Raw genomic sequence first — 67,314 nt, 5'->3', positions numbered from 1 at the left:
TTTTATTTTGTTTATCCTCACCTGAGGATATTATTTCCATTGAGTTTTCAAGAGAATTTAAGCGGGGGAGAGAGAGAGAGAAACATCTATGTGAGAGAGATGGGTTGCCTCCCTCATGGGTCCAGCCAAAGCCAGGGATTGAACCTATCACCAAGGTATGTGCTCGTGGCCAGGAATCAAACCTGAGACCCTTCTGTGCATGAGCCGATGCTCTAACCACTGAAAAACACCAGCCAGGGCCAGAGTTTACATTTTTAACCACTACAACCGTACTGTCTCCTTCTGGTACATGAGATATTTCTACCGATCAGGTGAGATGTTAATTGCTTTGCATATATGGTTTCTAATCCAAGAGGATATAAATACATATCACTCTCATCTCTGCCTCATCGAGGTCGAACTCACCATCATCTCACACACAGACACTCCTGACTACTCTCCGGCACTCCAGTTCACCCTCCTCTGAGGAGGCCTAGACTTTTAGAAACTCACATTGTAGCGGTTGCTCCCTTGCTTAAAACGCTGCAGGACGCCCTGTGTCTCCTCCAGGAAAAGCCGAGTGCTTTAGAGGGAGACCATTGGACCTGGCTCCCCTCTACCTGACTCACCTCACTCCCTCCCAGCCACTGCTCTGTGGGCTCTGGATCCAGCACGCGGCCTCCTTCCTGTGCCCCAGACTTGCCTGTCTGGTTCCCTCCCCATTCTGAAGCTCCTGAGGACAGGGGCTGTGACTCCGTGTCCCCAGGACCTGGCCAACAACAGTCAGTCCACAAACACCACCCATGTAGAATGAATGGATGATGGATGGATGGATGGATGGATGGATGGATGGATGAGTAAACAGATTTTTTCAAAGGGCGGTGTCACTAAGTTATTTGCAAATGAAGAAAACTGAAGTCCAGAAAAGGCGAGTAGACCATGGAAAGTCAATGGGCAGATACTGTCCTATCTGGACATCAAGTTCGGGTCTGAGTTTCAGGTAGGACCCGCTCCACGTCACGCTGCCTCGGAATGAGTGGTCGCCCTGCAGAGTGTGGCACCGTTACATAGATGAACACAAAGAACACCGGGGGAAACAGAAGAGGACCCCAGGTGCACAGGTCTTACCAACTCAAGGACACATAGGTGACAGGGCCCCAAATGTCAATATACAGTCATGGGTGCGTGACAACATTTCCCTCAACATCAGTCCACATATACGACGGTGGTCTCATCAGAGAGTAACGGAGCTGGGAAAAGTCCATCACCTCATGACACTGTAGCTGTCTTGACCCATAACGACACGTTGTGGTGACACTGTTGTACATGAACCCCATGTGCCGCCAGTCCTATCAACGCCTGGCACGTGCAGTGGTGTAGAGTGCATAGTACTTGCTTAGAGATGACTACGTTACTGTTTTCTGCACCTACCACACTGTTCGTCATGTTGGGAGTGCGCTCTGTCTACTCTCAGAGCAGGTCCCCGGGTACCGTGCCTGTGACGCCGGCAGCAGCCTCCTGCATCTCACGTTCCCTGGTCTCTGGACGGCACCATTTCCTCTGTGTTTGATTTAGCATCGTGTTGTCTAATAAATTCAGTGAGAGTTTATAGAGTTGGCAGCGGTGGACAGCAGCGTCCCTGCCCTCACAGTCCCTCCCACTGGCTCCCTCAGGCCCCAGAGCAGCTCCGGGTCCTGCGCTCCTTCCCGGTGAGCGCCCCGCAGGGCTGCACCTTCCCCTCTCCAACCCCGTCCTCACCGCACCTGCTCTGTGCTCAGGTGTGGACACACAGCACCACTGTTACAACTGCCCGCACTGCCCAGGACAGTTACACCTGCTGTCCAGGCTTGCAGCCTCGGAGCCACAGGCTGGACCACACAGCCTCGCCGTGCAGTGGGCTGCACCGTGCGGGTGTGTCAGTGATGCGACGATGCTCGCCCAGGGCGCATTTCTCGGACACACCCGTGGTTAGCAGTGCAGGACTGTAACTGGGACCTTTGACATCTATGTTCCCCAAATCCCTCAGGACTCAGGCCTGCTCAGGTGGGGGATCCAAACGGCAGAGGTTTACGGACTGTGGAAGGACGCATTCGGGTACATAGACTGGTCCACAGTCCCTGGGTCAGCACCAAAGTGGATGCAGGAATCAGATCTCTTCCGGACCAACCCTGGAAGATGGAATCCACACAAACACACCCCACAGCACACACAGCGTCTTTTCCTCATTGTTTATTTGCAAAATGTTTATAAAAATAGAAAAATAAACATATTCTTGGTGTGAGTTTGACAATTCATACAGATAAATACATAAATAGTGGTTGGGTGGCGATAAATTAAGGGAAGGGGGACGCATCAATAACATCGAAGCTGCTGGGACAGGCTGCAGGTGGGTCTCAGGGTCAGACACACAGGTCTCCATTGGCGACACATTGCAGGTCCAGGGTGAGGAGGCGGAAGAGGTTGAATGTGACAGAGGCTTCCAGGCAGCCCTGGGATTCCTGGGGGAGGAGGGGCGGGTCAGCGGCTGTCTATCATCTGGGCTCCCAGTGGTCCCAGGACCCTGCTCACTCCCTGCTCACTCACCTTCTTCTGGGCCTCCTGCAGGCGGTGCAGCCAGGAGCGGAGGGGCCCCCGGTGCCTGGGGCCCGCTGGGGCCTGGGCTGGGACCTGTGGACAGAGGGGTGCTGTGTGAGCAGGGCCTGGGACAGAGCACACACGCGGGGGCCAGAGCCCAGACACACGCGGGGGCCCAGAACACTCACACAGGCCTGCAGCTCAGTGCGGATGTAGCGCAGCGTGTTCAGGGGCTGGTCCAGCACGTCCCCCAGGGTCGAGTTAGTCACAGGCTCCAGGACCTTCAGGGTCAGGGCCAGCTCAGCCTCCAAGGCCACAGGGCGCTCCCACACCTGCGGAGGGGACACAGACAGGTGAGCGCTGCCTGCGAGGGGACAGGCCAGGGGGGCTGGGAAGGCCCTTGCAGGCAAAGGGCAGGGCAGAGGGGAGAGGGAAGGCCCATGTGGGCAGGGGAGGGGAAGAGGTCAGGACTGCTGGGGAGGACAGAGACAAGACAAGTGAAAAGAAGCTGGAGACACAGGTCAGGAGCCAGAGGATGGGGCCAGGTGAGGGCAGGGCTGGGCCTGACTCCCCACTCACCTGCAGCTGCCTCAGGTCCCAGGTCCTGGGGAAGGGGCGGGAGCCACAGCTGCAGTTCTTCAGCAGCAGCCACTCCTCCTGGAGAGCAAGGGCAGGGGTCAGCCTCAGCTGCAGGGCTGAGGTGAGCCCCTGCAGTGGGAGGGGGATGCTAACAACAGGGTGGGCTGACCTTCCCCAAGGATGCTAGAGGCACCTGCAGGGCAGAGAACAGACCAGCGCCCTGTGGCAAGGGTGGAGGTGGGCCCAGGGAGGAAGGGCACAGGCCCACCGTGAGCCACATGGAGCATGGTGACCCACAGAGGGAGGGTGCAGGTGGCCCCCAGGAGGCGGGGCAGTGGGAAGACTCACCAAGGCATCCTTGGCCCTCTTGAAGGCCTCCATCTCTTGTGGGGACAGAGACTTGAACTGGGCCATGTGGCAGCCCCTTGCTCCCAGAGCGGTCCTGGGGGCTGTGGGGACAGGAACTGCTCCTGTCCTGCTCAGCACCGTGGTCAGCAGCAGCAGCAGCACCAGTGTGCAGCCCAAGGTTGAGTCTGTGTCATGGAAGGACAGACAGATTGGGGGACAGTGTCAAGGGCTGAGGGCAGAGGCTGTGGGGAGCTGAGGGTCATGGACGAGGATGTGGGGACTCACCCAGCTTCATCCTGGTCTCTGGTCTCTGGTCTCTGGTCTCTGGTCTCTGGTCTCTGTCAGCAGATGGGGATCCAAGTGTCCACTCAGAAGCTGTCACCTGGGTCTCACTCAGCCTTGTTTGGTGTCTGTGACTTCAGTCTCCTCTTCTGGGTCTCAGCCTGCTCCTCTGTCTGGGTCTGAACTTGCAGCTGTGGTGCGTTGGAAGTGCTGCCTGAGCTCCATGGCGCAGCTTTTAGCCTGGACAGCCGGGCAATTCCAGCTGATGTAGGAAAAGTGTAAATGCACCTGCCACTAGGGGAGGCCCCAGGCTGGGAAAGACCTGCAGGGCGGGGCCTGGAGCCGGTGAACTGCTGAAGGGAAAGAGAAAGTGACGCACACTCAGGTTGCCTGCAGGAGGTCCTGAGAGGAGCGGCAGGGAGGAGACAGAGAGACTCCCCTTAGAGGATACCCCAGTGCAGGGGGAGGGGCAGCAAGGAACCTCTAGGGTGTTGCCACAGAGAACCTGGAACTTGCAAGCGGGAGGCTGTGAGGGGAGGGGAGAAGGGGAAGGGAGAAGGCTGCTGGGGGTGGGAGAGTCAGAAAGGCAAAGCAGCCCAGAATTAAGGGAGCAGACCAGCCCCCCCTCTCCCAGTACTGAGAGAGGAAGAAGGGGGAGGGGAGCTTGACTAACATCTTTAATTGTCCAAACACAGAGGGACCCAGGAAAAGGAGGCTCTGCTAGGAAACCGGGGAGTGGCCAAGGACCTCAAAGGAACCAGCTCAGAGTGTGTGTGACACGCCTTCATTCATTCACCAAGTGTCACTCAGCCCCCACTTCATGTCAGGCTCTGCTCAAGGGCCAGGAGCAGAGTGTTGACAAAAAGCAACACTTCGTGGGGATTTTTTTAAATAATAATTTTTATTGAGTTTGAGAGAGAGAGAGAGAGAGAAACATGTATTTGTTACCTCCCAAAGGAACCCTGACTGGGGATTGAACCCACAACCTGGGCAGGTGCCCCAACCGGGAATGGAACCCATGACCTCTGGAGGAGGGAACCACGCTCAGTCCACGGAGCCACACGTGCCAGGCCTCCTGGAATTTTTACTAGAGAGTAGGAGGGAGGGGTGAGCACAGGTTGTGCATTACATCAGGCAATGGAAAACGAAAGAACTAATGTTTGATGACAGCAGAGTGTAGGCGGGATCCCTGAATGACGTGGCCTGAAGATTCATGTGCGAGCAAAGCCTTGGAGGAAGTGAGGGAGGGAGCTCTGTGAAGATCTGCAAGGGAAAGAGACCCCTGTTCTGTGGAGTACTTTGTCTCACCGCTTCACGGAGGCCTTGCCACAATGTACTATTGAACCAATGATGACATAATGGGCACTCTGTACTTTGCCTGCATGTTAAACATAGAGTAACTGTGGCAGAATAGGTCAGAACCTTAGTGTTATGGCCTGTTGAGAAAATCAAGTCTCTTGAAATAATAAATCAATTAATTAATAACAAATATGGAATGAAATACAGGGATTGGAGCTTAAGGGACCTGCCCAAGTTCACACAGCAAATAAGTGCTGAGGGCAGGATTTTAACCAAGTTTTGACTGACACCCAGACATTTACTCCTGCACTTTCCAGCTTCTGAGTAGCTACATCTCTTCGACTTGGAGATAATAAATTTCTAGGCTAGAAGGTGCCAAGTGCTTTTTGACACTTGACTCCCACCTCAACACCCTTTTCCCATTATTCATAATTCCAGGGAGAGAGTGGACAGAATCCTCAGTTGGGAAAACTGAGCTCTGACACACAAAAATGTTTCAAAGCCAAGAGTAGGGATGTGTGCAAGTCACCTTCCAGGGCACTGGTAGTTTCTGCCCCTTGCAGGGGCCTTTGCCCAGGGAGGAGACACTGCATCTACAGTGAATTCTGAAAATGGACACAGGATCTCAAAGTTCCTAAGCGTCATACTTGGTTTTCTTGGAAAGGAAGTTCAGTGAGGTGGTTAAGAGCATGGGCTATGGATCCAAAGGGTCTGGGATTGAACCCTGGCTCTGACCCTCACCAGCTGTGTGACTCTGGCAAAGAACCCTGCAGTTAGCCACAAAGATCCCCAACTCTTAGACTTGGACAAATATAAAGGTGCAAATGTTTGTGCATTTATGTGTGTGTGTGTGATTATTTACTTACTTATTTTCAGTGAATCCTCACCCCAGGGTATTTTTCCATTAATTTTTAAATTTAGATCACATGGGAGGGAGGGAATGAATGTATATATATACACATAATTTCTAGGCTACACACACACACACACACACACACACACATCCATGTGTCTCTCCACTGGATGTGCTTGGTGGCCTCCCACACAGCTCCACCCCCCCCCCCAACCCTGGGGATCCAACCCTTAACCAGGAATCTAATCAGCCACCTTTGGTCTGCTTAGCAGATGCTCTAACCTCTGAGCAAAACAGTCCAGGGCTGTCTCCAGTTATTTAAGAGAGACAGTTAATTCAGACCACCATATAACCTCAGCTGGAAGCTTTATAAACACTATTTCAATGTACAGTACTCATTCCCAAGGGAAGGATAATAATGCCATTGTGCAGATGAGGAAACTGAGGCTCAGAGAGAAGTACATCATACTTATAATTAAGTGGCAGGGTCAGAATGGAAACAGGTCACCTGATTTCCCTGGCTCAGCATTTGTAACGGAAAGATACCCCTCAACGTGATCACAAAAGAACAACCACGATAAATGCAAGAATATTTAATAATGGAAATAAATTAACACCACAAGACAGAATTGCAAATTGCACAGGGATTTCACAAATACAACAGACACTTGGGTAACAGAATCCAAAATACTGTAGTAACCTAAGGACTTTGGGCCCTTTCACTGCCAAGTCCCTAAGGGGCTAGGCCTCCCCAGCGGGGAGAACCAAAAGTCACAGATTCATAGACTCTCAAGGCCCACCCTGAAGGTTCAAATCAGGGCGTGGGACCCGCCGCGGAAGACAGGGTTCTGGGCCTCTGGTAACCAGAGAAGTGGAAACTAGTCCATGGTACGTGGGGTCAGAGAACCACGTGGACCCAGGACTCAAGTGTCTTCCTGCCAGACAAGGCCCCTGGAAGATCGCAGGGCAGTGCATTCCGCAGAAAGGTCCCTGCTTCCAGAGGCCACGTTGTCGTCCACGGGAAAGTCCCCGCGCGTCCTGGTGCACCCAGCGCCGGCCATCGCGGTCCCGCCCGCGGCGCCAGAGCGTCCTGAGCCGCAGCGCCCACTGGCTGGAGACCCGCCCCGACCAAAGGGCCACGCACAGCCGCCTGCACAGCGCGGTTCCCCGCGGAGCCGTCGCCACGTCAGAGACAAGGTCCGAGTGAGCACCAGCTTCAGGTCCCACGTGAGCAGGCGCAGGAGGTTGAAGATGACGGAGGCTTCGTGGCACGAGGCGAGTTCTGGAAACCGGGAAGGGGGCTCAGAGGGGCCGAGGCAGCTATTTCCGCCGAGAACCCCGTCCGTCCGCCGTCCATCCATCCTCCGCTGCGGCCCCCGCTCCACCTCCAGGGCTCACCAGCGCCCACCCCCTGCCGCCCGCCCGCTCCACCGCCCGCTCCACTCACAGCTCTCTGCCTTCGGGGACGCCTCCTGGGTGGCCGCTGGGACTTCCTCCAGGGACCTGGCCGCACCAGCTGGAGCTGGAGGCCAACAGGAGGTAAACGAAGGGGGCGAAGGACCGAGTCTCCCACCAACCCGCCCGCGAGCCTCCCTGCCCCGGACCAAAGCCCGCATCTGCCTACGCCTAGAGGACTCCGATCGTGTCCCGACCGGTTTGGGGCTTAACAGGACTGCTCGCGGATCGGTGGCCTAGCTGTGGGGCCCGAGAGCGCAGAGCATCCTTGTGGGCGGTAGAGGGGCCGGGCGCGGGGGACACTCACGCAGGCCACCACGTCCTTCCTCGCGGCCGCCAGCAGCTGTAGGGTCGGGGCGACGCCGGGCAACAGCTCAGGGCTGGGCAGGCTGCTGAGCACGGCCTGGGCTTCCGAGAGGCCCCGGGCCACCAGGCGGAGCCGCGCGCAAGACTGCGGGCACGTGGTGGAATTAGACACGGCCGCGCCCCCGGCCCCTGCCTCCCCACGCCGACCCGCGGGCCTCACCGAGGGCCGTGGGGGATCCCTCCTTGGGCGTAAGGAGCAGTTCCGCGGCCTCCAGTCCAGTGTGTCCGCCTCCTGGGGGGCGAGGGAGCAGAGCAAGAGGGGGTGAGGATGGGCATAATGGCCTGGGCCCTGAAGCGCTGGGATGTTGGGGATACCTGGACGTAGACCGGGACTGGCCACTACGATTTGTGCGTCTCGTGCACTGAACTACAGCACTCTCTGAGGGCGAGGACGCGGACTGAAATGCACCCCTCGCGGAGCGCTGCGCCCCGACATGAGCCGACACCGCCTAGAGGAGGCGCCCTTCTGTGACTGGCAGGAAGGTGCTTTCTGAGCTTATGATGCCCATGGTCAGAATTCTAGACCCTGAGGTCGGAGAGGCGCCTGCTGGACGCTAGGATGCCAGGGCCCCTTGGGACAGGGACCAGGGTCCCCAACCCCTGGCAGGCACAGCGTCCCCTGAGAATGGGGGTCTGGGCATCACTCACGTAGTGGTCCCTCAGCGCCTTGACCGCCGCCAGCGCCCTGGGGTCCAGCCAGCGGTAGTGCGAGAGGAGGCAGCGCCTGGGTTCAGCCCCGCCGGGGTCCGCCACCACGCTCACCGTCACCAGGACCCACAGCCCCACGGACACCGCGGCTGCACCACGTGGCCTCATCTCTGCTCCTGCACGAAGCGAAGGACGTCAGGGAGGCGGAGGGGAAGACCTCGCGTCCAGTCCCTTCCCCTGGTTAGATTGGCAGAGGGACGATGTCAGAGTAGACACAGGGGAGAGAGGTGGTGGGTCCTGGGACCCCTGCTACCCTCAGCTTCTCTCCTCACTGCTCACCTGCAATGTGTCCTGGGTGCCTCGTGCAGGAGCCGGGCCTGCCTTCCACTGTCCCCTGCAAGGTGTCCAGAGTGGTATCCACCTTCCACAGTGGTGTCTGAACCCTCCATGGTGGCTTTTATGTGCCTCGCTGAGAAATGGTGAACAGCTGGGTTTCCCCATTCAGGTTAATTTTTGGAACATCATTGCTGGCTGCTGTCCCAGTGGGATGCTCCTGGGCATGAGGACTTTACCCGCCTGTTCCAAGCTGCCAGCGATGGCTCTGCCCCAACTCTCTGTCACCAGTTCTGGTCTCTGACCCTCTCTATATTCTTTCTTTTCATCAACCTCCTTGTCCTCTTCTCTGTTTAATAGGATAATGAGCCCTTATTAGGGTTTACTATTCTAAGAAATTGATACACATATCTCATTTAATTCTCTAAGGACACTACAAGGGTCGTCCTATGATTACTTCCATTTTATAGATGAGAAAACTGAGTCACAGTGACGTGAATGAACTTTTCCAGAGTCACAGTTAGTGTCAGAGGGAGAATTTGCACCTACATACTGTCCAGCTTCAAAGCTCCTTCAGTATGCTGTATTTGCCCCTAAATATCTGATTCAGTCGTCTTCTCTCTCTCTGTCTTCATTTGATTCCATTTCTCTTTCTTCCCTGTGTATATGCCTCCCACTCTGTCTCGTCTCTTGTTCCTCTTTCTGTCTCTAACTCCATTTGTCTCTCATTCCTCTTTCTATCAAATATTCAGTCCAGGGTCTCTCTGCCTCTCTCTGTTTTAGTTAAAAAAAGAAAATCTACTGTTTCTTCTTCTGATAAAATTAACAATGCAGGTTCATGACAACAGCTTGAAGAATAGAGAAGTGCGTAAAGGAGAAAAACACCCATCTATAACATTACCCACTTCTCTCTTCACCCCACATCTGGAACAACTTTCCCAACGTGTAGAAGTTTTACATATATTTATTGGTGCCAAAGTAACACATTCGTTGCAAAGATTCAGTCCATACAAAAGCATACAACTTGGAGAACTAAAGGAAGTCTTTAATCCCACTTCCTGGAGGTAATTCTTTTGAACAATTAGTCGCTATTACTCCTCTCATTTTTTTTCTTTTTCTTTTTATAAGCTCTTTGTCCCAAAATGGAACCAGGCTGTATAGAGTGTGGTAGCCTGCTTTTTATGTCTTCGCGTTATCTCTCATTTGCATTTCCCCAGATCTTTAATTAAACTGCATCACTTAGGGCCCAAGTAGGAAACTGATGGCCCAATCTATTTAGGATAATTTGAGGTGGGTTTAATACCAGGATTATTTACAAAGGGACTGGACAGTGAAGGGAAAAGACAGGGAGTAGTGCAAAGCCTTGGGGCCTTCTTGGGGGAGGGTCTGCCACCCCTAGGCCTGAAAGAAGGGGAGAGGGGAGGGAGTGGTGATCTGACCTGGGAAAGAGAGAGTCCTGTGCACAGGTCAAGGGAACAGATAAGTTGTGGTTGCCTTGAAGGGAGGAAGCCTGGTGGATAATTACTGTGACCTCTGAAAAGAAAGAGTCTCCTTCCCCTCTTGTAGCTTGTCTCATCTAGAGCTTGTTCATATTTTGTTAGAGTTGTATCTAGGTATTTCACCTCGGGGGTGCTAATGTAAATAGTGTTTCTAATTCCAAATTCAAATTGTTCATTGCTCTTATATAAGCAAGCACCGGCTTTTGTACATGAACCTTGTACCCTACAACTTTGCTATGATCACTTATTGGTTCAGAAATGTTTAAAAATGAATAATATTAAATATACAGGACTGTGAAGAAAACTGTGTTGCAACACAGTTACCAAAACATAAAAACAATGTTGTGATAGGTAATAGACACACCTCTTTATATAATACATTAAGTAATAAGATACAGTGATAGATTTAATAACTACCCCAATCGGGCTGGAAACAAACTTCAACCGAGGTACGTGCCCTTAGCGGGAACCGAACCCGGGACTCTCTGGTCCATGGGCTGACGCTCTAACTGCTGAGCCAAGCTGGCCAGGGCAGGATAAATATAATTTAACAGCAGAGTATGGAAGCCAGAGAGAGTATGTCAAAGACCCAGATGAGGAAACACCAGAGACAACAGGAGGGGGGTATTCATGCAGAGAAAGGTAGAACACAGGGAGAGACAGACAGAAGTGTAAAGAAACAGACAGCCCTGGAACCCCCAGTATGAACTCCCAGGCAACCCTCGTCGGGGCACCTCTGCCAAGTCTGTACCTTCCAAGAGAAGGAAATGGTGTGTTTTTCAGTTCATTCCTAGAGTGCAAAAGAAAAACCAACACAGGCAGAAAAGACAGATGTCCAGAAAAGAGAAACAAGAAGTTGGCTAAGGACACAGTTGGGGCAGAGCCATCGCTGGCAGCTTGGGACAGGCGGGTAAAGTCCTCATGCCCAGGTCAGCACCCCACTGGGCTGGGGGCCAGCAATGATGTTCCGAAAATTTAACCTGAATGGGGAAGCCCAGCTGTTCACCATTTCTCAGCGAGGCACATAAAAACCACCATGGAGGGTTCAGACACCACTGTGGAAGGTGGATACCACTCTGGACACCTTGCAGGGGACAGTGGAAGGCAGGCCCGGCTCCTGCACGAGGCACCCAGGACACATTGCAGGTGAGCAGTGAGGAGAGAGGCCCAGGGTAGCAGGGGTCCCAGGACCCACCACCTCTCTCCCCTGTGGCTACTCTGACATCGTCCCTCTGCCAATCTAACCAGGGGAAGGGACTGGACGCGAGGTCTTCCCCTCCGCCTCCCTGACATCCCTGCTTCTTGCAGGAGCAGAGATGAGGCCACGTGGTGCAGCCGCGGTGTCCGTGGGGCTGTGGGTCTTGGTGACGGTGAGCGTGGTGGCGGACCCCGGCGGGGCTGAACCCAGGCGCTGCCTCCTCTCGCACTACCGCTGGCTGGACCCCAGGGCGCTGGCGGCGGTCAAGGCGCTGAGGGACCACTACGTGAGTGATGCCCAGACCCCCATTCTCAGGGGACGCTGTGCCAGCCAGGGGTCGGGGACCCTGGTCCCTGTCCCAAGGGGCCCTGGCATCCTAGCGTCCAGCAGGCGCCTCTCCGACCTCAGGGTCTAGAATTCTGACCATGGGCATCATAAGCTCAGAAAGCACCTTCCTGCCAGTCACAGAAGGGCGCCTCCTCTAGGCGGTGTCGGCTCATGTCGGGGTGCAGCGCTCCGCGAGGGGTGCATTTCAGTCCGCGTCCTCGTCCTCAGAGAGCGCTGTAGTTCAGTGCACGAGACGCACAAATCGTAGTGGCCAGTCCCGGTCCACGTCCAGGTATCCCCAACATCCCAGCGCTTCAGGGCCCAGGCCTTTATGCCCATCCTCACCCCCTCTTGCTCTGCTCCCTCGCCCCCCAGGAGGCGGACACACTGGACTGGAGGCCGCGGAACTGCTCCTTACGCCCAAGGAGGGATCCCCCACGGCCCTCGGTGAGGCCCGCGGGTCGGCGTGGGGAGGCAGGGGCCGGGGGCGCGGCCGTGTCTAATTCCACCACGTGCCCGCAGTCTTGCGCGCGGCTCCGCCTGGTGGCCCGGGGCCTCTCGGAAGCCCAGGCCGTGCTCAGCAGCCTGCCCAGCCCTGAGCTGTTGCCCGGCGTCGCCCCGACCCTAAAGCTGCTGGCGGCCGCGAGGAAGGACGTGGTGGCCTGCGTGAGTGTCCCCCGCGCCCGGCCCCTCTACCGCCCACAAGGATGCTCTGCGCTCTCGGGCCCCACAGCTAGGCCACCGATCCGCGAGCAGTCCTGTTAAGCCCCAAACCGGTCGGGACACGATCGGAGTCCTCTAGGCGTAGGCAGATGCGGGCTTTGGTCCGGGGCAGGGAGGCTCGCGGGCGGGGTTGGTGGGAGACTCGGTCCTTCGCCCCCTTCGTTTACCTCCTGTTGGCCTCCAGCTCCAGCTGGTGCGGCCAGGTCCCTGGAGGAAGTCCCAGCGGCCACCCAGGAGGCGTCCCCGAAGGCAGAGAGCTGTGAGTGGAGCGGGCGGTGGGGCGGGCGGGCGGCAGGGGGTGGGCGCTGGGGAGCCCTGGGAGGGGGAGCGGGGCCGCAGCGGAGGATGGATGGACGGCGGACGGACGGGGTTCTCGGGCGGAAATAGCTGCCTCGGCCCCTCTGAGCCCCCTTCCCGGTTCCAGAACTCGCCTCGGTGCCACGAAGCCTCCGTCATCTTCAACCTCCTGCGCCTGCTCACGTGGGACCTGAAGCTGGTGGCTCACTCGGGACCTTGTCTCTGACGTGGCGACGGCTCCGCGGGGAACCGCGCTGTGCAGGCGGCTGTGCGTGGCCCTTTGGTCGGGGCGGGTCTCCAGCCAGTGGGCGCTGCGGCTCAGGACGCTCTGGCGCCGCGGGCGGGACCGCGATGGCCGGCGCTGGGTGCACCAAGACGCGCGGGCACTTTCCCGTGGACGACAACGTGTCCTCTGGAAGCAGGGACCTTTCTGCGGAATGCACTGCCCTGCGATCTTCCAGGGGCCTTGTCTGGCAGGGAGCCCCTTGAGTCCTGGGTCCACGTGGTTCTCTGACCCCACGTACCATGGACCAGTTTCCACTTCTCTGGTTACCAGAGGCCCAGAACCCTGTCTTCCGCGGCGGGTCCCACGCCCTGATTTGAACCTTCAGGGTGGGCCTTGAGATTCTATGAATCTGTGACTCTTGGTTCTCCCCGCTGAGGGGGCCTCAGCCCCTTAGGGATTTGGCAGTGAAAGGGCCCAAAGGTTACTACAGTATTTTGGATTCTGTTACCCAAGTGTCTGTTGTATTTGTCAAATCCCTGTGCAATTTGCAATTCTGTTTTGTGATGTTAACTTATTGCCTTTATTAAATATTCTTGCATTTACCGTGGTTGTTCTTTTGTGATCCTATTGAGGGGCATTTTTCAGTTCAAAATGTTGAGCCTTGCCCATCTGATGTGGTTCAGTGGTTGAGTATCGACCCATGCACCAAGAGGTTGCAGGTTCGCGTTCCAGTCAGAGCACATGCCAAGTTGTGGGCGGGATCTCCAGTGGGGGCGGGGGGAGATACAGGAGGCGGCCAATTGATGTTCTCTCTCATCGATGTTTCTAAAATCAATAAAGAAAAAAATGAAATAAATAAAATATTGAGCCAGGAAATCAGGTGACTTGAGTTTCAATTCTGACCCTGCCACTTAATTATGGTGTAATTGGGCAATATAATTCTCTGAGCTTCAGTTTCCTCGTCTGCATTATAATCCTTCCCTTAAATGAGTACTGTACTGTACATTGAAATAGTGTTTATAAAGCTTCCAGCTGAAGCCATAGGACAGTCTTAATGATTTCTTAAACAACCACAAAAATAAACACACAAACAATTGCACTTTTTTGTTTGTCCAAGTCAGTGGGCTGGCGATCTTTGTTGCCAACTTTTGCCAGAGTCACACAGCTAGTGAAGGTCAGAGCCAGGGTTCGGTCCCAGACCCTTTGGATCCATAGCCCATGCTCTTAACCACCTCACTGCACTTCCTTTCTAAGAAAACCAAGAATGACGTTTAGAAACTTTGAGATCCTGTGTCCATTTTCAGAATTCACTGTAGATGCAGTGTCTCCTCCCTGAGCTAAGATCCTGCAAGGGGCAGAAACTACCAGTGCCCTGGAAGGTGACTTGCACACATTCTTGCTCTTGCCTTTGAAACATTTTTGTGTGTCAGAGCTCAGTGTTCCCAACTGAGGATTTGTCCACTCTCTCCCTGGAATTATGAATAATGGGAAAAGGGTGTTGAGGTGGGAGTCAAGTGTCAAAAAGCACTTGGTATCTTCTGTCCTACAAATTTATTATCTCTGAGTCCAGGAGATCCAGCTACACAGAAGCTGGATAGTACATTGGTTACTGTCTGGGTGTCAGTCAAAACTTGGTTAAAATCCTGCCCTCACTGCTTATTTGCTGTGTGACCTTAGGCAGATCTCTTAAAATCTCTGAGTCCCTGTATTTCACTTCATATTTATTTATTTATTAAATACTTTAAGAGACTGGAATTTTAAAATATATTATTTATCAATTTGAGAGAGAGATGGAGAGAGAGAGAGAGAGAGAGAGAGAGATATGAATTTGTAGCTCTACCCATCCAAGTATTTTTTGGTTCAAACCTACAACCTTGATATATGGAAATGATGTTCTAACTAACTGAGCAACACTACCAAGGTATGAGAATTGATTTTTTGTTTGTTTGTTTGGCACATTGCAATCAAGAGAAGCTATTTATTTATTTATAATTTTTTATTAATTTATTTTTGTTACAGATGTTTCTTTTTTCCCCCTCATTGACACCTTCCTCCAGATCCCCACCCCCTCACCCCATACCCAGCATTGTTGTCAATGTCCATTGGTTATGCATACATGCATGTAAGTTCTGTGGTTTATCTCTCCCCCTGCCCCGTCTGAGGTCTGTCAGTCTGCACCCTACTTTATGTCTCTGGGTCTGTTTTGTTCATCAGTTTGTTTTGTTTAGTATGTTCCACAAATAAGAGAGATCATGTGATACTTGTCTTTCTCTGATTGACTTGTTTCGCTTAGCATAATACTCAAAACAAGCCATAACATGAAACTTCGGGCCAGTTCTACCAATGTTACTCAATACTTAAAATATAGGCAAAGTGCAGTGGACTCCATGATATTGAGGATCTGAAGGCTGCCCGCTCAGATCCTCCCAGAGCTCCCCCCCCCCACTCCCACGTGATGATGCTGGTTAGGTCTTTGCTCCCACGTGAGGATCAGCGTGGATCCCATCTGCACTCTGATGTCACCTCACTTAGGTTCTTTCATTTTCCATCACCTCATTGGTTCTTTCATTTTCCATTTCCTCCTGTCAATACACCACCTGCTCACCCCGCACTCCTGCTCTGCTTTACTCCTCCCTAGGAGACAGCTCCACCAAGTGTATTTTGTGGGACTTTTTCTCCAGGGCTCTGCTCCTGGCACCTTGAGCAGGGCTTGACACCCAGTGGGAGCTGAGGAATACTTGGTGAGTCAGTGAAGGTGTTTCTCTCACACTGAGCAGGATCCCTAGAAGTCCTTGGCCACACCTCAATTTCCTAGCAGATCCTCCTTTTCCTGGGTCCCTCTGTGTCTGGACAAGTAAAGATGGTAGTTAAGCCCTGTCCCTGTGGCTCAGTGGTTGAGGGTTGACCCATGAACCAAGAGGTCACCAGTCAGATTCCTGGTCAGGGCAGGTGCCCAGGTTGCCAGCTGGATACCCAGTGGGGGTCTTGCAGGAGGCGGCCAATTAATATGTCTCTCTCATCCATGTTTCTAGCTCTCTCTCCCTCACCCTCTAAAAAGAAAAAGAAAAATCAATAAAACATATTTTTAAAAAAGTAAATAAAGCCCTGGCCGGTTTGGCTCAGCGGTAAGAGCGTCGGCCTGCGGTCCTGAGAGACCCGGGTTCGGTTCCCGCTAAGGGCATGTACCTCGGTTGCAGTTTGTCCCCGGCCCTGGTTGGGTTGTGTGGGTGGCAGCCACTCGATGTTTCTCTTTCACATCGATGTTTCTCTCTCTCTCTCATTTCCTCTCTCTCCCTCCCACTCTACCTGAACAAAAAAAGGAAAAATGTCCTCGGGTGAGGATTAAAAAAAAAAAAAAAAGTAAATAAAGATGTTAGTCAAGCTCCCCTCCCCCTTCTTCCTCTCTCAGTACTGGGAGAGGGGGGGCTGGTCTGCTCCCTTAATTCTGGGCTGCTTTGCCTTTCTGACTCTCCTACCCCCAGCAGCCTTCTCCCTTCCCCTTCTCCCCTCCCCTCACAGCCTCCCGCTTGCAAGTTCCAGGTTCTCTTTGGCAACACCCCTAGAGGTTCCTTGCTGCCCCTCCCCCTGCACTGGGGTATCCTCTAAGGGGGGGTCTCTCTGTCTCCTCCCTGCCACTCCTCTCAGGACCTCCTGCAGGCAACCTGAGTGTGTGTCACTTTCTCTTTCCCTTCAGCAGCTCACTGGCTCCAGGCCCCGCCCTGCAGGTCTTCCCCAGCCTGGGGCCTCCCCTAGTGGCAGGTGCATTTCCACTTCTCCTACATCAGCTGGGATTGCCCGGCTGTCCAGGCTAAAAGCTGCGCCATGGAGCTCAGGCAGGACTTCCAACGCACCACAGCTGCAAGTTCAGACCCAGACAGAGGAGCAGGCTGAGACCCAGGAGAAGAGACTGAAGTCACAGGCACCAAACAAGGCTGAGTGAGACCCAGGTGACAGCTTCTGAGTGGACACTTGGATCCCCATCTGCTGACAGAGACCAGAGACCAGGATGAAGCTGGGTGAGTCCCCACATCCTCGTCCATGACCCTCACCTCCCCACAGCCTCTGCCCTCAGCCCCTGACACTGTCCCCCAATCTGTCTGTCCTTCCATGACACAGACTCAACCTTGGGCTGCACACTGGTGCTGCTGCTGCTGCTGACCACGGTGCTGAGCAGGACAGGAGCAGTTCCTGTCCCCACAGCCCCCAGGACCGCTCTGGGAACAAGGGGCTGCCACATGGCCCAGTTCAAGTCTCTGTCCCCACAAGAGATGAAGGCCTTCAAGAGGGCCAAGGATGCCTTGGTGAGTCTTCCCACTGCCCCGCCTCCTGGGGGCCACCTGCACCCTCCCTCTGTGGGTCACCATGCTCCACGTGGCTCACGGTGGGCCTGTGCCCTTCCTCCCTGGGCCCACCTCCACCCTTGCCCCAGGGGGCTGGTCTGTTCTCTGCCCTGCAGGTGCCCTTAGCATCCTTGGGGAAGGTCAGCCCACCCTGTTGTTAGCATCCCCCTCCCACTGCAGGGGCTCACCTCAGCCCTGCAGCTGAGGCTGACCCCTGCCCTTGCTCCCCAGGAGGAGTGGCTGCTGCTGAAGAACTGCAGCTGTGGCTCCCGCCCCTTCCCCAGGACCCGGGACCTGAGGCAGCTGCAGGTGAGTGGGGAGTCAGGCCCAGCCCTGCCCTCACCTGGCCCCATCCTCTGGCTCCTTCCCTGTGTCTCCAGCTTCCTTTCACTGTCCTGTCTCTGTCCTCCCCAGCAGTCCTGACCTCTTCCCCTCCCCTGCCCACATGGGCCTTCCCTCTCCCCTCTGCCCTGCCCTTTACCTGCAAGGGCCTTCCCAGTCCCCCTGGCCTGTCCCCTCACAGGCAGCGCTCACCTGTCTGTGTCTCCTCCGCAGGTGTGGGAGCGCCCTGTGGCCTTGGAGGCTGAGCTGGCCCTGACCCTGAAGGTCCTGGGGACCGTGGCTGACTCGACCCTGGGGGACGTGCTGGACCAACCCCTGCACACGCTGCGCCACATCCGCGCTGAGCTGCAGGCCTGTGTGAGTGCGCTGGGCCCCCGCGTGTGTCTGGGCTCTGGCCCCCGCGTGTGCGCTCTGTCCCAGGCCCTGCTCACACAGCACCCCTCTGCCCACAGGTCCCAGCCCAGGCCCCAGCAGGCCCCAGGCCCCGGGGGCCCCTCCGCTCTTGGGTGCACCGCCTGCAGGAGGCCCAGAAGAAGGTGAGTGAGCAGGGAGTGAGCAGGGTCCCGGGACCACTGGGAGCCCAGATGATAGACAGCCGCTGACCCGCCCCTTCTCCCCCAGGAATCCCAGGGCTGCCTGGAAGCCTCTGTCACATTCAACCTCTTCCGCCTCCTCACCCGGGACCTGCAATGTGTCGCCAATGGAGACCTGTGTGTCTGACCCTGAGACCCACCTGCAGCCTGTCCCAGCAGCTTCGATGTTATTGATGCGTCCCCCCTTCCCTTAATTTATTGCCACCCAACCACTATTTATGTATTTATCTGAATGAATTGTCAAACTCACACCAAGAAAATATTTATTTTTTTACTTTTTTGTAAAAATTGTTCAAATAAATGATCAGAAAGAGATGTTTTCTGTATTGAGAGACTGTGTGTCTGTTTGGTGGATTGGTTTTCTCTCGCTGCCTTAACAAGGTATCCCCAAGACAGCATTTTAAAGCCACATGCGTCCAGTCTCTCAGTTCTATGGGTCAGGTCTCCGGGTGCGCTCAGCCTCTGTCTCTGCTAGGGTTGTCACAGGGCTGCATCCCAGGGTGGCCGCTCGGATTCTTCCAGCGAGGGCTTGGGAGGGAAGAATGTACCTGTAAGCTCTGCCACTGTGGGCAGAATTCTATACCCTGCCGTTGTAACACTGAGGTTCCTGTTTGCTGCTGGCAGTGAGGGTCCATTGTTAGTTCCTCCAGCCTTTCTCTGGCCCTTGCACACGGAACCTCCATCTCAGAATCAACAGCCGTGGGTCAAATCCTCTTGTGCCTGGAATCCCTCTGACTTCTCCTTTGGCCACATTTCTCTTCTGCCGCCAGCTGGAGAAAGCTCTCTGCTTTTAAGGACTCATGAGTTTAGATTGGGCTCACCGGGATAATTTAGGACAATCTCTCTATTTTTGTTTTAATAATTTTTTTCTTTATTGATTTTTAGAGAGAGAGGAAGAGAGAGAGAGAGAGAGATGATGATGAGAAAGAACATCAGTTGGCCTCCTCCTGCATGCCCCTTACTGAGGATTGGGCCCACAACCTGGGCATGTGCCCTGAATGGGAATCGAACTGGCGACGTCTTGGTGCATGGGTTGACACCCAACCACCGAGCCACACCGGCCGGGCCAATATCTCTATTTTAACATCTCTAAAGCTTAGTTACAGCTGCAAAGTCCTTTTGCCGTGTCACATAAGATATTCACAGGCTCCAGGGATGGGTTGGGTATCTTGGGGCCATTATTCTGCCCAGCACAGTACGTGTGAGATTGTGTACATGTGTGGTTTCTTCGAGAGTCTGTGAGAATGAGTCACAGTAACATTAATATTGTACACATTGAAAAGCCCAGACAGCAAGGTCCATTTAAAGCCATGTTGCATAACATGCTCTACAGGCCACACTTGAAATAGACTTGAGCACTTGGAATGTAGCTGGTGCAAATTGAGCTATGCTCTACAGATAAAAGATACCCTAGAATTTGAACAAAATTTATTAAAAACATTTTTTTCAGATGGTGCCTGCCCTGTTTCTCCACTGTAAAATGATTATTTTTTTATTTTAATTTTTTCTTTATTGACTTTAGAGAGAAGAAGTGAGAGGGAGAGAGAAATAGAAACATCAATGAGAGAGAACATCGATTGGGAGCCTCCTGCATGCCCCCCACTGGGGATTGGGCCCACAACCTGGGCATGTGCCCTGACTGGGAATGAACCAGCGATCTCTTGGTGCATTGGCTGATGCTCAACCACTGAGCCACAGCAGCTGGACCTGTATTTCTCTATTTATAAGAAATATGTAGAGAGACTTTGAGACTATGCAAATGCCTATTTCATCTCAAACTTTGACCCATTCATTTGGCATCCATTGGTGACTGTTCATCTGATGTCAGTCATCAGACAATGTCATCATTCCTTTTACATTTATTCACTGGCATTGTACCCTTAGGGAGAGGTTTGCCCCTCCCTCCTCATTTATGTATTTACCAATTGATTTATAACAGCATGGACTACTGAATTTCTGTTTTATTCAGGAGATTACAATTCTTTGCTATAATTTCTGTTGATGCTCAAATTGTCCCAGATTCAGCCAATGGGAACCCTTTCAAGATGGCTCCTATGCCGTTTGGATGTATCCCTGTCATGCTCTGAGTACCTCCTTGCTCTCTGGAATAAGGTGTTCCAGGCTCATCGTGTCCCTTCCCTCCCTCAGCTCTAACCAGCCATTTCTCTGAGGCGCTCTGGTTCCTTTTAGTAGAGATGAGTATTAAAAACATGATCTGGGTGTGAGGTGGGCTGATTGCTACAGGATGTTGTTGTTTCTACACCCTCTCAGTGGACAAAGCTATAAAATAGATCGATGGATGGTTGTACCGAATTTTTATTCACTGTAAAAAAGCAAAATCTCACCAATAATTTTTTACATTGATTATCTGTTGAAATGGTAATATTTTGGATATACTGGGCCAAATAAAGTTATGTAAAAATAATTTCACATATTTCTTTTTACTTGTTAAATGTGGCTACTAAAACATTCAAAATGACCTATGTGGCTCACATAATGTTTGGATTTGAACAGTGCTGACTTAGAGGGCATGATGTCACAGCAGATCCAGGTTCTTTACATCTGGCTGATCCCCCATCTTCAGTGTATTAGTACTGTCTCTCCTCGTGATCATAATATGGCTACCACAGCTCCAGCCATCACCTAATCATATAAATGTCCACAAAGCAGGAGTGGCAGACTCCAGCTAGCTGTCTCTGTATTTATTCTCCTCTTCTTCCTTTACTTGGAGAACCCCTGACTTGTAAGTGGATTCAGGGGTGCTCCACTAAAAACAACATTTTCCAACCATCCCTGCATCTGTGGCACTAAATTCTGGCCAATGCATTCGAGTGAAAGTGATCTGAGCCCCTTATGAGCTGTCCCTTTAAGGACATGGCAGCCCAGCCAGTGTGGCTCAGTGGTTGAGCATCGACCCGTGCAACAAGAGGTCATCAGTTCAATTCCGGGTCAGGACACATGTCCAGGTTGTGGGCCCAATCCCCAGTGGAGGGCATGCAGGAGGCAGCCAATCGATGTTCTCTCTCATCAATGTTTCGTTGTCTCTCTTTTTCTCTCCCTTCCTCTCTCTCTAAAATCAATAAAGAAAAGAAATTTTTTAAAAAATGAAAGGCCATGGCAATGCTCTCCTCGTCACTGAATGACAGAAGAATGAGAGCAGCCAGCTTACTATGCCTTCAGCTTTCCAGGACATTTTCAATGGACACAGAATCTTGTGTTGGCAGCTTTCTTTTTTCTTTCAGTACACTGAATTAGGTCCTCTCCCTCTGGGGTTCCCTCCAGGTTGGGCTTCCTCCTCTCAATGTCCAAGCCCTCTGACAGCCCCAAACTCCGCTATCTGATACCCCGTGTCAATGACTGGTTTTTCTGCTGGAGTGCAAGCTGTCCCTTGCCATGTGGATGGAAGTCTGTCCCTGGAGGAAAAGCCATGTAAACTTAGTCTCATACCACGTTCTGTTCTTTCAAAGGTGCAATTCCCTCCAGTTTCTGCCTGCTCCTGGGTGCTCTCCAGTGCCTTCAAATAGAGGGGTTTTCAAAAACGGTTTCGGACTTCCGGTCAAGATGGCGGCGCAGGTAAACGTGGTATCGTCCTTCCACAACCACATCAAAGTTACAACTAAACTACAGAACAATCATCATTCAAAACTGCCTGACATCGAGCTGAATGGAAGTCCTATAACTCCGGAATTAAAGCAGCAGCCACATCCAGACTGGTAGGAGGGGCGGAGGCGGACAGGCTGGTCCCACACCCACGTGTGGCAGATAAAAATCAGGAGGACACCTCGGCTGGGAAGGTCCTCCCTGAGGACTGAGGGGTCCCCGTCCCACACCAGGTGCCCCACTCAGGGTTCCAGTGCCAGGAAGAGAATCCCCATCACTTCTGGCTGGAAAAACCAGCGGGAACTGAGGCTCAGGGAAGCTGAGGCTTCTGGAGCCCCAGGCAGCTCCTTAAAGGGCCCGCGCATGAACTTATCGGACTCACTCCCTCTAAGCTTGGAGGGGAGGCAGCTCCAGGGGCGCCAGAGACACACAGGGAAGAACTGAGCTGCTTGGCACTGGAGAGAGGGCTGGAAAGGGGGCTTTATCTGGGACAGATGTGCTGTCAGAGGCCTTTGTTCCTTTGGGGAGCCCTTTCCTGGGGGGGGGCAGACAGCCACCATATCTGGGACTCCAGCTCCTGACTGATTGCCCCGCCCTGGTGATTCCCTAAGGCCCTGCCCCACCCAACTTTCAGGCCCACCCAAGCTGTTGCCAGTTGCTTCACCATAGGATTGGCCTGTCTTGGATCCTGCTTCAGGTTTTCCTAAATTCTTTCAAACGAGCAGCATCTGGTCTCAGCGAGCCCCATACCTCTTGTTAAGTAATACACTGAAACAAACACAGGGAGGCAGCCAAAATGAGGAGACAAAGAAACAGGTCCCAAAGGAAAGAACAGAAAAAATTTCCAGGAAGAGAACTAAGCGAAATCGAGATAAGCAACCTAACAGATGCTGAGTGCAAAATACTATTTATAAGGATGCTCAATGAACTTAGTGAGAACCTCAGAAAACTTAGTGAGGGCCTCAAGAGCATAAAAAAGGAGCAGTCAGAAATGAAGGAGGCACTAACTGAAATAAAGAATAATTTACACAGATTCAATAGTAGAGTAGGTAAAGCCAAGAAGCAAACCATTGATTTGGAATACAAGGAAGCAAAAAACACCCAATCAGAACAGCAAAAAGAAAGAATCTAAAAAAAGGATGATAGTGTAAGGAGCCTCTGGGACAACTTTAAGCATGCCAACATTCACATCTTGGGGGTACCAGAAGGAGAAGAGAGAGAACAAGAAATCGAAAACCTCTTTGAAACAATAATGGCAGAAAACTTTCCTAACTTGGTGAAGAAAACAGACATACAAGTCCAGGAAGCACAGAGAGTCCCAAACAAGATGAACCCCAAGAGGCCCACACCATCATCATCATCATCAAAATGCAAAAAGTTCAAGACAAAGAGAAAATCTTAAAAGCAGCAAGAGAAAAGCAGTTAGTTACCTACAAGGGAGTTCCCATAAGACTGTCAGCTGATTTCTCAAAAGAAACTTTGCAGGCCAGGAGGAAGTGGCCAGAAATATTCAGAGTGATGAAAAGAAAGAACCTACAACCAAGATTACTCTATCCTACAAAGCTGTCATTTAGAATCGATGGCCATATAAAGACTTTCCCAGACAAGAAAAAGTTAAAGGAGTTCATCACCACCAAACCATTATTATATGAAATGTTGAAGGGTCCTTTTGAAGAAAAAGATAAAATATATGAACAAACAAAATGACAATGAATACATATCTATTGACAATGGAATCTACAAACAAAATGAACAGGCAGAACAGAAACATTCTCATAGATACAGAGAACATTTTGTTGGTTGCCAGATGGGAGGGGGATTGGGGAAATGGGTGAAAAAGGTGAAGGGATTAAAAAGAACAAATTGGTTGCTAGACTAACAAATCTCAAAGAGAAGGGGGTTGGGGGGGCTGGGAAGAAATAAACCAAAGAACTTATATGCATAACCAATGGACACAGACAACAGTGTGGGAAAAGGTGGAAGGGGGGCGGGAGGGGGGAGGAGGGGGGTCAATGGGGGAAAAATGAGGAACATCTGTAATACATTCAACAATAAAGATGAAAAAAATAGGAAAATAAACACACGTTTTTCCCAGAGTTGGTAACCATTATCCATGGGGAGGTTAGGCAGCACGCTCTCGCCTGTCTCTGTCTTACCTTGTTCTGTCTCCTGTTCACCCTCAGTGAGTGATTCTCACTAGGGGTCTCTCCTGGGGTTGCAGTCAGATGTCAGCTGGGACTTGACTGAGCTGAAGGTTTGACTGGGCTGGGTGTCAGTGATGGCTCACTCCCATGGCTGCCTATCGGCAGGAGCCCAGCGGTGGTGCTGACCTGGGCACTATGAGTGGCTTCTCCCTGTGATTTGAACTTTTCACAGCACTGCAGTCTTTGAGTAGTTGAACTTCTTACAGGGGGGCTGGCTGCCCGCGGAGCAGTTTAAGGGATTGGAAGTGAAATCGGAAGGCTGGTTAAGGGCTGCACCCAGCACGGACACCGTGTTCCATTGGTCCAAGCAGTCTCAGCCTTGCCCAGATTCGAGGGGATGGTGAAAATAAGACTTACTCTTGATGGTGGAGTGGCAGTGTCGCATTGCAGCAGAGCATGTGGGAAGGAAGTACTGCTGTGGATCATCACTGGGAAAGACAATTTGGTCGCAGTAGACACAGCCATTTCCCTCCACGTAATACTCAGCACTGTAAGTGTGCGTGGTGCTGGTGCCCAGAGGAGTCCCCAATCCTGATACCTCCAAAGGCTTGGCTGAACTTCAGGGACAGGGCTTCCATGGGTGTCATTCTCCGTGGTTCTGAATCTTCTGCTACAGCATGATTACTCCCTGCCCAAAGACATGCAGGAGGGCAGTCCAACACCACCAACACTGGGGCTCAAGCATGCGCGCGCGCGCGCGCACACACACACACACACACACACACACACACACACACACAGAAGCTGTCATTCCTGCAGTGGCTACTCTATGACAACCTGTTGCACTAGCCCAATCCTGAAGGTGATGACTGGTGCTTCTTCCCTGGAGTAGTTACCCAGACCATGTGTCTCTTCTTCTTTCCTTCTCTCTCTATCCCTGTTTCTGTTTCTTTCTCATTGGTGCCTCTCCCTGTCTCCTTGAGGCTCTCTGTCCCATCTTGCTTCCCTGTCTCTATCTCTCTGTCCCTCTCTGTCTTTCTCTCCCTGGGTCTCTGTCCCTGGCTGGCTCCAACTCTCCTGCTCTCTCCCGCCCTTCCTCCTTCTGCCTATATTCCAAGTCTCTTTTTCTTGGTGCCTCTCTGTCCCTCTGTCTCTGTCTGACCAGAATGCACAGTGTCCCACCCCCCCAGGACATTCTCAGGGCTCTCCCTGGGCCCTGACTCACGCATCCCTGCCAGGCTGGTCTGGCTTGGAGGGTGGGGCACAGCCTCCTGCCCATCAGGCCAGAGCAGCCCTGGGGGTAGGGGGCCTGCAAAGGGGGACAGGGACAGCTTCAGCAGGCCTGAGGCTCCATCTACCACCTGCCCCTTCCAGGCATCAACATTTATGAGCCAGCGCCCCCTACTGGCCCCACACAGCAGCCCCTGGAGTCTCTGGGTGAGTGCCTGGTGGCTGGGCCCAGGGCAGGGCAATCTGGAGACCAGGAGCTTTCTAACCCTTGGTCCCCCACCTGGCAGGCAACTTCCGGGGGTGGTACATCAGGACTGAGCAGCTCCAGCACAACTGCAGGTGAGTGGCCAGGACCCCGTGGCCTGGAGTGAGTCCCTCCCCTGGCCTTCCTAGTTAGTCGCCAGAGAGAATGCTCCTGACACACAGCACAGGCTCTGGCCAAGTCTGGTTTCCACATAGCAGGTGCTCAACAAATAGCAGCATCTAGGGTCCCTCTGCTGAGCCTCTTTTCCTGGGAGGGGGGGAGCCCCCAGGCCTCCTCAGTCCAGGAGAAACCCAGCCCTGCTTCGGGGCGGTGAGTGAGATGGTGTAAGTCAGGGGCTCAGAGTCACAGACAGATGCCCGGGGTTGGGATCCTGGCCCTGCAGCTTCTCTGTGCTTGACCTTGGGCAAGTCACTTCTGTTCCTGAGCCCCAGTTTCCCCATCGGCAGCACAGGGTTCAGAATGCATCAGTCTCCGAGAGGATGACGAGAACTAAGACTGTGGGTGCCCAGCGAGAGCTCAGTGCCCATACGGGGATAGCCTGGCCATGAGGGTGCTGTGACCAGGGTCCTGCTCCCTGGGGTCAGGAGGACCTGGGAGATGCTCAAGGAGCAGCAGGTCCCAGAGCCCGCCTGCCCTGTGCCCTCCCCCACAGCTGGACGGTGAAGCATCAGTGTGTGGATCTGCTGGCTGAGGGCCTGTGGGAGGAGCTGCTGGATGACGAGCAGCCAGACATCACAGTCATGGACTGGTAGGTGCCCCTGCCCGCCAGGCTGCACACCGCAGCGCCCCGAAGAGCAAGCTGGCCCCATCCTCCCCTGTGGTCTGAGCTTCCCACCAGACCCCCCTGGCCCTGCAGGACCCCGCCCTGCCCACCTGTGCCGCCCATTCTCTCTGACACAGTCACATGGTCAGGTTTTGAAATCCGCCAGGCCTGAGGCCGCTCCTTCCCCTTGAGATGCTTGTCTTTCTCCACACGAGTCCCTCCTTATCCTTCAGGAGTCAGGTACACGTGGCTCCACCAGGAAGCCTTCCCTGACCAGCCCCCATCCGGGCCCTGACTATTCCTGTTGTCCCTGCCTGGTGACAGGCCTGCCTGCCCCCTGGACTGTGATCCTGTGCGGACAGGGCACGGGCTGTCCTGGTCACTGCTGCGTTGCCAGCACCACCCGCCCAGGTGCACAGAGTGGGCGCCAGACAGTGTGTGCGAAATGGCGAGCGGGCCAGAGGTTGGGGTCGGGGTGTTGGGGCTGCGGTGGCAGCAGAAGGCCTGGGCCCCACCCTCAGGTTTGAGGACAGCCGGCTGGACACGTGCGTCTATGAGCTGCACGTCTGGCTGCTGGCAGCTGACCGCCACACCATCATTGCCCAGCACCATGTGGCCCCCCGGACATCGGGGAGGGGTCCTCCGGGCCACTGGGTCCAGGTGAGACTCTCTGCCCCAGCTGCCACCCCAGAAGTGCCCCAAGACCTCACAGCGGGAAGCAGGAGGACAGGGGGTTCATGGGTCCCTAATAAGGACTTCTTTCTGACCCGGTGCTGCCAGGTATCCCACGTATTCCGCCAGTACGGCCCTGGGGTGCGCTTCGTACACTTCCTGCACAAGACCAAGAACCGCCAGGAGCCGGGTGGGCTGCTGCGGACCAGGGTGACTGACTCTTCCGTGTCGGTGCAGTTCAGGGAGTGACTGGCTGGTGCCGGGTCGTGCTGACCCCTGGTCTCATCTCTCTACGCCTTGTCACCTCCCTGACCCTTGAAACCTCTCTGACTCTTGTCACCTCTCTGACCCTTAGATGTTCCTAACCCAGAGCACCTCACTGACCCTTCAGCATCACCATATTTCTTTAGCACCTCACTGATGCTCAGAGCCACCCCGCCCCTAATGCCTTCAGGACCCCTCAGCCTCTTCCTGGTTGCTCACCGCCTCCTGGACCCCTGGACCCTGCCTGGTCCTTGGCTTCTCACTGGACATCTTCCCACCCTGAGTGTCTGACTCCGGCTTTTCCCCTGTGAGCTCTGGGCTCCGGGAGCGCAGGGGCCACGTCTTCCTGAGTCAGTGCTTGACAGACAGTAGGCGCTCAGTCAATCCTATTCACTAACAGATACGCACAGGTGCCCAAGGATGCTGAGTCTTTCTGCCATCTCTGCTCCTGAAACTTCCCTGAGTTCCCCGCCCACTCGCACACCCTCCAACCCGGGATCCGCCAGCACCTCGCCCTCCTCTACTTTCTGCGCCTCCCTTGACCCTGACTCCTCACGTATCTCCATGTCCCCTCTCTCGGCATCTCCACCTACCTCTTTGCCCATATTTCTTAACTCTCAGAATGTCCTCGAATTCGCCTCCTCCAGACAATCCCAAGGTGTCATCACCCAGAGCTGTCCTGATACCTTTCCTCCCCCGAACCCTAATTTCTCTTCTTTAGCGTCTCCTAAGAGCCCCCAAACCCAGGTGTCCATCCAGGGCTCCCACCCCTGGTGGTGGGAGTGGGAATAGGTTGCAAATGCTCAGTTGCAGAAATAGGCACATTTACTGGAAAGTGTCTTCCATGTGTCGGGGAGGAGAGGGGTAAAACATTGAACAACCTGTAAGTCCTAGGCTCTGGCCAGATCTCACAACAGACCCTGGATCTAGCCTGGGGCCGGTCCTTGAAGGCCTCCTCTGTCTCCCCCAGGCGTCCTGAGTCTGGAGGTCCCCTGCAGGCCAGAACAGCTGGGGGCCCCAGGGAAGGGCTATCTACCAAAAGTCTGGGGAGCATGTTGGTGTTTAAGTGTCAGCCAGCCGTACCAGTGCATGCCACACGTGTCCTGTGTGTGCACACCGAAATCCACGTCAGAATCTATGGCTGTGTCCCCTTCACAGCACTGTCACAGGTAGGGGCTGATCCTGGCATGACCACCCTGCTGTCTCCCCAACCCACCCCTGCCCTGGGTGGACTTGGGTCCCAACACAGGCAGATGGCAGACAGGGACAACTTCAGGAGAGCTATATTGCAGGGAAGGCAGGGAGGGGCGGGCAGAAAGCGCTCTTCCTTTGGGACTTGGGGCCTTCAGCAGGCCCCAGGGACAAGGCCAGGTGAGGGGCTCATCTCTCCGTAGGGCCTGGAGAGGAGGGACCTCTAAGGCATCAGTAGCACCTGCAACAGAATAAAAAATTATCACCAAGAAGTGCCAGGGCCTCAGACAGCCGGGGGGGGGGGGGGCTCTATAGCCTGAGAGGAGAGGGGACTGGGGCTGAGCTCCAGCACCAGGAGCCAGGGGTCCTGGCCTGGGATTTGGGGCAGGGGACTCTTGGAGCTCCTGGGGGTAGTGGGTAAGTAGGGTGTTTTGGAGGCTGCTATGCCTAGATTTAGGGCCTCAGAGTCTGGGAGTCTGGATACGTGAGTTCAGGGTGGGCTCAGGGGCCTCCAAATTGGGTCTGGGGCTCTAGAACCTTAGCAGGGGCCCTGGGACTGGTTTCTGGGGTTGAGTCTGCCCTAGAGAGTCTAGGTGGGCGGGGAACAACATAAGAGCTGGAATGGGTGTCCCTAAGTTTGGGTCTGGGGTCTTGAGGTCTGGGGTCTTGAGGTCTGGGTCAGGTGTAGAGTCTGAGGGGCCCCAGGAAGCTCTGGACCAGGGGCTCAGGGGTGGGACAAGCCCGCAGGCCGGGTGGCGGAGGGCTGGGAGCTGGGTTGGGAGCACAGGACACGGATGGCACAGGGGCGGGCGGAGGCACCTGCAGTAGATGGAGGAGATGGCATTGGACCAGTGGCCCAGGACGCCCCTGCGGTACTCTTCAAGGCGCGGGTAGACTCCAGCTGAGAACTTGTGCGTCTTCCCAGCCTTGCCGCGGCGGGACCACACGGTGAGCTCGCAGCGCGGGGCCACCACCAGGGAGGAGATGACGTTGGTCCAGCTAGAGGGCAGGTAGGGCAGGTCGGTGTCCGGCTTTATGGCCAGCTCGGCGCCTCCGCAGCAGTTCTCGTAGTACGGGTCGCTCTTGTCATACACCTTGGCGCACGTGCGCGTCCCATCAGGGTGTTTGAGCTCGGAGGCCGCCGGGCAGGCGCCTCGGACAGGGGGGACGGCCACCAGGGCCAGGGCCAGCAGCAGCGGGCACAGCGGGGACATGGCGACACTGCGGGGCCGCGCCCCTGTGGGCTTTTATGCTCCTGACCCGTGGGAAGGGAGAAGCTGCGAGATTAGGGCTCCGGGAGGAACGGGGAGGGCACCCACTCCCCCAGAGCAGGGAGACCTTCCTAGCCCGGGTGCAAACACACAGCCCAGACACACAAGGTGGACCTATTGGTATGAAGCACAGCAGCATAAGAGTTTATGTGGCAAAACTCTATGAAGGAAGTCAGCCAACACGGTGAGGACCGGTCAGTTGCAACACAGGGGGCAACAGGGTTAAGAGGTCCAGGTAGAAAGCTCTTAGCACCTGACCAGGAAGGAGACACCCAGCCCCCACCCCACCCCCTTCAAGGTAAGGACAGGCTGAAGGAGGGGAGAGGAGGGAGCTGGGCCCTCAGGCTGGACAGTTCCCAAGACCTTGGGAAAGTAGAAGCTGGAGATAAGGAGAGAGAGGCCCTGGAGGGGAAGGGGGCTGGAGGAGGGACAGAGCGAGCTCCCTCCCCTCAGGAGTGGGAGATCTTCCTGACCAAGTTCTCAAACTGCAATCTGTGCAATATGAGAGAGGCCTACTTGTGCAACATTGGGAAACCATTGCAAGGCCCCTGGCCCTGAGGCTCAGCGGGTTGGGCGTTGTCCCGAGCAAGGAAAGGTTTGGAGTTCACTCAGAGCACAATCAGGGCCGAGGGGTGGAGGGCTCCACCCTCCGTAGGGGACTTGCAGGGAGCAGCCAATGGATGCTTGCTCTCACATCAATGATCCTCTCTCCCTCTCTTTTCCTCTCTTTCTCAAAAACAACTAATAAATATATACATAAATAAACATTGCAAGGTGATGTGCAAAGTCTTGGGGGAAAACAGCTATAAAGGTAAAGAGTGCTTACAAATTGACAAGATATCAAGCAAGGCCCTTAACCCCAAGAAGAATAAACCTCGGAGGGGCTGTGGAGGAAGAGGAGGCTGCCACCTGCCACCACCACTCCCTGGGAACCAGAAGATTTTCACAAGTTTGTAAATCTTGATCTATAAAGTAAATAGGATCTATTGAAATGTATATCATTTTCAACCTTTTGTGTAACAAAAAAAAACAAATAAAAACCGAAACAAAACTAACCTGGTAGAAAAGAGACAATTCATGTAACGTACAATGAGTGCTTAGGAATCAGCACATTTCACTAAAAATATTTAATTGACCTTTTGGACAGAAAATTGTTATTTATAAATGTAATATAAATACTTAATATGTGATATTGAATAGAGAACCGCATACATATAAATATATAAAGCGCGAAGTACAGCGCCAGGCACCTATTAGGTGCTCAATAAATAGGAGCTATTATCATTCTTCTTATGATTCTGAGACCCCGAACCTTGGCCTGGCCCTGCCCCAGACCAGACCTGGATCCTTCTTTCTCTTTTCCTTCCATGAGCCCATGAAATCTAATCTCCAGCTGCTAACTTCCCAGGGGGCTCCCTTGACCTTAAGGACACAGCACCCCGCCCCCCAGCTCTGCAGGGGCGCAGCCTCAGGGATGGAGACATGGTAAGTGTGGCTTGCGTGGATGCAGCCACCTAGAGCTCCACCTGCCCAGCAGGGCCATGAGCTTCAGACAGATGGTGACATGGGCCAGCAAGGTGACCCAGATAGGGAGGTGGGCCCAGGGACAGGAACACAGACCCATTGGCTCGCAGCACACAGGCAGCATCAAGGAGAACCCAGAGAGATCACAGCATCCCTAATCCAGGTACACACACACACACAGGCGGGGGGGGGGGGGCACTCCTTCACACAGTTAGCCACTGATGGTAACTGAATCTCATTGGTGATTATTTGCATTGAATGTAGACACACACTTGGAGATAAGGAGAGAGAGTCTGAACACAGCCCCAGAAAAACACAGTCCCAGACAATGACCCCCCGAAACACACCCCCACCATCACCAGCACCCCTCCAGCCCTCAACTACTTCCCCCACACCCCAAGAAAGCTCAAAGTCCAAAACACACTGACATGCCCAGGTGCGAACACACACATCCAGAAACAGTTTCCTCACTGTTATTAACACGCACGGGACACATAGTAGAAAAATAAATAACTCCTAATCACACATTTTTTTCTTCAAATGGAAGAAAGCTTGCCCTTGAGGAACCCATGAGCCCTTGAGAAAGTCATATGGTAAATCAATAATTCGAACTCAATATAAACAGAGTTTTAACAGAGGAACTGCAAAGCACTCTGGGAACGCAGTGGGAAGAATAGCAGGGTTTGGAGTTTTTTTAAATCCACTAATATATTTTGATTCATATAATAAGAAAAAAAAATCCTCTTTTCAAATCTCACAACCTTGATCTGACAATTTTCACCAGACCATAAAAAAGGAGGTTGTTGTACATGTGAAATTGTCACTAGAAACAAGAAAGGGTTACTTTCAAGCCAGGTAGTGCCTGAACATGAACAACATTACAGGAATACACAATTTAAATGAAAATGCTGTCTGTTGCATAAATACAGGAAAATATTCAGATTAGTACTTAAGTCGGTGCTGGTTCATCAGAACTCATTAATTATGCTTCTGTAATGCTTCTGCAATGATGTCACTGAACGGGAGTGTTTCTTTTTCTTTTTCTCTTTTATCCTCACCCGAGGACATTTTTGCATTCATCTTCAGATAGAGCGGGAGGGAGAGAGGGGGAAAGAGAGAGAGAGAAACATCTATGTGTCTCTCTCACATCGACTGGCTGCCACCCACACAATCCCAACCAGGGCCGGGGACAAACTGCAACTGAGGTACATGCCCTTAGCGGGAACCGAACCCAGGACTCTCTGGTCCGTGGGTCGATGCTCCAACCACTGAGCCAAACTGGCCAGGGCATGGGAATGTTTCTTAAGGGCTAACATGACCCTCCAAGGCAGCTGTAACTGCGTGGTTTGGAAACAGTGACCCCGAAAGTGTGGTCCCTGAACCAGCAGCATCCGCATTACCTGGGAACGCCTTAGAAATGCAGGTTCTCGGCCCCACCCCAGTCCTGCTGAGTCAGAAATTCTAGAGGTGAACCCCCCATAATCTGAATTTCCATGTGCCCTTCCCGTTATTCTGATGAGCACTGCAGGTTGAGAACCACTGGGTTAGGGCTTTGGTCGAAGGTTTCATATGTCACTGGTTGCTTATTACATCCAGAATTTTCTGCATTGATACCTCAATTTTCTCAGCTCCTATAAAGTTTATTTCATATAATTTTCTTGAGTAAAAAAATTCCATAAGAGCCCTGGCCGGTTTGGCTCAGCGGTTGGAGCATTGGCCTGTGGTACAGAGAGACCCGGGTTCGGTTCCCGCTAAGGGCGCGTACCTCGGTTGCAGTTTGTCCCCGGCCCTGGTTGGTCGTGCGGGTGGCAGCCACTCGATGTGTCCCTTCACGTCGATGTTTCTCTCTCTCTCTCTTCCTCTCTCTCCCTCCCGCTCTATCTGAACAAAAAATGGAAAAATGTCCTCGAGTGAGGATAAAAAAAAATTTTTTAAAAAAAATTCCATAAGAAAAAGAGATATCTCTAGGGGTCCCAGATGGGGGATTCTGATTAGACAGCACCTGGAACCCAAATCCCCAGAATGAACTTGAACTTCTCCAACACAGACAATATGTCACTCATCATTTAACTTCAGGACAGGGCTGAGCCTGTTTTCTCAGATACACCTGCCCCAGGTGAGGAGCCTTGTTTCCACGTTTCCCTGGGTCCCATGGTGTCCCCTTGTTGTCTACGCCAGATCACTTGGTGGTGGGGGTGGGGACCTGTTAAAACACAGGTCCTGATTCAGCAGGTCTGGGTGGTATTCAGGTTCTGCATTTCCTGCCAGCTCTCAAGTGATGCCAAGCTGCCGGGGCCCTTGAGTAAGCGGCTCTCCACAGACTGGCATCCCAGCCCAGACAGAGAGAGCTCCAAGTCGGAACCTGCCACAGAAAGGGCATGGCAGAACTTCGGAGGTGAGCAATGCCAGGGTGACGCAGGCGAGTGGTTGAGACGGAAAGAAACATGTACATGGCCCTGGCCGGTTTGGTTCAGCGGTTAGAGCATCAGCCTGCGGTCCAGAGAAACATGTACATGAAGTCTCAGAAGGAAGACTTTGGAGGCTAGTTCCCTGAAACTCTTGGGGGCTAGAACAGGTTGGTTCCTGTGCCTGTGGTGGGCAGGGGAAACCCTAAGCTAAGCCCAGGGAGAGGATGGGGTTTCAGGGGTAGCAGGATGGGTTAGAGGAGGCTGGACGTGTTAAAGAGGCGGCGCTGTAGCACAGCAAAGCGTCTCTGGAGTGCTGGGTCCCGGGTTCAAATTCCGACTCTGCTGCTTATGTTACTCAACTTCTATGGACTTCAGCTCCCTCCTGCATGGAGATAATAAACATAAATGCTAGTTATACTTCCTATTTTTGAGGCTTGTAAGGGATGCTTGTTCCCTTTTTTATTAGTATGTTCTCCTTTTTTTCTTTATCAGCTCGAAGATATAATTGCAACAGTTTTATTCGTTTTTCCAATTACCAATGATCACCGATATTTAGCTTTGTAGGTCCTCTATTGTATATTTCTTTTTTCTTTAATTTGATCTTATTTCATTAATAGTAATAAATAGCATTCGTTTCTATTGTGCCTTTGGTTTTTATTCTTTCTTCCCTTCTACTTTTGTTGAGTTTATTGTGCTCTTGTCCTAACCTTTGAGATGCTGTTTTGGGTGCTAATTTTCAGCCTTTTTTCCCCCCATATTTGTCTTTAAGGCTTTCTGCTCCCTTTGTAGGGGTGTTGTGTGGCCTACGTAAGATAATAAGTGAAGCATGCTGAGGTTGTGCCCGGCATGTAGAAAGTGCTCAGTGTGTTGACTGTTAATGCTGGTGTTGGTTCTGATTATTATTATTATTAATCAGGGGCCTTAAAGACAAAGAAAGATTCGAGGGAAGAAGCGCTGGTCACTTATGCATTGGTTTTCTATTGCTGCTGTAACAAACAGTTACAAACTTAATGGTTTAAAATGACACCGGTTTAGCCCTGGCCAGTATGGCTCAGCGGTAAGAGCATCGGCCGTGGACCAAAGAGTTCCGGGTTTGATTCCAGCCAATGGCATGTACCTCGGTTAAGGTTTGTCCCCGGCCCTGGTTGGGGTTGTGTGGGAGGCAACCAATTGATGTGTCTCTCTCACCTCGATGTCTCTCTCTCTCTCTCTCTCTCTTTCCCTGTCTTCCTCTCTCCTTCCCGCTCTATATGAAGATAAATGGAAAAATATCCTCAGGTGAGGATTAAAAAAAAGACACAGATGTATTATTTGACAGGTCTGAAGGTCAGAAATCCATAAATAGGTCTCACTGGGCTACTTCCGAGGTGTCGGCCTCATTCCTTCTGGAGGCTGCAGGGGAGAATCCACTCTGGTGTTTCCTAGTTTCTAAAGGATTTGCATTCTGTGGCTGGTGGGCCCTTCCTTCTTCAAAGCCAGCAACATAGCATCTTCAAATCTCTCCGTCTCTGCTTTCTCTTCCACTTTGAAGGACTTTGCAATTACATGGGACTCATCCAGATAACCCAGGATAGTTTCCCGATTTAAGGGCAGCTGATTAGCAACTTTTTTTTTTATCCTCACCCGAGGACATTTTTTGTTTTGCATTTATCTTCAGATAGAGCGGGAAGGAGAGAGGGAGGAAGAGAGAGAGCGAGAAACATTGATGTGAGAGAGACACATCGAGTGGTTGCCACCCACAAGACCCCAACCAGGGCCAGGGACAAACTGCAACTGAGGTACATGCCCTTAGTGGGAACCAAACCCCAGTCTCTCTGGTCCACAGGCCAACGCTCTAACTGCTGAGCCAAACTGGCTTGGGCTGATTAGCAACTTAAAAAAACAAAACAGCCCTGGTCGGTTTGGCTCAGCGGTTGGAGCGTCTGCCTGTGGTCCTGAGAGACCCGGGTTCGGTTCCTGCTAAGGGCATGTGCCTCGGTTGCAGTTTGTCCCCGGCCCTGGCTGGTCGTGCGGGTGGCAGCCACTCGATGTGTCCCTTTCACATCGATGTTTCCCTCTCTCTCTCTTCTTCTCTCTCCCTCCCACTCTGTCTGTACAAAAAATGGAAAAATGTCCTCGGGTGAGGATAAAAAAATAAATAAATAAATAAATAAAAAATAAAAAAAACAAAACAAAAACCCATCTGCACCCTTCACTCCTCTTGCCATGTAACATATACGTTCATGGGGACTGGGGATTAGGACATTGGACATTATTCTGCCTACCACAATTTAGTATCAAGGTTTACTGTAAATGAGGAGTATTCGTCTCTCTTATATGAAGAGAGGTAGCTGCCCAAGCCGTCTGGGGCTCCAGTGTCAGGGCCCGAGCTCCTTCTATATTGTTGCTCCTTCATCAAAATGTGGTTTCCTCTTCATGGCCCAGGGTAATTGCTTGAGCTCCATCTTTCACATCCACATCCCAGACAACAAGTGAGAAATGGGAGGGAGGGGTGGAAAAGGGAATGCCTTGCCCTTTAAGAGCCCTTCCCAGAAGTGCCCACCATGATACTGCTGTCTATACTGTGCTGTCAGAACTTAGCCACAGGTGGGCACATGATGCCACAAGAAGCTGAGTTTTGACTCAAATTAGCCATATGCCTGGCAAAAAAATCAAGTTTCTTTTTTTTTTTAATCCTCACCCGAGGACATTTTTCCATTTTCTGTACAGGTAGAGCGGGAGGGAGAGAGAGGAACAGAGAGAGAGAGAGAGAAACATCGACGTGAAAGGGACACATCGAGTGGCTGCCACCCGCACGACCAACCAGGGCCGGGGACAAACTGCAACCGAGGTACGCGCCCTTAGTGGGAACCAAACCCGCGTCTCTCAGGACCGCAGGCCGACGCTCTAACCGCTGAGCCAAACCGGCCAGGGCTCAAGTTTCTTATTACTGAAGGAAGGACAGACACTGAGCTGTTGTCACAAAGCTTGGATGAGAGGAACGACAGAATCAGATAGGACCCAGACATCCAGTGGGGGGAGGAAATCTCGCCTTTCCACGCTGGGTACAGTAGCGAGAAGGTTGGCTATGGTAAACTGATAACGGCCTTCAAAAATATCCAGGTCCTAGTCCTGGACCCTGCGAATGTGACCTTACAAGGCAAAAGGGACTTTGCAGATGGGACTAAGGATCTTGAGATGGAGAAATTGTCCTGGATTATCTGAATGAACCCTAAGTGGAAATACATGTCTTCATAAGAGGGAGGCAGAGGGACATTTGGCCTCAGAGGAGAAGGGGATGGGACAACGGAAGCAGAGATTGGGGTCATTCTCTTTGAAGACAGAGGGAGGGGCCATAAGCCCAGGTGTACAGGAGGCCACCAGAAGCCGAGAAAGGCAAGAACATGGAATCTTCCCCGAATCCTCCCTAAGGAATCAGCCCTGCTGACACCTTGATTTTAGTCCTTGAGGACTCCTTTGGGCCTTCTGACCTCCAGAACTGTAAAAGAATACATTTGTGTTATTGTAAGCCACTGCGTTTGTGGTCAGTTGTTACAGCAGCCACAGGAAAGATACACAGTGACTTTGCTCTAAAACCCCTCACGTTCCCTACGAGATATATCTGGGGTCGGAGATTTCCCTGAGAAACTGGGTACTGGCTGAAGTCTTCCAAGGAACCATGGTTGTTATGGATCCAGCAATTCCACTTCTGGGTATTTACCCAAACGAAAGGAAAACAATAACTCGGAAAGATGTCTGCACCCACATGTTTATTGCAGCACTATTTACAATAGCCAAGATAAGGCAACAACCTAAATATTTATCAGTCGATGAATGGATAAAGAAGATGTGGTACATATATTCAGTGGAATACTAGTCATCCATAAAAAAGAATAAAATCTTGCCATTTGCGACAACATAAGTGAAACATGGGGGCCTTATGCTAAGTGACATAAGTCAGGCAGAAAAAGTTAAATACTGGATGATCTTGCTTATATGTGGAATTTAAAAATCCAAAGACAAACGAACAACAACAAAATCAAGCTCATCGATACAGAGAACAGATTGGTGGCTGCCAGAGGCAGGGGCTGAGGGGGTGGGTGGAATGGGTGAAGGGGGACAAAAGGTACAAACTTCCAGTTATAAAATAAATAAGTGATGGGGTGGAATGTACAGCATGGCGGCTGTAGTTAATCATACTGTACTGCACACCTGAAATTGCTCAGAGAGTGGATGCTAAAAGTCTTCATCACAAGAAAAAACAGTGTAACAATGTGTGGTAATGGATGTCAACCAGACTTACTTGGTGATCATTTTGCAATATATCCAAATATTGAATCATTATGCTATACATGTGAAACTAATAGCATGTTATAGGTCAATAAAAAAAGTGATTATGGGGATCTGGGGGAGGGGACTTCCAGGAGGCAAGGGATGGATTAGATTGATTGGTATTGATACACTCAAATGTAGTAGTAGTAACAGTGACCATAAGACTGCTTTGTAGGAACCTTAAACTGCCTTTATAGTGTATAGACCACGTGTCAAGTCTTGCTCCTCACGAGGTGGTCCGTGCATAGGCAGCATCACCTGGAGCTTGTTACAATGTGTATATCTCAGGTGCCACTCAGAACTTTTTAATTCAAACCAGAAGTTTAACAAGATCTCCAGATAATTCGTATTATGTTAAAGTATGAAAAGCACTGTTCTAGAGCACAACTTATCTCTTGAAATAAAAAAATAAGGGGGCAGGGGAGCATAGACAAAGTACGCTAGAGTTAGTTTAGGCTTAATAGTCATATTCAGTTCTTTATAGGTTAGATCACCTGGGAAATGTTGCCACATTGAATGCATGCCTTGCTCAGTGGTTATTAAAACAGTAGGATGCTTAAAAATGTTTTTAATTTGAAAACAGCAACACGGGTCCCAGCTGACTTGAATCAGCTGTTAGAGCAAACGCCAGTGGACTGAAGGGTCGCAGGTTCGATTCCCAGTCAAGGGCACGTACCTGGGTTGCAGGTTTAATCCCTGGCCCTGGTTGGGGTGGTGTGGGAGGCAACCAACCTATGTGTCTTTCTCACATCGACATCTCTCTCTTTCTCTCTCTCCCCCTCTACTTCCTTTCCACCCTCTCCAAAAATCAATGGAAAAATATCCTCAGGTTAGGATCCACCCAAAATTAAATAAATAAATAAATAAATAAATAAATAAATAAATAAATAAATAAATAAATAAATACAAACAACAGGGAAACGCCCCTGGTAACCACCCTTCCACTTTCTGTTTGTATGAATTTTGAGTACTTTAAATACCTCATATAAGTAGAATCATACAGTATTTGCTAAAAAAAAAGTAGTAGTACTAAAAATAAAGACCGTGACAATAATAAAAATAATACCAAGGACAGCTACCACATTTTGAGCTCCCACTACGCGTGGGGAACACTCACGCAGGTCCCTCCTCGCCGCCTCCAGTAGCTCCAGGGCCCCGGCGACGTCCAGGAGCAACTGACCGCTGGGAGGCTGCTGAGCTCGGCTTGGGCGTCCGGCAGGCCCGGGCCACCAGGACAGCCGCACACGACTGTGGGACGGGACGTGGCAGAATTAGACACGGCCGCGCCCCCAGCCCCGCCTCCCCACGCCGACCCGCGGGCCTCACCGAGACCGTGGGGATCCCTCCTGAGGAAGGAGCGGTTGCGTGGCCTCCAGCTCACCGCCTCCTCCTCCTGGGCGGGACAATGGAGGGGGTGAGGGTGGGCGAAGTGGCCTGGGCCCCTGAAGCGCTGGGATGTCGGGAGCTCTCCGAGGGCGAGGACGCGGACTGAAATGCACCCCTCACGGAGCGCTGCGCCCCGACATGAGCCGACACCGCCTAGAGGAGGCGCCCTTCTGTGACTGGCAGGAAGGTGCTTTCTGAGCTTATGATGCCCATGGTCAGAATTCTAGACCCTGAGGTCGGAGAGGCGCCTGCTGGACGCCAGGGCCCCTTGGGACAGGAACCAGGGTCCCCGACCCCTGGCAGGCCCAGCGTCCCCTGAGACTGGGGGTCTGGGCATCACTCACGTAGTGGTCCCTCAGCGCCTTGACCGCCGCCAGCGCCCTGGGGTCCAGCCAGCGGTAGTGCGAGCGGAGGCAGCGTCTGGGTTCACTTTGGTTTTGGGTTCGAAACCCGGTCAGGGCACATCCAAGAATCAACCAAGGAATGCATAAATTAGGGGGACCCGCAGGTCGGCGTGGGGAGGCGGGGGCCAGGGTCAGGTCTCTAACTGCGCTTTGTCCCGCAGTCGTGCGCGCGACTCCGCCTGGTGCAGCCTGCCCATCCCCGGGCTGTTCCCGGCGACGCCCTGACACTGCAGCTGCTGGCGGCCGCGAGGAGGGACGTGGTGGCCTGCGTGGGTGTTCCCCGAGCCTGGCCCCACCAACCCCCACCAGCTCCCTCAGCTCTCTCGGGCCCCAAACATGGGACGTCCGATTCGCGAGCTGGCCCGCTGAGCCCCAACCCCGTCCAGACACGATTCGCGTCCTCCGGGGGTCCGTGTGCAGGGCAGGGAGGCTCGCGGGCGGGGTTGGTGGGAGACTCGGTCCTTCGCCCCCTTCGTTTACCTCCTGTTGGCCTCCAGCTCCAGCTGGTGCGGCCAGGTCCCTGGAGGAAGTCCCAGCGGCCACCCAGGAGGCGTCCCCGAAGGCAGAGTGGACGGTGTGAGTGGAGCGGGCGGTGGGGCGGGCGGGCGGCGGGGGGTGGGCGCTGGGGAGCCCTGGGAGGGGGAGCGGGGCCGCAGCGGAGGATGGATGGACGGCGGACGGACGGGGTTCTCGGGCGGAAATAGCTGCCTCGGCCCCTCTGAGCCCCCTTCCCGGTTCCAGAACTCGCCTCGGTGCCACGAAGCCTCCGTCATCTTCAACCTCCTGCGCCTGCTCACGTGGGACCTGAAGCTGGTGGCTCACTCGGGACCTTGTCTCTGACGTGGCGACGGCTCCGCGGGGAACCGCGGCTGTGCAGGCGGCTGTGCGTGGCCCTTTGGTCGGGGCGGGTCTCCAGCCAGTGGGCGCTGCGGCTCAGGACGCTCTGGCGCCGCGGGCGGGACCGCGATGGCCGGCGCTGGGTGCACCAAGACGCGCGGGGACTTTCCCGTGGACGACAACGTGTCCTCTGGAAGCAAGGACCTTTCTGCGGAATGCACTGCCCTGCGATCTTCCAGGGGCCTTGTCTGGCAGGGAGCCCCTTGAGTCCTGGGTCCACGTGGTTCTCTGACCCCACCTTCAATGGACCAGTTTCCACCTCTCTGGTTACCAGAGGCCCAGAACCCTGTCTTCCGCGGCGGGTCCCACGCCCTGATTTGAACCTTCAGGGTGGGCCTTGAGATTCTATGAATCTGTGACTCTTGGTTCTCCCCGCTGAGGGGGCCTCAGCCCCTTAGGGATTTGGCAGTGAAAGGGCCCAAAGTCCTTAGGTTACTACAGTATTTTGGATTCTGTTACCCAAGTGTCTGTTGTATTTGTGAAATCCTTGTGCAATTTGCAATTCTGTCTTGCGGTGTTAATTTATTGCCATTATTAACTCCTCTTGCATTTACAGTGGTCGTTTTTTTTGTGATCAAGTTGAGGGACATTTTTCAGTTCAAAATTCTGAGCCAGGGAAATCAGGTGACTTGAGTTTCAATTTTGACCCTTCCACTTAATTATGGTGTAATTGGGCAATATACTTCTCTGAGCTTCAGTTTCCTCATCTGCATTATAATCCTTCCCTTAAATGAGTACTGTACTGTACATTGAAATAGTGTTTATAAAGCTTCCAGCTGAAGCCATAGGACAGTCTTAATGATTTCTTCAACAACCACAAAAATAAACACACAAACAATTGCACTTTTTTGTTTGTCCAAGTCAGTGGGCTGGCGATCTTTGTTGCCAACTTTTGCCAGAGTCACACAGCTAGTGAAGGTCAGAGCCAGGGTTCAGTCCCAGAGCCTTTGGATCCATAGCCCATGCTCTTAACCACCTCACTGCACTTCCTTCTAAGAAAACCAAGAATGACGTTTAGAAACTTTGAGATCCTGTGTCCATTTTCAGAATTCACTGTGGATGCAGTATCTCCTCCCTGAGCTAAGATCCTGCAAGGGGCAGAAACTACCAGTGCCCTGGAAGGTGACTTGCACACATCCCTGCTATTGGTTTTGAAACATTTTTGTGTGTCAGAGCTCAGTGTTCTCAACTGAGGATTCTGTCCACTCTCTCCCTGGGATTATGAATAAGGAAACAAGGGGTGTGATTTAGAAAGCACATAGTACCTTCTGTTAGAAATTCATTATCTCCACATCCAATGGATTTAACTACACAGAAGCTGGATAGTACATTGGTTACTGTCTGGGTGTCAGACAAAATTCATTATTTGCTGTGTGACCTTGGGCAGATCTCTTAACCTCTCTGAGTTCCTGCATTTTCCTTCTTATTTATTTATTATTTTAAGATACTTTATTTTTATTTTTTAATTCTCACTGGAGGACATGCTTAGAGAGACAATAGGGGGAGAGGGGAGAGAGAGAGAGAGAGAGAGAGACAGAGAGAGAGAGAGACATTGATGTGAGAAAGAAACATCAATGGAACCCAAGTATGTGACCTGACCTGGAATCAAACCAGCAACCCTTTGGGGCTACACTCAACCAACTTACCCACTCCAACCTAACAAGATACTTTATTGTTATAACATGTCAAAACATTAAGCTTCCTGCCCATTCTGCCCATGTTACTCCACATTTAAAATGTAGGCAGAGTACAGGTGCTCCTGACGATATTGTGAGTTCAATATGACATTGTAGTAAAGCCTCTGTGATGAGGTGAGACATCAAGTACTGCACAAAACCAGGGTCTTTGTTTTCCTTTTGCACTGACTGCTGCCCCATCAGATCTAAACGGGGCTCCCTCCCTCACTTCCTCCAAGGCTTTGCTCCCACGGGAATCTTCAGGCCACCTCATTCAGTGCCGATCCCGCCTACACTCTGCTGTCATCAAACATTAGTTCTTTCGTTTTCCATTGCCTGATGTAATGCACAACCTGTGCTCACCCCTCCCTCCTACTCTCTAGTAAAAATTCCAGGAGGCCTGGCACGTGTGGCTCCGTGGTTTGAGCCTGGTTCCCTCCTCCAGAGGTCATGGGTTCCATTCCCGGTTGGGGCACCTGCCCAGGTTGTGGGTTCAATCCCCAGTCAGGGTTCCTTTGGGAAGCAACCAATACATGTTTCTCTCTTTCTCCTTCTCTCAAACTCAATAAAAATTATTATTTAAAAAAATCCCCATGAAGTGTTGTTTTGTGGGATTTGTTTCAACACTCTGCTCCTGGCACTTGAGCAGAGCCTGACATGAAGTGCGGGCTGAGTGACACTTGGTGAATGAATGAAGGCGTGTCACACACACTCTGAGCTGGTTCCTTTGAGGTCCTTGGCCACTCCGCAGTTTCCTAGCAGAGCCTCCTTTTCCTGGGTCCCTCTGTGTCTGGACAATTAAAGATGTTAGTCAAGCTCTCCTCCCCCTTCTTCCTCTCTCAGTACTGGGAGGGGGGGCTGGACTGCTCCCTTAATTCTGGGCTGCTTTGCCTTTCTGACTCTCCCACCCCCAGCAGCCTTCTCCCTTCCCCTTCTCCCCTCCCCTCACAGCCTCCCGCTTGCAAGTTCCAGGTTCTCTGGGGCAACACCCCTAGAGGTTCCTTGCTGCCCCTCCCCCTGCACCGGGGTATCCTCTAAGGGGAGTCTCTCTGTCTCCTCCCTGCCGCTCCTCTCAGGACCTCCTGCAGGCAACCTGAGTGTGTGTCGCTTTCTCTTTCCCTTCAGCAGCTCACTGGCTCCAGGCCCCGCCCTGCAGGTCTTCCCCAGCCTGGGGCCTCCCCTAGTGGCAGGTGCATTTCCACTTTTCCTACATCAGCTGGGATTGCCCCGCTGTCCAGGCTAAAAGCTGCGCCATGGAGCTCAGGCAGGACTTCCAGCACACCACAGCTGCAAGTTCAGACCCAGACAGAGGAGCAGGCTGAGACCCAGAAGAGGAGACTGAAGTCACAGACACCAAACAAGGCTGAGTGAGACCCAGGTGACAGCTTCTGAGTGGACACTTGGATCCCCATCTGCTGACAGAGACCAGAGACCAGGATGAAGCTGGGTGAGTCCCCACATCCTCGTCCATGACCCTCAGCTCCCCACAGCCTCTGCCCTCAGCCCCTGACACTGTCCCCCAATCTGTCTGTCCTTCCATGACACAGACTCAACCTTGGGCTGCACACTGGTGCTGCTGCTGCTGACCACGGTGCTGAGCAGGACAGGAGCAGTTCCTGTCCCCACAGCCCCCAGGACCGCTCTGGGAACAAGGGGCTGCCACATGGCCCAGTTCAAGTCTCTGTCCCCACAAGAGATGAAGGCCTTCAAGAGGGCCAAGGATGCCTTGGTGAGTCTTCCCACTGCCCCGCCTCCTGGGGGCCACCTGCACCCTCCCTCTGCGGGTCACCATGCTCCACGTGGCTCAAGATGGGCCTGTGCCCTTCCTCCCTGGGCCCACCTCCACCCTTGCCCCAGGGGGCTGGTCTGTTCTCTGCCCTGCAGGTGCCTCTAGCATCCTTGGGGAAGGTCAGCCCACCCTGTTGTTAGCATCCCCCTCCCACTGCAGGGGCTCACCTCAGCCCTAGCCCTGCAGCTGAGGCTGACCCCTGCCCTTGCTCTCCAGGAGGAGTGGCTGCTGCTGAAGAACTGCAGCTGTGGCTCCCGCCCCTTCCCCAGGACCCGGGACCTGAGGCAGCTGCAGGTGAGTGGGGAGTCAGGCCCAGCCCTGCCCTCACCTGGCCCCATCCTCTGGCTCCTTCCCTGTGTCTCCAGCTTCTTTTCACTTGTCCTGTCTCTGTCCTCCCCAGCAGTCCTGACCTCTTCCCCTCCCCTGCCCACATGGGTCCTCCCTCTCCCCTCTGCCCTGCCCTTTGCCTGCAAGGGCCTTCCCAGTCCCCCTGGCCTGTCCCCTCACAGGCAGCGCTCACCTGTCTGTGTCTCCTCCGCAGGTGTGGGAGCGCCCTGTGGCCTTGGAGGCTGAGCTGGCCCTGACCCTGAAGGTCCTGGAGCCTGTGGCTGACTCGACCCTGGGGGTCGTGCTGGACCAGCCCCTGCACACGCTGCGCCACATCCACGCTGAGCTGCAGGCCTGTGTGAGTGCGCTGGGCCCCCGCGTGTGTCTGGGCTCTGGCCCCCGCGTGTGCGCTCTGTCCCAGGCCCTGCTCACACAGCACCCCTCTGCCCACAGGTCCCAGCCCAGGCCCAAGCTGGCCCCAGGCCCCGGGGGCCCCTCCGCTCCTGGCTGCACCGCCTGCAGGAGGCCCAGAAGAAGGTGAGTGAGCAGGGAGTGAGCAGGGTCCAGGGACCACTGGGAGCCCAGATGATAGACAGCCGCTGACCCGCCCCTTCTCCCCCAGGAATCCCAGGGCTGCCTGGAAGCCTCTGTCACATTCAACCTCTTCCGCCTCCTCACCCGGGACCTGCAATGTGTCGCCAATGGAGACCTGTGTGTCTGACCCTGAGACCCACCTGCAGCCTGTCCCAGCAGCTTCGATGTTATTGATGCGTCTCCCTTCCCTTAATTTATCGCCACCCAACCACTATTTATGTATTTATCTGTAGGAATTGTCAAACTCACGCCAAGAATATGTTTATTTTTCTATTTTTATAAACATTTTGCAAATAAACAATGAGGAAAAGACGCTGTGTGTGCTGTGGGGTGTGCTTGTGTGGATTCCATCTTCCAGGGTTGTTCTGGAAGAGATCTGATTCCTGCGTCCACCTTGGTGCTGACTCCAGGGACTGTGGACCCATCTATGTACCCGAATGCGTCCTTCGACAGTCCGTAAACCTCTGCTGTTTGGACCCCCCACCTGAGCAGGCCTGAGTCCTGAGGGATTTGGGGAACATAGATGTCAAAGGTCCCAGTTACAGTCCTGCACCGCTAACCACGGATGTGTCCGAGAAATGCGCCCTGGGCGAGCATCGTAGCGTCACTGACACACCTGCACGGTGCAGCCCACTGCACGGCGAGGCTGTGTGGTCCAGCCTGTGGCTCCGAGGCTGCAAGCCTGGACAGCAGGTGTAACCGTCCTGGGCAGTGCGGGCAGTTGTAACAGTGGTGCTGTGTGTCCACACCTGAGCACAGAGCAGGTGCAGGGAGGACGCGCGTGGAGAGGGGAAGGTGCCGCCCTGCGGGGAGCTCACCGGGAAGGAGCGCAGGACCCGGAGCTGCTCTGGGGCCTGAGGGAGCCAGTGGGAGGGACTGTGAGGGCAGGGACGCTGCTGTCCACCGCTGCAGACTCTATAAACTCTCAGTGAATTTATTAGACAACACGATGCTAAATCAAACACAGAGGAAATGGTGCCGTCCAGAGACCAGGGAACTTGAGATGCAGGAGGTGCTGCCGGCGTCACAGGCAGGGTACCCGGGGACCTGCTCTGAGAGTAGACAGAGCGCACTCGGAACATGACGAACAGTGTGGTAGGTGCAGAAAACAGTAACGTAGTCATCTCTAAGCAAGTACTATGCACTCTACACCACTGCACGTGCCAGGCTTTGATAGGACTGGCGGCACATGGGGTTCGTGTACAACAGTGTCACCACAACGTGTCGTTATGGGTCAAGACAGCTACAGTGTCACGAGCTGATGGACATTTCCCAGCTCCGTTACTCTCTGATGAAACCACCATCATATATGTGGACTGATGTGGAGGGAAATGTTGTCATGCGACCCATGACCGTATATTGACGTTTGGGGCCCTGTCACCTATGTGTCCTTGAGTTGGTAAGACCTGTGCACCTGGGGTCCTCTTCTGTTTCCCCTGGTGTCCTTCGTGTTCATCTATGTAACGGTGCCACACTCTGCAGGGCGACCACTCATTCCGAGGCAGCGTGACGTGGAGCGGGTCCTACCTGAAACTCAGACCCGAACTTGATGTCCAGATAGGACAGTATCTGCCCATTGACTTTCCGTGGTCTACTTGCCTTTTCTGGACTTCAGTTTTCTTCATTTGCAAATAACTTAGTGACACCGCCCTTTCAAAAATCTGTTTACTTATCCATCCATCCATCCGTCCGTCCGTCCGTCCGTCTGTCCGTCCGTCCGTCATCCATTCATTCTACATGGGTGGTATTTGTGGACTGACTGTTGTTGGCCAGGTCCTGGGGACACGGAGTCACAGCCCCTGTCCTCAGGAGCTTCAGAATGGGGAGGGAACCAGACAGGCAAGTCTGGGGCACCGGAAGGAGGCCGCATGCTGGATCCAGAGCCCACAGAGCAGTGGCTGGGAGGGAGTGAGGTGAGTCAGGTAGAGGGCAGCCAGGTCCAATGGTCTCCCTCTAAAGCACTCGGCTTTTCCCGGAGGAGACACAGTGCGTCCTGCAGCGTTCTAAGCAAGGGAGCAACCGCTACAATGTGCGTTTCTAAAAGTCCAGGCCTCATGAGGGGAGGATGGAATGAAGTGCCAGAGAGCGGTCGGGAGTGTCTGCGTGTGAGATGATGGTGAGTTCGACCTCGATGAGGCAGAGATGAGAGTGATATGTATTTATATCTTTCTGGATTAGAAACCATACATACAAAGCAATTAACGTCTCACTTGATCGGTAGAAATAAAATACCACAAGCAGACAAGTGGTTAAAAATGTGAGCACTGCCCGGCCGGTGTGCCTCAGTGGTTTAGTGTGGATCCATGTACCAAGAGGTCACCGGTTTGATTCCCGGTCAGAGCACATGCCCAGGTGTGGGCCTGATCCCCAGTGGGGGGCATGCAGGAGGCGGCCAGTCAATGTTCTCTCTCATCAATATTCTATCTCTCTCTCCCCCTCTCTTTTTCTCTTTCTCTAAAATCAATAAAAAAAAAAAAAGTAAACTCTGAGTTCAGAGCGATCTTCAAATTTCAAATTCTGTTCACTTACCTTGTGACTTTAAGGAAGTCACTTAGACTTTTAGTTTGCAATCAATAAAATAGTGCTAAATGGGTGTTGGTGTGAATAAATGTGTCAAGTGCTAAAGCATGATTCCTGGAACAAAATAGGATTCAATAGACCCTGATCAATTTCTCAGTGGTTAGAGCATCGGCCCTTGGGCCAAAGGGTCGAGGTTTCGATTCCTGTTCAAGGACACATACCTGGATTTTAGGTTCGAATCCTGGCCCCAGACAGGGTCGTGGGGGAGGCAACCAGTTGATGTGTCTCTCTCACATCGAAGTCTCTCTCTCTCTCCTTCCCACTCTCTATATAAAAAAAGAAAATCAATGGAAAAATATCCTCTGGTGAGGATTTTTTAAAAAAACCAACATTGAAAATAGCAAGAGTTCAAGTTTGAAAGCAACTGGACGGGGAAGCCTGTGAGGGCAGGGCCGGGCTCTCTTGGTCACTCTGCGTCCCACTGCCTCCCAGGTCAGGGCCTGGCACGAAGCAGGGACTCAGCAGATGTTTACCGAATAAATGGATGAAATACTTTCAGGGGGCATTTCTTGATCATGACTGGGGTCTCCTGTTTACCCTGGATGTTGCTGGGTTTTCACCCCTAGATCAGTAGGACTGGGGTGGGGCCGAGGACCTGCATTTCTAAGGAGTTCCCAGGCAATGCGGATGCTGCTGCTTCAGGGACCACACTTTCAGGGCTACTGTTTCCAAACCACGCAGTTACGGCTGCCTCGGAGGGTCATGTTAGCCCTTAAGAAATGTTCCCGTTCAGCGACATCATTACAGACGTGTAATTAAGGAGTTCTGATGAACCAGCACCAACTTAACTACTGATCTGAATATTTTCCTGTATGTATGCAACAGACAGCATTTTCTTTGAAATTGTGCGTCCCTATGATGTTGTTCACCTTCAGGTACTACCTGGCTTGAGACCAACTCTTTCTTATTTCTCGTGACAATTTCACATGTACACCAACCTGTTTTTCTATGGTCTGGTGAAAATCGTCAGATCAAGGTTGTGAGCTCTGAAAAGAGGATGTTTTTCTTATTATACGAATCTAAATATATCAGCAGATAAAAGAACAACCCCAAGCTCTTCTTCTCACTGTGTTCCCTTTGCAATCCTCTGTTATAACTCTGTTTATATTGCACTCGAATTATTGATTTACCGTCTGAGTTTCTCAAGGGCTCACGGGTCCTCAAGGGCAAGCATTCTTCCATTTGAAGAAAAAAAAACGGTGATTAGGAGTTCTTTATTTTTCTACTATGTGTCCCGTGTGTGTTAATAACAGTGAGGAAACTGTTTTAGGATGAAGATCCTGTGTGTGTCCGCCCCCGGGCATGCCAGTGGGTTTGGACTTTGAGATTTCCTGGGGTGTGGGGGGCAGTGGTTGGGGGCTGGAGGGGTGCTGGTGATGGTAGGGGTGTGTTTTGGGGGGGCATTGTCTGAAACAGTGTTTCTCTGGGAATGTGTATCAAGTGTGTGTCTACATTCAATGTGGAGAGTCAACAATGAGATTCGGTGACCATCAGTGGCTGACTGTGTGAAGGCGTGCCCCCCGCCCATGTGTGAGTGTGAGTGTGTGTGTGTGTGTGTGTGTACCTGGATTAGGGATGCTGTGATCTCTCTGGGTTCTCCTTGATGCTGGCTGTGTGCTGTGGGCCAATGGGTCTGTGTTCCTGTCCCTGGGCCACCTCCCTATCTGGGTCACCTTGCTGGCCCATGTCACCATCTGTGTCTGAAACTCATGGCCCTGCTGGGCAGGTGGAGCTCTAGGTGGCTGCATCCACGCAAGCCACACTTACCATGTCTCCATCCCTGAGGCTGCGCCCCTGCAGAGCTGGGGGGCGGGGTGCTGTGTCCTTGAGGTCAAGGGAGCCCCCTGGGAAGTTAGCAGCTGGAGATTAGATTTCATGGACTCATGGAAGGAAAAGAGAAAGAAGGATCCAGGTCTGGTCTGGGGCAGGACCAGGCCAAGGTTCGGGGTCTCAGAATCATAAGAAGAAGAATGATAATAGCTCCTATTTATTGAGCACCTAATAGGTGCCTGGCGCTGTACTTCGCGCTTTATATATTTATATGTATGCAGTTCTCTATTCAATATCACATATTAAGTATTTATATTACATTTATAAATGACAATTATGTGGATTATTCATATTTATGAATCTATTATTATATTAGTAATAAATTACTTTCTAATATAAAGTGGTTTTATATGATCATATTCTATTATCCCTTTGAAGGTGGGAGGAAACTGAAGCTCAGAGAGGTGAGTTCACTTGCCCAAGTTCACTCAGCAAGGAGATGGAGTCAAAATTAGAACCTACCTCTGTGTTTCCAGACATGGGCTCTTTTTTTTGTGTGGTATGTGCCCCTAGTGGGAACCGAACCCGGGACTCTCTGGTCCGCAGGCCAACACTCAACCGCTGAGCCAAACTGGCCAGGGCCAGACTTGGGCTCTTAATCACTGTGTCACCCTGGCCAGAGTGGCAGACAGTCTGAGGGACCAGCAGGGAGTCAGCTGAGTGACTGTGGATAACAGCAAATCGCGGTGGCTGCTGGGTTGTGCTGGCTCCACTTACTGGGCCCTTACTGTGTGCCAGGCTTTCATAATAGTAATGATGGCACGTGCTCCTGTGCGCTTAGCCAGGGCCCTACTGCACCTGCTGCCACGCGCTTTGACCCCTTTACTCCCACACAGCACTCTGAGGTGGGCACCGCCACCCGAGCGCCTCATGGAGGAGCAGGGATCTGGAGCCGGGCTGTTCCTTGAATCCTCCAACTTTCTATTATCCCTTATGATCTTCACAGCAGCCCTATAGCGTAGGAAGAAATAGTACCCATTTTACAGATAAGGAAACAGGCCCAGACGGACACCCCCACAGAGCCACAGACTTGAACTGTTGTCTGTCTGAGCAGCTCATCCTCTCTGGACCCTGTTCTTGTCTAGCAGGAGACCAGCAGTGCCAAAGGGCCTCTGCATTGGCCAGGCTCCCAGATGCCCGGGGCCCCGTCCCACCCGGGGATGCCAGGCTCCCTCCCCTTCCTGTCCTGCTCCGGAATTTTTTCTTTGGCTTATGTGGTGCTGGGCAGGCCAGCTATCAGCATGGCTGACAGGACCCGGGACAGGCTGCACCGGGCCAAACACAGAAGCAGCAGAGGGGAGGCCATGAGCTGGTTACAGCAGAAGTATGGTGGGATCACTCTTCCCAGCATAAAGATTCCAGTTTCTACCCAAAAGGCCAATAAAATATTCTCAGCGCAATGAGAAAGATATTTTCAGTGAAGTGTGCGGGTTCGTAAGCACTCATCGTATGTCACACAAGAATTGTCTCTATTCTCCCAGGTTAGGTTTTTGTTTGTTTATTTGCTATACAAAAGTTTGGAAATTTTATACATTTCAATAGCTCCTAATTACTTTATAGATCAAAATTTCCGACGTCTTTTTTTTAAATCCTCCCCTGAGGATATTTTTTTCCATTTATCTTTAGGTAGAATGGAGGGGGAGGGGAGAGATAGAAAGAGAAACATCAATGTGAGAGAGAGACATCGATTGGTTGCTTCTCACCGACCCCAACCAGGGCCAGATTGAACTGCAACTGAGGTACCTGCCCTTGGTCGCAATCGAACCCGAGACTCTTTGATCCGCAGGCTGACACTCTAACCACTGAGCAAAACCGGCCAGGGCAAGATTTCCAACCTCTTAAAAAATCTTCTGGTTCCCAGGGAGTGGTGGTGGCAGGTGGCAGCCTCCTCTTCCTCCACAGCCCCTCCAAGGTTTATTCTTCTTGGGGTTAAGGGCCTTGCTTGATATCTTGTCAATTTGTAAACACTCTTTACTTTTATAGCTGTTTCCCCCCCAAGACTTTGCACATCACCTTGCAATGTATATTTATTTATATATTTATTAGTTGTTGTTTTTGAGAAAGAGAGGAAAAGAGAGGGAGAGAGGATCATTGATGTGAGAGCAAACATCCATTGGCTGCCCCCTGCAAGTCCCCTACAGAGGATGGAGCCCTCCACCCCTCGGCCCTGATTGTGCTCTGAGTGGGACTTGAACTCCAAACCTTTCCTTGCTCGGGACAACGCCCAACCCGCTGAGCCTCAGGGCCAGGGGCCTTGCAATGGTTTCCCAATGTTGCACAAGCAGGCCTCTCTCATATTGCACAGATTGCGGTTTGAGAACTTGGTCAGGAAGATCTCCCACTCCTGAGGGGAGGGAGCTCGCTCTGACCCTCCTCCAGCCCCCTTCCCCTCCAGGGCCTCTCTCTCCTTATCTCCAGCTTCTACTTTCCCAAGGTCTTGGGAACTGTCCAGCCTGAGGGCCCAGCTCCCTCCTCTCCCCTCCTTCAGCCTGTCCTTACCTTGAAGGGGGTGGGGTGGGGGCTGGATGTCTCCTTCCTGGTCAGGTGCTAAGAGCTTTCTACCTGGACCTCTTAACCCTGTTGCCCCCTGTGTTGCAACTGACCGGTCCTCACCGTGTTGGCTGACTTCCTTCATAGAGTTTTGCTACATAAACTCTTATGCTGCTGTGCTTCATACCAATAGGTCCACCTTGTGTGTCTGGGCTGTGGGTTTGCACCCAGGCTAGGAAGGTCTCCCTGCTCCGGGGGAGTGGGTGCCCTCCCCGTTTCTCCCGGAGCCCTAATCTCGCAGCTTCTCCCTTCCCACGGGTCAGGAGCATAAAAGCCCACAGGGGCGCGGCCCCGCAGTGTCACCATGTCCCCGCTGTGCCCGCTGCTGCTGGCCCTGGCCCTGGTGGCCGTCCCCGCTGTCCGAGGCGCCTGCCCGGCGGCCTCCGAGCTCAAGAACCCCGACGGGACGCGCACGTGCGCCAAGGTGTATGACAAGAGCGACCCGTACTATGAGAACTGCTGCGGAGGCGCCGAGCTGGCCATAGAGGCGGACAGCGACATGCCCTACCTGCCCTCTGGCTGGACCAACGTCATCTCCTCCCTGGTGGTGGCCCCGCGCTGCGAGCTCACCGTGTGGTCCCGCCGAGGCAAGGCTGGGAAGACGCACAAGTTCAAGAGCGGCGCCTACCCGCGCCTTGAAGAGTACCGCAGGGGCGTCCTGGGCCACTGGTCCGACGCCATCTCCTCCATCTACTGCAGGTGCCTCCCGCCCGCCCCTGCACCATCCGCGTCCTGCGCTCCCAACCCAGCTCCCAGCCCGCCGCCACCCGGCCTGCGGGCTTGTCCCACCCCTGAGCCCCTGGTCCAAGTTGGGAGTCCCCAGACCCAGTCCTGGAGGTGCCCCTTTTCACCCGCACCCCTTCCCCTAAGTGCATGCTCCTTGCATCTCTCAGACCCAGTTCTGGATTCCCTGTCTTAGAAGCTGTCCCAACACTACCCCTCCATCCTGGGACCCCCCCTCCAACTGACCTGATCCCCCAACCCGCTAACCACCCACAGCTGCACCCCCAGAGGGCCACTCAGTTGGAGTTGCCCAGCCTAGTGTGGGGGTGCAGAGCCACCCAGCCCTCCCCTTGGAGCCCCCAGAACCAAAGCCAGGTCTCCCCCTCCCAAATCATCAGATCCCAGAGCTTCCTGGGGCCTCTCAGACTCTACACCTGACCCAGACCTCAAGACCCCAGACCCAAACTTAGGGACACCCATTCCAGCTCTTATGTTGTTCCCCGCCCACCTAGACTCTCTAGGGCAGACTCAACCCCAGAAACCAGTCCCAGGGCCCCTGCTAAGCTTCTAGAGCCCCAGACCCAATTTGGAGACCCCTGAGCCCACCCTGAACTCACGTATCCAGACTCCCAGACTCTGAGGCCCTAAATCTAGGCATAGCAGCCTCCAAAACACCCTACTTACCCACTACCCCCAGGAGCTCCAAGAGTCCCCTGCCCCAAATCCCAGGCCAGGACCCCTGGCTCCTGGTGCTGGAGCTCAGCCCCAGTCCCCTCTCCTCTCAGGCTATAGAGCCCCCCCCCCCCCCGGGTGTCTGAGGCCCTCACACTTCCTGGTGATAATTTTTTATTCTGTTGCAGGTGCTACTGATGCCTTAGAGGTCCCTCCTCTCCAGGCCCTACAGAGAGATGAGCCCCTCACCTGGCCTTGTCCCTGGGGCCTGCTGAAAGCCCCAAGTCCCAAAGGAAGAGAGCTTTCTGCCCGCCCCCTCCCTGCCTTCCCTGCAATATAGCTCTCCTGAAGTTGTCCCTGTCTGCCATCTGCCTGTGTTGGGACCCAAGTCCACCCAGGGCAGGGGTGGGTTGGGGAGACAGCAGGGTGGTCATGCCAGGATCAGCCCCTACCTGTGACAGTGCTGTGAAGGGGACACAGCCATAGATTCTGACGTGGATTTAGGTGTGCACACACAGGACACGTGTGGCATGCACTGGTACGGCTGGCTGACAGTTAAACACCGACATGCTCCCCCGGCTTTTGATAGACAGCCCTTCCCTGGGGGCCCCCAGCTCTTCTGGCCTGCAGGGGACCTCCAGACTCAGGACTCCTGGGGGAGACAGAGGAGGCCTTCAAGGACCAGCCCCAGGCTAGATCCAGGGTCTGTTGTGAGATCTGGCCAGAGCCTAGGACTTACGGGTTGTTAAATGTTTTACCCCTCTCCTCCCCGACACATGGAAGACACTTTGCAGTAAATGTGCCTATTTCTGCAACTGAGCATTTGCAAGCTATTCCCACTCCCACCACCAGGGGTGGGAGCCCTGGATGGACACCCGGTTTGGGGGCTCTTAGGAGACGCTAAAGAAGAGAAATTAGGGTTTGGGGGAGGAAAGGTATGGGGACAGCTCTGGGTGATGACACCTTGGGATTGTCTGGAGGAGGCGAATTCGGGGACATTCTGAGAGTTAAGAAATATGGGCAAAGAGGTAGGTGGAGATGGCGAGAGAGTGGACATGGAGATACGTGAGGAGTCAGGGTCAAGGGAGGTGCAGAAAGTGGAGGAGGGCGAGGTGCTGCGGGATCCCGGGTTGGAGGGTGTGCGAGTGGGCCCGGAACGCAGGGAGGTTTCAGGAGCAGAGATGGCAGAAAGACTCAGCATCCTTGGGCACCTGTGTTTATTTGTTAGTGAACAAGGATTTACTGAGTGCATGCTCCTGCGCTCCCGGAGCCCAGAGCACACAGGGGAAAAGCTGGAGTCAGACACTCAGGGTGGGAAGATGTCCAGTGAGAAGCCAAGGACCAGGCAGGGTCCAGGGGCCCAGGCCCAGGAGGCGGTGAGCAACCAGGGAGAGGCTGAGGGGTCCTGAAGGCATTAGGGGTGGTGGAGGGGACGCTGAGCATCAGGGAGGTGCTAAGGGAACAGGGTGATGCTGAAGGGTCAGTGAGGTGCTCTGGGTTAGGAACAGCTAAGGGTCAGGGAGGTTCCAAGGGTCAGGGAGTGACAGTGTCAGGGAGGTTTCAAGGGTCAGGGAGGTGACAAGGCGTAGAGAGATGAGACCAGGGGTCAGCACGACCCGGCACCAGCCAGTCACTCCCTGAACTGCACCGACACGGAAGAGTCAGTCACCCTGGTCCGCAGCAGCCCACCCGGCTCCTGGCGGTTCTTGGTCTTGTGCAGGAAGTGTACGAAGCGCACCCCAGGGCCGTACTGGCGGAATACGTGGGACACCTGGCAGCACCGGGTCAGAAAGAAGTCCTTATTAGGGACCCATGAACCCCCTGTCCTCCTGCTTCCCGCTGTGAGGTCTTGGGGCACTTCTGGGGTGGCAGCTGGGGCAGAGAGTCTCACCTGGACCCAGTGGCCCGGAGGACCCCTCCCCGATGTCCGGGGGGCCACATGGTGCTGGGCAATGATGGTGTGGCGGTCAGCTGCCAGCAGCCAGACGTGCAGCTCATAGACGCACGTGTCCAGCCGGCTGTCCTCAAACCTGAGGGTGGGGCCCAGGCCTTCTGCTGCCACCGCAGCCCCAACACCCCGACCCCAACCTCTGGCCCGCTCGCCATTTCGCACACACTGTCTGGCGCCCACTCTGTGCACCTGGGCGGGTGGTGCTGGCAACGCAGCAGTGACCAGGACAGCCCGTGCCCTGTCCGCACAGGATCACAGTCCAGGGGGCAGGCAGGCCTGTCACCAGGCAGGGACAACAGGAATAGTCAGGGCCCAGATGGGGGCTGGTCAGGGAAGGCTTCCTGGTGGAGCCACGTGTACCTGACTCCTGAAGGATAAGGAGGGACTCGTCTGGAGAAAGACAAGCATCTCAAGGGGAAGGAGCGGCCTCAGGCCTGGCGGATTTCAAAACCTGACCATGTGACTGTGTCAGAGAGAATGGGCGGCACAGGTGGGCAGGGCGGGGGCCTGCAGGGCCAGGGGGTCTGGTGGGAAGCTCAGACCACAGGGGAGGATGGGGCCAGCTTGCTCTTCGGGGCGCTGCGGTGTGCAGCCTGGCGGGCAGGGGCACCTACCAGTCCATGACTGTGATGTCTGGCTGCTCGTCATCCAGCAGCTCCTCCCACAGGCCCTCAGCCAGCAGATCCACACACTGATGCTTCACCGTCCAGCTGTGGGGAGGGCACAGGGCAGGCGGGCTCTGGGACCTGCTGCTCCTTGAGCATCTCCCAGGTCCGCCTGACCCCAGGGAGCAGGACCCTGGTCACAGCACCCTCATGGCCAGGCTACCCCCGTATGGGCACTGAGCTCTCGCTGGGCACCCACAGTCTCGGTTCTCGTCATCCTCTCGGACACTGATGCATTCTGAACCCTGTGCTGCCGATGGGGAAACTGGGGCTCAGGAACAGAAGTGACTTGCTCAAGGCCAAGCACAGAGAAGCTGCAGGGCCAGGATCCCACCCTCGGGGGTCTGTTTGTGACTCTGAGCCCCTGACTTACACCATCTCACTCACCGTCCAGAACCAGGGCTGGGTTTCTCCTGGATTGAGGAGGCCTGGGGGCTCCCCCCTCCCGGGAAAAGAGGCTCAGCAGAGGGACCCTAGACGCTGCTATTTATTGAGCACCTGCTATGTGGAAACCAGACTTGGCCAGAGCCTGTGCTGTGTGTCAGGAGCATTCTCTCTGGTGACTAACTAGGAAGGCCAGGGGAGGGACTCACTCCAGGCCACGGGGTCCTGGCCACTCACCTGCAGTTGTGCTGGAGCTGCTCAGTCCTGATGTACCACCCCCGGAAGTTGCCTGCCAGGTGGGGGGACCAAGGGTTAGAAAGCGCCTGGTCTCCAGATTGCCCTGCCCTGGGCCCAGCCACCAGGCACTCACCCAGAGACTCCAGGGGCTGCTGTGTGGGGCCAGTAGGGGGCGCTGGCTCATAAATGTTGATGCCTGGAAGGGGCAGGTGGTAGATGGAGCCTCAGGCCTGCTGAAGCTGTCCCTGTCCCCCTTTGCAGGCCCCCTACCCCCAGGGCTGCTCTGGCCTGATGGGCAGGAGGCTGTGCCCCACCCTCCAGGCCAGACCAGCCTGGCAGGGATGCGTGAGTCAGGCCCAGGGAGAGCCCTGAGAATGTCCTGGGGGGGTGGGACACTGCATTCTGGTGAGACAGAGACAGAGGGACTGAGAGGCACCCAGAAAAAGAGACTTGGCCCTGGCCGGTTTGACTCAGGGCCAACTGAGGACCCAGGCACTGGCCCTGGGTCTGGGGTGTGGCAGATGAGCTAATGCTAGGGCTCCTTGCTCTCTAATGAGGCCCATCCGCCTCATTAAGATCCAGGAGGTTAGAGAGTTGGCCTGTGGACCAAGGAGTCCCGTGTTTGATTCCGGCCAAGGGCACGTACCTCAGTTGGGGTTCGTCCCCAGCCCCGGTTGGGGTGGTGCAGGTGGCACCTAATCGATGTGCCTCTCTCACATCGATGTTTCTCTCTCGATTTGTCTCTTCTTCTCTCTCCCTCCCATTCTGAAGACAAATGTAAAAAAATAAAAAATATCCTCGGGTGAGGATTTAAAAAAAAAAAAAAAGACTTGGAATATAGGCAGGAGGAGGAGGGGTGGGAGAGAGCAGGTGGGATGGAGCGAGCCAGGGTGACAGACACCAGGGAGAGAGACACAGAGACGCCTGACACAGGAGACGGAGAGACAGAGACAGGGATGCAGGTGGGAAGAGAGCCTCACTGAGAAGAGAGAGGCGACAGTGACACAGAGACAGATGCGGGGATAGAGACAGGGAAAGGAGACGCAGAAGCCAGCGCCGCTGCTCCAGCCCCCGCCCTGCACCTTCCCCTGCACCTTCCCCTGCACCTTCCCCTGCACCTTCGGGGTTGGGCGAGCGCAGCAGGTTGCGGTAGAGGGGCCGCCGCAGGAGGAGCAGCTTCCAGGTGATGCCCGGCGGCAGCTCCAGGCTCCCGCCCGGCGGCCCCCACTCCTCCAGCAGCAGCTGCCGCGCGTGGGCCTCCGACGGCTGCTCTAGCGGGGACAACCCGGGGCTCTCGGGAGCAGCAGGTGGCGGCGGCGACGTCGGTGAAGGCAGCGAAGGGGGCGAGGGCGGCTCCTGGGGGCTCGCGGGCTCCTCGGCCTCCATCCCGCCGTGTCCCTCCCGCACCTCCTCCATCAGTCGGGTCTGGAGACTGTCCCGGCAGCTCTGCAGGGCCTGGGTTAACTGGGGCAGGAGGGGGCGGGACTCTCCAGCTGGCATTTAAGTCAGGGGTGTGTTGGGGGAAGGATCTGGGCCCCCGGCCCCTCCTCCCTCAGACCCAGGAGTCCGGGCCCCCAGCCCCTCCCCCCTCAGACCCAGGAGTCCAGGCCCCCAGCCCCTCCCCCTCAGACCAGGAGTCCGGGCCCCCAGCCCTCCTCCCTCAGACCAGGAGTCCGGGCCCCCAGCCCTCCCCCCTCAGACCAGGAGTCCGGGCCCCCAGCCCCTCCCCCTCAGACCCAGGAGTCCGGGCCCCCAGCCCCTCCCCCCTCAGACCCAGGAGTCCAGGCCCTCAGCCCCTCCCCCCTCAGACCCAGGAGTCAGCCCCCAGCCCCTCCCCCCTCAGACCCAGGAGTCAGCCCCCAGCCCCTCCTCCCTCAGACCCAGGAGTCAGCCCCCAGCCGTCTTCTCAGAAGGCAGGAAGCCAGGCCCCAGCCCCTCCGTTTCCCAAGCCTCCTGCTTCCATTTCCCCAGAGTCAGCTGAGGACCCAGGCACTGGCCCTGGGACCGGGGTGTGGCAGAAGAGCTAATGCTAGGGCTCCTTGCTCTCTAATGAGGCCCACCCGCCTCATTAAGATCCAGGAGGTTAATTAATGGAGACCCCTCTCTGCTTCCCTCAGCAGAGGGCTGAGAGTGGAAGGGAGGTCTTGCTTCTGCTACTTCCTCCTCTGTCTCCACCTGGGACAAGCCCTCGTGTCCCTGACATTTCCTGTTCTGGAAGCCAAGGTGGGGCATGCAGGGCAGAAAGAAACCTATAGCCAGAGACAGGGAGTCACGAAGATGGGGTACCCCAGGGAGACGCTGAGATAGCATCAGAGAGGGAAGCCGCAACACCATCTGGGTTTTTGGGGTGCCTGTACCCCTTCCTGGGGCTGGGACAGGCACTACAGACTGCCAATGCCTCCTCCCTCAGAGGTCACCGGGAGTTTGGAGTGAGGGATGGGATGATGGTGGGGGCAGGAGGTAGGGGTGCGGAGGAAGTGAGGTGGCAGAGAAACCTGTAGAGCCAGATGCCCACGCAGCATCCCACAGCAGGTAAGCGCAGGGCAGAGTTCCACACCGATTGCCAGTGACAGCCTAGGCGCTGGCCTAAGGGGGGACAGGTTCACTTCATCCTGAGACCACAGGGTGTGGGGCTGGAGCGCAGCAGGGGGCACACACTCCTCCAGCGGGGGGGTGGGTGCCGCCTATGTGCCACCTGAAGCACGTCAGCCCCATCCCCCCTGTGCACCAACGCTCTGCGGGGTGCTGCTGTTGTCCCCATTTCCCAGATGAGCAAACAGAGGCCACCCTCACAAGCCTGGCCCCAGGTAACTACATGATTCCACGGGCGCTTCCTGCCCCAGATTTGAGGAGAGACACGCGCCGCAGACGCTGGGAGTTGAGCTCACACCCCAGGGATGCCCCAGGGATACGCTGGTGCAACCAAAGGCTGACTGTGTTCCAGACATTGCTCTAAGCTCTTCAGGTGGGTAATTAAGTCAATCTCCTCATCCTCCCTGGGAAATAGTTACTACGGTTAAACCCATTTTGCAGATGAAGAAACAGAGGCACAGTGAAGCCTGGTACCTCGCCCAAGGTCGCGCAGCTGGTAGGTGGAAGGTTGGATACATGGAGCCTCAAAGAAGGTACACAGGGACGCGGATTCAAATCACAACCAGGGAGAAACACTGTTCACACAGGTAGGAGATAATGGTCATATCTATTGTCTGTCTTTAACTCATGGAACCTCTCAACAACCCCGGGAGGTAGAAACTGGTAATAGTACCTCCTGGCACAGACCAGAGGCAGACGTGATGTGCACTGTCCCAGGAAAGCTGGGGATTAGCCAGGGTCCTGGAGGGCGGGGAGGACCCACGGGAGGGGGCAAAGCGACAAATGCATACCAGCGCCTAGCCCACTGCACCTGGAAGTTCCCAGACTCCCAGACAAACACTGAAGGGCCCATAACAACCCGAACAACCCGAACAACCGGAGACACTCCCCCGTCACCACAAACCCACACCCTGTCTGGCGGCCTGCCCACCTGTCCTCACGGGAGGAGGAAGAGGAGGTGGAAGAAGAGGCAGAGCCTGAACAAGAGTGTGGCCGGTGGAGTCAGAGATGTCCCCAGGTCAAGAATCCAGGGCAGGGAGTGGCTGGAAGCCAGACACCTAAAAATAAAGCAGGGGAGAGTCCGCAGAGTGGAGATCAACACCCGTCTTCTGCCTGCCGTGGTTTCCACATCATCCCCTTCCTGAGAGTAGTTACACACACACACACACACACACACACACACACACACACAGAGTGGCCGCCAGGAGGTCCTAAGAAAGCCAAATCCAACCACTCACCCCCCACATACTTAAACCTGCCATAGCTCCCCAGTGTCCTCAGCAAAGCCCCAGATTTTCGGCCAGCACTCGCCGCCCTGGGTTCCTGGTCCCTGCCCCTGTGATCTGTTCTCTCCCTTCCCAGGGATTTTTCTTCGAAGTTCTTTCCACGTGGAATGCCCTGCGCTCTCACCCACATCTTCACACTCAGAGCTTCCCAAACATTAAGGTACATCAGGTCCACCCAGGGAGCTTATTTAAAATGTGTATTTTCTCCCTGGCCCGTATGGCTCAGCGGTTAGAGCTTTGGCCCGTGGACCAGAGTCCCAGGTTCGATTCCGGCCAAGGGCACGCACCTCCGTAGCAGTTTGTCCCCGGCCCTGGTTGGGGTCGTGTGGGTGGAAGCCACTTCATGTGTCTCTCTCACACCGATGTTTCTCTCTCTCTCTTCCTCCCTCTCTCCCTCCCACTCTATCTGAAGATGAATGCAAAAATGTCCTCAGGTGAGGATAAAAAAAATAATAATAATAATAAGATAAAATGTGTGTTTTCAAGCCCTCCTCCCAGGAGTTCGGTTCAGTCCCTCTGACCCCAGAATCTAAAATGTAATAAGCATCCCCCCCTCATTCCTACCACGAGAAGCATTTTTACCTGAATCCGAGGGGTCTAGCAGCACAGCAGGGCCCTGCCAAGCCCAGTGGCTTTCAACATCAAGTCTCAAACGTCCCCTTTCCAAGCAGACCTCGGCCTGTTGACCGACATGGCATCTTCCCCCAAGGCCACCCTTCATGTGTCATCAAACATGAAAAAACATGAGTGATGGGGCGACCACTTTGGAAAACAATTAAACAATTTCTTTTTATCCTCACCCGAGGACATTTTTGCATTTATCTCCAGACAGAGCTGGAGTGAAGCGGGGAAGAGAGAGAAAGAAACATCAATGTGAGAGAGAAACATCGAGTGGCTGCCACCCACACGACCCCAACTGGGGCCAGGGACAAACTGCAACCAAGGTACGTGCCCTTAGCGGGAACCGAACCCGGGTCTCTCTGGACTGCAGGCCGACGCTCTAACCGCTGAGCCAAACCGGCCAGGGCCAATTCGACAATTTCTTATGAAGCCGACTATTCTCCCACCCTTCAACCAGGAGACCCCACTCCTAGGGTGTAGCCTCAAGAAATGAAAGGCTGTCCCCACGAAGACACAATGCTTTTTCCAAATACAGTTGACCCTTGAACACCACAGGTTTGAACTATGTGGGTCCACTTATTTGCGGGCTTTTTCAATCCATACTGGAGATGTATCTTCTCTTCCTTATGAGAGAAAGAAACATAAATGTGAGAGAGAAACATCGAGTGGTTGCCACCCACACGACACCAACCAGGGCCGGGGACAAACTGCAACCGAGGTACATGCCCTTAGCGGGAACCGAACCCGGGTCTCTCTGGACTGCATTTATTCTTTCTTTCTTTGCATTTATCTTCAGATAGAGCAGGAGGGAGAGAGGGAGGAAGAGAGAGAGAAACGACAACGTGAGAGAGACACATCGAGTGGTTGCCACCCACACGACCCCAACCCAGGCCGGGGACAAACTGCAACCGAGGTACATGCCCTTAGCGGGAACCGAACCCGGGTCTCTCTGGTCCGGGGGCCAATGCTCCAACCGCTGAGCCAAACCGGGCAGGGCCATGATTTTCTTAATAACATTGTCTTTTCTCTAGCTTACTTTACTGTAAAAATACAATATATAATACATTTCACACACAAAATATGTGCTAATCGACTGGTTATGTTATCAGTAAGGCTTCCGGTCAACAGTAGGCTATAAGCAGATCAGTTTGGGGGAATTCAAAGGTGATACATGGATTTTTTACTGTGCGGGGGGAGGGGTGCTCCTCACCCCAACCTGTTCAAGGGTCAACTGTGGCTACAAATCGGAACCTGTGTTCATCAGCAGGCGAGTGGACCACACAGCCGACCTCCATCCATACCATGGACTACTTACTCTAAGTGAGAAAAAAGCCTGACCTATTGAAACATGCAACTCCATGGGCGAAACTAAAAATCATCACACAGAGACAAAAGCCAGGCAAACACAGATACTAGACTCTATGATTCCGTTTATATCAAATTCTGGAAAAGGCAACAGTAATCTAGACTCAAAGGGAGCAGGTCGAGGGTAGCCTGGGCTGGGGGGATGAACCGCAAAGAAACATGGGAGTGGACTTCCTGGCGTGACAAGAGGTTCTGTCTGTGGTAGTTAGATGAGGAGGGACATCTGTCAAAACTCAGCAGACTGCCCATTTAATCTACTTAATTTACAAACAGCACTAAGTGCTTCAGGTGAAGAACAGGCTGTGATGACAGAGAGGAGCTGGTGAAAAGCCTAAGCGGGGGTGGTCATGGAGGGCTTCTTGGAGGAGGCTACATTTGAGCAGAGACCTGAAGAAGGCCGGAAGGAGCTAGCGGTGCAAAAGGCTAGTGGAGAGCATGTCCAGGCAGGGGGAAGAGCAAGTGCAAAGGCCCTGAGGTGGGGCCAAGCGTGGTGTGTTTAGGGACAGCAGGGAGGCCAGTGTTTCTGGAGAGGAGGGAAGGAAGAGGAGAGGATGTCAGAGAGAGGACTGGGGGAACTCTGTAGTATTTTTCTAAAGGTAGTAATTTCTAAGTGAAGTACGGTGAAGGTTTCAGCTGGGAAATGAGTAGATATAACCAATCTCCGGCTGAGGGAGGGCAGGGAGGGCAGGGAGGGGGCAGGGAGCCAGCAAAGAGAGAGCTGAGGGTGGACAGAACCAGGGTGGAACCCGGGAGTGGCTGGCAGAGGACAGATTCAGGATCTCGGCTGAAGACAGAGAGGAAAGACTTGATTGGCCTTGAGGGTTTGAGCAATAGGCAAAAGATGGCAACATTTCCCAGAGGGGAAGCCAGAAGCCAGAACAGATGGGGGAGGGGCAGGAATCAAGCATTCCTTTGCAGATGTGTTAAGTCCTGGGCATCCACAGGGGCGATGCCAGGGGGCCGCGATGTTTGTTTCGAGGCTGGAGTTGAGACAAGGGTCAGGGCCGAGACACAAATCTGGAGGCATCCCCATGTGGACAGCCGAGGAGCCTAATGAGGTAATAGAAACAACAATACAGCCCTGGCCGGTTTGGCTCAGCGGTTAGAGCGTCGGCCTGCGGTCCGGAGAGACCCGGGTTCGGTTCCCGCTAAGGGCACGTACCTCGGTTGCAGTTTGTCCCCGGCCCTGGTCGGTTGTGCGGGTGGCAGCCATTCGATGTGTTACTTTCACATCGATGTTTCTCTCTCTCTCTTCCTCTCTCTCCCTCCCACTCTACCTGAACAAAAAATGGAAAAATGTCCTCGGGTGAGGATAAAAAAAAAAAAAAAAAAAAAGAAACAACAATACAGGCATACCCCAGAGATATTGCGGGTTGTGTTTCAACCACCGTAGTAAAATGAGTATCGCAATAAAGGGAGTCATGATCTTTTTGCCTGTGGAGAGTTGTTGTTTTTATCCTCACCCGAGGACATTTTTGCATTTATCTTCACATAGAGCGGGAGGGAGAGAGGGGGGAAGAGAGAGAGAGAAACATCAATGTGAGAGAGAAACATCAAGTGGTTGCCACCCACACGACCCCAACCAGGGCCGGGGACAAACTGCAACTGAGGTACGTGCCCTTAGCGGGAACCGAACCCGGGTCTCTCTGGACCGCAGGCCGACGCTCTAACCGCTGAGCCAAACCAGCCAGGGCACCAGTGGAGAGTTTTGCCTTCGATTTATAAAAAACACAACATCTGTCCAGCTGGTGTGGCTCAGTGGTTGAGCATCAACCCATGCACCAAGAGGTCGTTGGTTTGATTCCCCGTCAGGACATATGCCCAGGTTGTGGGCCCGATCCCCAGTAGGGGGCATGCAGGAGGCGGCCAATAGATGTTCTCTCTCATTGATGTTTCTATCTCTGTCTCCCTCTCACTTCCTCTCTCTCTAAAATCAATAAAGGAAAAAAAATTTTTAAATAAAAAATAAAAAACACAACATTTGTGGAGCACAAAAAAGCAAAACGCAATAAAACATGATATTCCTGTAATAGTAATTATGGAATGCTTAGTGTGCGCCAGGCACTGTTCTGTGTGCTCTGTGTATATGAACCAAATGTGCCCTCTAAGGGACGTATTATCACTAAACCCACTTTACAGATGAGGACACCAAGGCACAGAGCAGAGAAGTGACTTGCCCAAGGTCATGCAGCCAGGAAGTGACAGAGCTGGGATTTGAACCGTGGCAGTTTGGCCTCAGAGTCTGCACCGACAGGGAGGGTGGCCAAGGTTAGGGTCCAGGCTCCTCGTGCTAGTACCTGACTTTCAGGATGATGCTTCCCACCAGCCACCGGCCATGGCTCCTCTCCTTAAACCCTTCCTGGCTCCCCAGTGGCCTCAGATCAGATTCTAGTTTGCAGCCTGATTTCAATCAAAGTCATTGAGTTGGTCCCAACCTATTTGACACTGCCCCGCCCCTCTCTTTACATCCCGGCAGCTCCAAATTCCACTCATAAGAAAAGGCTGAGCTCCTGCCGGCACTGTCAGGGGAACTGGTGGGTTTTGTCTCCTGCTGCAGGTGGGGTCTGTTGGTCTGTCCGCCCCATCAGGCAGTGTATTCGGTTCCTGTGGCTGCCACAACACATTAGCACAAACTTGATGGTTTAAAATAACAGACGTTTATTCTCCCACAGCTCTGGAGGCCAAAAGTCCAAAATCAAGGTGTTGGCAGGGCCACACCCCCTCTGAAGGCTCTAGGGGAGTCCCTCCTCTGCCACCGGCTTCGGTGGCTGCCGGCACGCCTTGGCGGTGGCCGCGTCACTCCGATCTCTGCCTCTGTGGTCACATTTTCTTCTCTTTGCTCTCATATTTCCCTCTGCCTCACTCTTGTAAGGACAGTTGTCATTGAATTTAGGGTCCGTCCGGCCAGTGTGGTTCAGTGGTTGAGCGTCGACCCATGCACCAAGAGGTCGCTGGTTTGATTCCTGGTCAGGGCACATGCCCAGGTTGTGGGCCCGATCCCCAGTGGGGGGCATGCAGCAGGTGGCCAATCGATGTTCTCCCTCATCGATGTTTCCATCTCTTGCTCCCTCTCCCTTCCTCTCTCTGTCTTTAATCAATAAAGGCGGGGGGGGGGGGACTTAGGACCCATCCGGGTAACCAGGATAACCTCTTCACCTCAAAGTCCCCAACCTAATTATATCTACTGAGACCCTTTCTCCATATGAGGTAGCATTTACAGGTTCTGGGGATTACGATGTGGGCATATCTTTTGGAGGAGCACCACTCAGCCCACAGTGGACCGGGACCCCTCAGGGGGCAGGAGCAAAGTCTGGGGAGTCCAGAGAGCCTGGCTCTCAAATTGGACTGCAAGTATCTTTCGAAAGGTTTTCAACATGCAGACTTCTGGGCTCCACACTCCCAGTCCTACCCCCGGTTTGATTCGGTAGTTCTGGGGTGGGGCCTGGGAGGTGATGCGGGTGCTGCAGGTCTGGGACCCTTCACTACGAACCAGTGTCCTCATGGTTAAGAGTATAAGACTGCCCGAGCAGCAACTCCCACCCTGAACTTCTGTGTCCTTGGGCGAAGGACTCTCCTTTTCAAGCCTTAGTTTCTCATCTATAAAACAGTGCCGCTCTCCTCCTCACTCATGGTGTCTCATAGTTTTGCTGGTCCTTGACCTCCAAATTCCTTCCACCTCAGGGCCTTTGCACATGCTGCTGCATCTGCCTGCAAAGCTTTACACTCCATGCTTCCATGGCTGCTTTCCTCTCCATTCAAATGTCACCTCTTCCTAACGCACACATTCTTCTGGCTTTTTTCTTTTTCTTTTTTCTTATCCTCACCCGAGGACATTTTTCGACATTTTGTTCAGATAGAGTAGGAGGAGGGAGGGAGGGAGGGAGAGAGACAGAGAGAGAGAGAGAGAGAGAGAGAGAGAGAGAGAAACATCGATGTGAAAGGGACACATCGAGTGGCTGCCACCCACACAACCCAACCAGGGTCGGGGACAAACTACAACCGAGGTACGTGCCCTTAGCGGGAACCAAACCCGGGTCTCTCTGGACCGCAGGCTGACGCTCTAACCGCTTAGCAAACTGGCCAGGGCTTTTTTTTCCCTCCTTCTGGCTTTTTTCTACCTAACAATATATCTTGGTGATTGCTCCCTATTGGTTTGTCAACAGCCATGTGGGCCTTCCCCTGTTAGTCTCTATTGTCACACCTTGTTCTTCCTTTCTTGAACTTAGTATGATTTGTAAATACCTCTGAGTATGTCATAATGTTCATTTGGTCATGAACTGTATCACCTCATGAGAATGTCAGCCTCATCAGGGCAGGGCCTTGGGTGGGTTTGTTTATTATCTGTTCCCGGAACAGGGCTGACACAGGCCGATTGCTCTCTTTGCTGACAGGGAGGGCAAGAAGGCTCGGCCCGAAGGAACCGCGTCCAACACCCCCGAGTTTAGCTCATGGTCCCTGCTGCAAAGCCAGTGTGGCCCCCAGGGGCGTCAGCTCTTCCCAAGGCCTAGACACGCTGATGGAGAGAAGGGGAGGCGGTGGTCCTGGAGGGCAGCCCCGGGGGCTTAGAGGAGCCAGGACTGTGGGGATGGAAAGCCCGGCCAGGTCAGGAGGGGGCTGAGGGTGGGAGGAAGGTGGGCTGGGTTGGGTGTCGTTTCCCCCCATATAAATCACAGGGGTGGGCAGTGGGGGTGCCGTGAGCCAGCTTCACCCTGCAGGGGCAACAGAAAGGCAGGGAGGAGTTGGGATAGAAGCAAGGAAATGAGAAGGGGCAGAGAGAGGTAGAGGAGGAGGAGGGTGGGAGTGAGGGAGGGAGACAGAGATAGAGAGAGGAGAGGTAAAGAGATCTAGAGAGGCTGGTCATAGATACCGAAAGAGAGAGAG

At 53.7% G+C, this 67,314-nt stretch overlaps 8 protein-coding genes across 8 annotated transcripts; 5 read left to right on the top strand and 3 right to left on the bottom strand.

Moving 5' to 3' along the window:
• Window positions 1-2,378: 2,378 nt before the first annotated feature.
• LOC118638907 (interferon lambda-3-like) lies at window positions 2,379-3,775 on the bottom strand. Its single transcript, XM_036275043.1, has 6 exons — window positions 3,766-3,775; window positions 3,481-3,665; window positions 3,133-3,210; window positions 2,742-2,885; window positions 2,563-2,646; window positions 2,379-2,477 (listed from the first exon to the last, which is right to left on the bottom strand). Exons 1-6 carry the CDS (start codon window positions 3,773-3,775, stop codon window positions 2,379-2,381), a joined length of 600 nt encoding a protein of 199 aa, XP_036130936.1.
• Window positions 3,776-11,531: 7,756 nt separating this feature from the next.
• Window positions 11,532-12,986, top strand: LOC118638236 (interferon lambda-4-like). The gene is made up of 5 exons (XM_036273899.1): window positions 11,532-11,699; window positions 12,116-12,187; window positions 12,263-12,406; window positions 12,648-12,722; window positions 12,888-12,986. Exons 1-5 carry the CDS (start codon window positions 11,532-11,534, stop codon window positions 12,984-12,986), a joined length of 558 nt encoding a protein of 185 aa, XP_036129792.1.
• A 4,006-nt stretch (window positions 12,987-16,992) lies between these two features.
• LOC118638906 (interferon lambda-3-like) lies at window positions 16,993-18,388 on the top strand. The gene is made up of 6 exons (XM_036275042.1): window positions 16,993-17,002; window positions 17,103-17,287; window positions 17,558-17,635; window positions 17,882-18,025; window positions 18,121-18,204; window positions 18,290-18,388. Exons 1-6 carry the CDS (start codon window positions 16,993-16,995, stop codon window positions 18,386-18,388), a joined length of 600 nt encoding a protein of 199 aa, XP_036130935.1.
• Window positions 18,389-24,152: 5,764 nt separating this feature from the next.
• On the top strand, window positions 24,153-27,254 carry LOC118638905 (F-box only protein 50-like). The gene is made up of 6 exons (XM_036275040.1): window positions 24,153-24,183; window positions 25,353-25,442; window positions 25,523-25,574; window positions 26,153-26,248; window positions 26,785-26,923; window positions 27,044-27,254. The coding sequence occupies exons 1-6, from the start codon at window positions 24,153-24,155 to the stop codon at window positions 27,182-27,184; spliced, it is 549 nt and encodes a 182-aa protein (XP_036130933.1). The 3' UTR covers window positions 27,185-27,254.
• A 1,367-nt stretch (window positions 27,255-28,621) lies between these two features.
• LOC118638904 (syncollin-like) lies at window positions 28,622-29,604 on the bottom strand. The gene is made up of 2 exons (XM_036275039.1): window positions 29,210-29,604; window positions 28,622-28,631 (listed from the first exon to the last, which is right to left on the bottom strand). The coding sequence occupies exons 1-2, from the start codon at window positions 29,602-29,604 to the stop codon at window positions 28,622-28,624; spliced, it is 405 nt and encodes a 134-aa protein (XP_036130932.1).
• A 14,100-nt stretch (window positions 29,605-43,704) lies between these two features.
• Window positions 43,705-45,104, top strand: LOC118638902 (interferon lambda-3-like). Its single transcript, XM_036275036.1, has 6 exons — window positions 43,705-43,714; window positions 43,815-43,996; window positions 44,273-44,350; window positions 44,598-44,741; window positions 44,837-44,920; window positions 45,006-45,104. The coding sequence occupies exons 1-6, from the start codon at window positions 43,705-43,707 to the stop codon at window positions 45,102-45,104; spliced, it is 597 nt and encodes a 198-aa protein (XP_036130929.1).
• Window positions 45,105-52,241: 7,137 nt separating this feature from the next.
• Window positions 52,242-53,530, top strand: LOC118638900 (syncollin-like). The gene is made up of 2 exons (XM_036275032.1): window positions 52,242-52,636; window positions 53,521-53,530. Exons 1-2 carry the CDS (start codon window positions 52,242-52,244, stop codon window positions 53,528-53,530), a joined length of 405 nt encoding a protein of 134 aa, XP_036130925.1.
• Window positions 53,531-54,532: 1,002 nt separating this feature from the next.
• On the bottom strand, window positions 54,533-58,023 carry NCCRP1 (NCCRP1, F-box associated domain containing). Its single transcript, XM_036275451.1, has 6 exons — window positions 57,688-58,023; window positions 56,703-56,765; window positions 56,570-56,621; window positions 55,898-55,993; window positions 55,224-55,362; window positions 54,533-55,103 (listed from the first exon to the last, which is right to left on the bottom strand). The coding sequence occupies exons 1-6, from the start codon at window positions 57,983-57,985 to the stop codon at window positions 54,963-54,965; spliced, it is 789 nt and encodes a 262-aa protein (XP_036131344.1). The 5' UTR covers window positions 57,986-58,023; the 3' UTR covers window positions 54,533-54,962.
• Between the last annotated feature and the right edge of the window lie 9,291 nt (window positions 58,024-67,314).

The sequence above is a fragment of the Molossus molossus genome, unplaced genomic scaffold, assembly GCF_014108415.1.
Source record: "Molossus molossus isolate mMolMol1 unplaced genomic scaffold, mMolMol1.p scaffold_m16_p_21, whole genome shotgun sequence".
Lineage (NCBI taxonomy): Eukaryota > Metazoa > Chordata > Mammalia > Chiroptera > Molossidae > Molossus > Molossus molossus.
Note: the sequence above shows the minus strand (reverse complement) of the source record. Positions and strands in the feature narration are given on the sequence as shown.

Coding starts and splice junctions, on each gene's coding strand:
- LOC118638907 (XM_036275043.1), bottom strand. Junction 3,211..3,480: donor AGAGGGCCAAGGATGCCTTG/GTGAGTCTTCCC, acceptor CTTGCTCTCCAG/GAGGAGTGGCTGCTGCTGAA. Junction 2,647..2,741: donor GCACTGAGCTGCAGGCCTGT/GTGAGTGTTCTG, acceptor CTCTGTCCACAG/GTCCCAGCCCAGGCCCCAGC.
- LOC118638236 (XM_036273899.1), top strand. CDS start 11,532: ATGAGGCCACGTGGTGCAGCCGCGGTGTCCGTGGGGCTGTGGGTCTTG. Junction 12,188..12,262: donor GGGATCCCCCACGGCCCTCG/GTGAGGCCCGCG, acceptor ACGTGCCCGCAG/TCTTGCGCGCGGCTCCGCCT. Junction 12,723..12,887: donor GTCCCCGAAGGCAGAGAGCT/GTGAGTGGAGCG, acceptor TCCCGGTTCCAG/AACTCGCCTCGGTGCCACGA.
- LOC118638906 (XM_036275042.1), top strand. Junction 17,288..17,557: donor AGAGGGCCAAGGATGCCTTG/GTGAGTCTTCCC, acceptor CTTGCTCCCCAG/GAGGAGTGGCTGCTGCTGAA. Junction 17,636..17,881: donor GGGACCTGAGGCAGCTGCAG/GTGAGTGGGGAG, acceptor TCTCCTCCGCAG/GTGTGGGAGCGCCCTGTGGC.
- LOC118638905 (XM_036275040.1), top strand. CDS start 24,153: ATGGCTGCCTATCGGCAGGAGCCCAGCGGTG. Junction 24,184..25,352: donor TCGGCAGGAGCCCAGCGGTG/GTGCTGACCTGG, acceptor AGCAGGCCTGAG/GCTCCATCTACCACCTGCCC. Junction 26,249..26,784: donor GACATCACAGTCATGGACTG/GTAGGTGCCCCT, acceptor CCCCACCCTCAG/GTTTGAGGACAGCCGGCTGG.
- LOC118638904 (XM_036275039.1), bottom strand. CDS start 29,604: ATGTCCCCGCTGTGCCCGCTGCTGCTGGCCCTGGCCCTGGTGGCCGTC.
- LOC118638902 (XM_036275036.1), top strand. Junction 44,351..44,597: donor GGGACCTGAGGCAGCTGCAG/GTGAGTGGGGAG, acceptor TCTCCTCCGCAG/GTGTGGGAGCGCCCTGTGGC. Junction 44,742..44,836: donor ACGCTGAGCTGCAGGCCTGT/GTGAGTGCGCTG, acceptor CTCTGCCCACAG/GTCCCAGCCCAGGCCCAAGC.
- LOC118638900 (XM_036275032.1), top strand. CDS start 52,242: ATGTCCCCGCTGTGCCCGCTGCTGCTGGCCCTGGCCCTGGTGGCCGTC.
- NCCRP1 (XM_036275451.1), bottom strand. CDS start 57,985: ATGGAGGAGGTGCGGGAGGGACACGGCGGGATGGAGGCCGAGGAGCCC. Junction 56,766..57,687: donor GCGCTCGCCCAACCCCGAAG/GTGCAGGGGAAG, acceptor TGCCCCTTCCAG/GCATCAACATTTATGAGCCA. Junction 55,104..55,223: donor CTCCGGGCCACTGGGTCCAG/GTGAGACTCTCT, acceptor CGGTGCTGCCAG/GTGTCCCACGTATTCCGCCA.